The sequence below is a fragment of the Pinus tabuliformis genome, chromosome 8 (genome assembly GCF_031772625.1).
Source record: "Pinus tabuliformis cultivar Carrire ecotype Pingquan chromosome 8, CPIR1, whole genome shotgun sequence".
Lineage (NCBI taxonomy): Eukaryota > Viridiplantae > Streptophyta > Pinopsida > Pinales > Pinaceae > Pinus > Pinus tabuliformis.
Genome location: NC_142294.1, coordinates 137781956 through 137852354, shown reverse-complemented (window position 1 = coordinate 137852354; position 70399 = coordinate 137781956). Strand labels below are relative to the sequence as shown.

The 70399-nt window shown below is 39.0% G+C and overlaps 1 protein-coding gene and 1 pseudogene across 2 annotated transcripts; both read left to right on the top strand.

The window, feature by feature from the left end:
- The first annotated feature begins 22064 nt into the window (after positions 1–22064).
- On the top strand, positions 22065–23881 carry LOC149234496 (uncharacterized). Of its 2 annotated transcripts, XM_089461188.1 has the most exons (2): positions 22072–22140; positions 22171–23881. In XM_089461188.1, the coding sequence occupies exons 1-2, from the start codon at positions 22110–22112 to the stop codon at positions 23523–23525; spliced, it is 1386 nt and encodes a 461-aa protein (XP_089317314.1). In that variant the 5' UTR covers positions 22072–22109; the 3' UTR covers positions 23526–23881. The 2 variants fall into 2 exon arrangements, with proteins under 2 accessions (XP_089317313.1, XP_089317314.1); XM_089461187.1 differs by having other exon boundaries at positions 22065–23881.
- A 21318-nt stretch (positions 23882–45199) lies between these two features.
- LOC149234495 (uncharacterized) lies at positions 45200–67427 on the top strand (annotated as a pseudogene).
- The last annotated feature ends 2972 nt before the right edge of the window (positions 67428–70399 follow it).

The window sequence follows — 70399 nt, the reverse complement described above, 5'->3', positions numbered from 1 at the left end:
TTATTAAATATTACTGTATATTTTGTTGGACTAAATTACTAAAACTATTAACCGTCATTAATAAAAGAATAATCTTAAAATTAAATGAAAAGAAAGAGTGTTTATACACATTAAATATTTTATTCCCCAGTTAGATTTTCAAAGACAAAAATGACAATTTAAATAATATAATATACCCATTTCTGTTTTTTCTTACAAAAATGACAATTTAAAAAATATAATATACTCATTTCCTGTTTTTTTTTCTGTCCTTTTCGTTCGGACAAAAGAGATGAACGGAGAGATATACTAGGGTGTCTTCTACTCATTCGCCCTCACGCCCTTGACATTGTTTTGCGTTCAAGTTAGCCATTGATTAGATCCACCACCTTTCTCGGAATTCCCAGTCCTACCACGTCAGACCACACGTCCATGGGTTAGAGAATCAATGACGTCAGGCTGCTATAATTTACTCATCACTCAAAATATTGTAGAATATTTTCGTTATATCTATTTTTCAATTTTTTTGGATATATATATATTCTTCTTTGTTTTTCTTCTTTGTTTTCTTCCAATTAAATTAATCACTCTATTTTAAAATATTTATTTTATTAAATAAATAACAATATTTTTATTTTTTGAAATATATAAACTATATATATTTAATGAAAATGACATTAATTTTATTTTAAAGAATTGTGATAGGTATAGAATGTAATACTTATCACTAAAAATCTTCACAAGCAAATGCATGAGTTTACGTGTCGTTTAAAGTCTACATAAACGTTTAAAGAAATCTTTTTATCCAAGTATGTGTAAAACACTTATTAGAAGTATTATGATGAATTATCATACACTTAAAGTAGTTGTTGATATTATTGCTATCAAGAATAAATTTCCACGAATGGCTATGGTTCTTAATGGAATATTGCAGTTGTCACATATTTAATAAAACAATTAGAGTTTTAATGGGAGTTTCACATATTTAATTAAACAATTAGAGTTTTAATAGGAGTTTCACATATTTAATTAAACAATTAGAGATTTAATAGGAGTTTCACATATTTAATAAAACAATTAGAGTTTTAATGGGAGTTGTTATGTGTCACATTTTTTTGAACTAAACAATTCAACTTAATTTTTATAATTTAACAATGGTTAATTTAAATATAAATTATCTATTTGGTTTGCAATTAAACCAATTATGGGAATGAGGAATGGCCTTACAAAACCTGCATCCTTGAAAGATGTAGTAAAATATGGAAAACTTTTTAGTTCAACTACTTTGATTTCTTTGTGTGGTGGCTATATTGTAGATAAAGTGCTAGAGAACACTAATTTTCACACAACTATGAATCTACAACTATTATTTATAGATTTAATGGTAATTAACCTCCTTCATTGGATTCACTCATCTTGAAGAAAGAATTGTGAGATATCTCTGATTTGTTCCAAGGATTTTTATTTTAATAGTTTAGTGTTTTGATCATACTAATTATAACAATGTTTTAGAGGAGGATCCTTGGTTTTTCGAAAGCATGAGAATATTTATTTAACTCAATTGCTTTCAAAATTTAATCCAAGATCCATTGTTTCAAAAATTTGATCCAAACTCTATGTCTATTACTTGGATGTCACTTCGGTTTTTTCTTCCTAATTTTCCCTTATATTTTTGTCATATGTTTGTGATGGGGGATCTTATCAATACTATGGACAGTTACATAAAATATATTTTGAGATAGTTATAGTTGGACTATGCACATATGCTTGACTTTGTGTTGAGATTGACCTCAATAAGGGTCTTCTAAAAAAAGAATTCTCAAATAGAAAAAACAAATTAAATTGGGTCCGGTCTTGGATTATGAGAATACAATATTTTGGCGTCATATTTGTTATCTTCCAAGACATTTACAAGGTTCTTGTCTTCATGCATGACTGCATTCTTCATGGAAAAAAAGGTCCAAATCTAAAACAAAATGTGGACATTTCTACTAGCTAAAAAAAAGAAAAAAGGATGAAGAGAATCAACAAACACAAGATTTTGTGAAGATCCTTACTAAGGTCAATCTCAACACAAAGTCAAGTATATGTGCATTATCCAACTATAACTATCTCAAAATATATTTTATGTAACTATCCATAGTATTCATAAGATTGTTCGTCAGAAACATATAACAAAATTAAAGGGAAAATTAGGAAGATAGAACCAACCTGAAATCCAATTAATAGACATAGAGCTTGGATCAGAATTGTGAAAAAATGGAGTTAAATAAATAGTCTTATGTTTCCCCAAAACCAAGGACCCTCGTCTAAAACTTTCTTATAATTAATATTATCAAAACACTAAACTATTAAAAAAAAACCTTGGAACAAATCTAGGATATCTCACAATTCTTTCTGCAATATCAGTGAATCCATTGAAGGAAGCTAATAACCATTAAATCTATAGATAATAACAATAAATTCATAGTTGTGATGAAGATTAGTGATCTCTAGCATTGTGGTCTCCACCAATGACTCATTTTCCACTTTATCTACAATATTGATACCACAAAAATAAGTCAAATCTGTTTAATTAGAAGTTTTTGCATATTTTACTACATCTTTCAAGAATGTGGGCTTTGAAGTTGAAGAGATTGCAGGGCTCACTACTTGTTCTCGTAATGGCAAGACCAAATGGATAGTTTCAAATATTTGCATAAGCTATAACTATATAATGAAGATTGAATTGTGAGTAGTTTATCTTAAAAAATGATCAATTTATGGTCCATAAATACTCCCATTAAAACTAATATTATTTTATTAAATATGTGACAGATTCAATGTTCCATTAAGGGCCCTAACCATTAGTGAAAATTTGTTTTTGATGACAATGATGTCAACAACTATTTGAGATATAGACTTTTTATCAAACACTCCTATCAATTGTTTTGTCCAATGCTTAGGATGAAGAGATTTTGCCTATCACATAATATAAAGACTCTTAATGTCACTCCAACCCATACATTTACAAGTGAAGATTTTTAGTAATAGCTATGACATATTTGTTGGGTTGTGTTATATTCTTTCCACGACTAGCCCATGTAGTTAACCAGGGGTTAGAAGGGGGGCGGATCCCACCCTTTGTTGCATCGATTGTGTAACGAGGGGAGTCACAAGGGGTTTGAGGGGTGCAAGAACCCCACTCTATGGGGTCTGGGGCAGCGCCCCGAAAAATTTTGTTGTTGGACACTATATATTAGGTTTGGCGGACCTACCTATGGTTTTGTGCATGAATTTTTGCACATGGTTTTGGACACGATGGTTTTCGGTCCATGGTATTGGATGCTTCGGCATGTATAAATATGTATTATAACATTGAAAGGAACATAATGAAAAATCAAGCTGTTAGTCCCGGTTTTGGGATCCAGGGGAAATCTCTGTGTATATGTGTTTTATGTGTTATGATCTCGCATTGTCTATTTTCTGTGTTTTAGAATTTGTATGCAGGTAATTTATGTACGGAGTTAAAACCTACGTTTGGTATCGGAGTTGTTTTGGCTTCAAGGGGATTCCTTTGTTGCTGAGGGGTTTTGCTCAGGCTTGTGGTAGACCCTGTTCAGTGGGAGATCTGCGAGATCAATTATGGTGGTGAAAGAAGATAGCGAACAATGGAAAGATAGAGATCGAGAAATTTAATGGTCAGAGTTTTGAGTTGTGGAAACTCAAGATGGAGGATCTATTGGTGGATAAAGATCAGTGAATCGCGGTAGATCCGAGTACTAAACCAACGGGAGTGTTTGATGAAGAATGGAAGAAGTTAGATCGGAAAGCAAAGATCACAATACGATTGTGTGTCTCAGATTCAGTGTTGTTGAATGTAATAGGGGAAGCTACGGCTAAGGCTTTGTGGGACAAGTTAGGGACTTTGTACCAATCTAAGTCTCTGGTGAATAAACTGTTCCTGCAGAAAAAGTTATATAAACCGAGGATGAAAGATGGAGACTCAATGACAAAGCATCTGAACGCATTTAATACTGTGGTAAGTCAGTTATTATCTGTTGATATTAAAATTTCAGATGAAGATAAGTGCATCAGTTTGTTGTGTTCTCTATCAGATTCATGGGATAGTCTGGTTATTGCAATAGGTAGCAATACAACTTCCTTGCTGTTTGATGAAATAGTCTCATCCTTGCTGACGGAGGAGATGAGATGGAAACATATGGAGAGCCGAAATGGTGATGCCTTGTTTGTACAAGGACGGTCCCAGAACAGAAACAAAAATAAGTCATCAAGTGGGAGATCTAAATCTAGAGGGAGATCTAAATCTTCAGGAAAACCTGTAAAGGTGGTGTGCTGGAAATGCAGAAAGGAAGGGCACTACAAAAGGAACTGTAAATGTAAAGCTCCTGATAAAGGAAAGGGCTCTGATGATGCTCCTTCTGCAAAGGCGAAAACCACCTCAGATGAAGGTGGGGATGTGTACTTGGCTTCTTCAAGTACACATGTAGATCATGAGGCATGGTTGATTGACTCAGGTGCATCCTTTCACTTCACTCCCCATAGAGAGTGGTTTTGCGAGTATGAGAAATATGAAGGTGGTGATGTCTTCTTGGGGGATGACAGGAAGGCTAGAATTGTTGGTCATGGAAAAGTAAAGTTGAAGTTGCAAGGTGGAAGGGTCAGAACACTTTCGAGTGTTCTGCATATTCCTGCTTTAGTCAGAAATATGATTTCTGTAAGCAAGCTAGATGATGCAGGTGTAAAAACAGTGTTCGAGAAGGATACCTGCAAGATGGTTCGAGGGGCACTGGTATTGATGCAGGGAGTTCGAATTGGAACTCTGTGCAAGCTACAAGGTAGCACTGTTGTTAATGGGTGCAACAGTTCTGTGGTTCCTGAAAGTGGAGCAGAAAATCTAGTGGTCTCTGGAGAGAAGACCATGTTGTGGCATCAAAGGCTTGGACATATTGGAGAGAAGGGCCTTTAAATACTTCATGGTAAAGGTATGGTAGAAGGTATGAGTACTAGCTCTCTGGATTTTTATTTTTGTGAAAATTGTGTATATGGGAAGCAGAATCGGGTGAGTTTCCCCTTTGGTGGTAAGAGGGCGAAATAGATATTAGAGCACAGTGATGTGTTTGGACATGTGAAGGTTCCAGCACTAGGTAAGTCTGTGTACTATATATCATTTATAGATGACTTCTCAAGGACTACATCGATATATTTCCTTAAGAAGAAATCTGAAGTCTTTGACGGGTTTAAATAATTTAAGGCTCTGGTGGAAAACCATACAGAGAAGAAGATAAAGGTGCTGAGGACAAATAACGGTGGAGAGTTTTGCAGTAAAGAATTTGAAAAATTCTGTAAGAAGTGTGGTATAGCACAGCAGAAGACTACTCCATATACACCACAGCAAAATGGAGTTGCAGAAAGAATGAACAAGACGTTGATGGAAAGGGCAAGAAGCATGCTCAGTGGTGCCGAGTTAGGACAGGAATTCTAGGCAGAGGCGGTGGAGACAGCATGTTACCTGGTCAACAGATCACCTTCATCAGCGTTGGAGGATAAGACTCCACAAGAGGTATGGACTGGTAAGAAACCCTCTCTTTCACATTTGAGGGTATTTGGATGTGATGCATATGTACATGTTCCAAAGGAGAAATGAACCAAGTTGGATATTAAATCTGAAAAGTGCATCTTTATTGGGTATAAGGATGGTTTAAAGGGTTATAAGCTTTGGAACCCAGTAACAAGGAAGGTTGTGTACAACCGAGATGTGGTGTTCAGAGAGGTGAAAGATGTTATTAAACATGAAGTCCAATCAAAGGAACCTGAGAAGATAGAGTTTGAGCTAAAGGAGGAAGGATCAGACTCTACAACAGAGGAGGAATCAGAAGATGGAGAGCCATAAACTCCGGGTGTGAGAAGATCAGTTCGAGAAAGAAGGCAGCCAGAAAGGTATAGTCCATCTGCTTTCGGTTCAAATTTTGCTTTATCTATTACTGATGATGATCCCAGAACTGTGAAGGAAGCAATATATTCAAAGGATGGAAAACTCTGGAAAGAGGCCATGGTTGACGAAATGGCATCTTTGCACAAAAATGAGGCTTGGGATCTGGTGGATTCGCCGGCTGGAAGGAAACCCATTGGCAAAAAATGGGTGTTCAAGAAGAAGACAAATGCAGAAGGAAAGGTGGAGAAATACAATTCTCGATTGGTAGCAAAAGGTTATTCCCGAGTGCTGGGAATTGATTTTGGTGATATTTTTTCTCCTATTGCCAAGGTAACTTCTATTAGATTACTTTTATTTGTTGTTGTTTCTTTTGATTTTGAGGTAGAACAGATGGATATGAAGACAACATTCCTTCACGGGGATCTTGAAGAGGAGATCTACATGAAGCAACCTGAAGGCTTTGTGGTGAAGGGTAAGAAAGAACTGGTATGCAAGTTAAAGAAATTTCTGTATGGGTTAAAATAGTCACCAAGGATGTGGTATTAGAAATTCAATTCATTTATACAAGGACTTGGCTTCACCATAAGAAAAGCAGATCATTGTGTGTATTTTAAATTAATTGGTGATCGTGTTATTTATCTGGTCTTGTATGTGGTTGATATGTTGCTGGTTGGAAATGACAAAGAAATTATCAAGGATTTGAAGACCCATTTGTCCTCCAAATTCAACATGAAAGATCTTGGTGCTGCAAACTATATTTTGGGCATGGAAATTAAAAGAGATAAGACAAAGAGGAAGCTCTGGTTAAACCAGAGGAAGTGTGTCGAGACAATATTATAGAGGTTTAATATGCAGGATAGTAAACCGGTGAAGGTTCCTATTCCAGAAGGTGTAAAGTTATCTGCTGAACAGTGTCCCAAGACACAAGAAGAGGAAAAGGACATGTCCTGTGTTCCATATGCAAGTGCAGTCGATAGCCTGATGTATGCGATGCTCTGTACTAGACCGGACATTACACATGCAGTGGAGTATTAAGCAGGTTTAGGTCAAAACCAGGGAAGGAGCACTGGACAGCAGTGAAGCAGGTTTTCAGGTATTTGCGTGGCACTAGTGATTATGGTTTATGCTACCAAGGAAGACCAGGATTGGACAAAGTGTTGGATATTCATGGCTTTGTTAATGCAGACTGAGCTGGAGATCTGGATCAGAGAAGATCTACAAGTGGGTATGTGTTTAACCTATTTGGAGCTGCAGTTAGTTAGATGAGTAAGAAACAATCTGTAGTGGCACTATCAACTACAGAGGTAGAATACATGGTAGCCACTCATGCAAGCAAGGAAGCAGTTTGGTTGCAGAGATTATGTTCAAGTATGGGGTTAATACAGGGAGCTATAAGGATAGACTGTGATAGCAAAAGTACAATTTTCTTGGCAAAGAACCCTACATATCACTCAAAGACAAAGCACATTGATGTTCAGTATCACTTTGTGAGGGATATGATAGAAGACAAAAAGGTGTTTCTAGTAAAGGTGGACATTTTGAATAATACTGCAGATGCATTGACAAAAGCTATGAGCTCTGAGAAGCTCTCTTGGTGTAGAGAAACAATGGGCATTGCAGGGCTGGATAAATGACTACGCTCTCTTGTGGCCCCCTGTGGAAAGAAAACAACAAATGGGAGAATGTTAGGTTGTGTTATATTCTTTCCACGACTAGCCCACATAGTTAACCAAGGGTTAGAAGGGGGGGGGGGGCGGAGCCCCCCCTTCGTTGCGCCGATTGCATAGCAAGGGGAGTCACAAGGGGTTTGAGGGGTGCAGGTAACCCCACTCTATGGGGTCTGGGGTAGCGCCCCGGAAATTTTTGTTTTTGGACACTATATATTAGGTTGGGTGGACCTACCTATGGTTTTGTGTATGATTTTTCGCACATGGTTTTGGACACGATGGTTTTCGATCCATGGTATTGGATGTTTCGGCATGTATAAATATGTATTGTAACATTGAAAGGAACATAATGAAAAATCAAGCTGGTAGTCCTGGTTTTCGGATCTAGGGGAAAATCTCTCTGTATATGTGTTTTATGTGTTATGATCTCACATTGTTTATTTTCTGTGTTTTAGAATTTGTATGCAGGTAATTTCTGTACGGGGTTAAACCTAGTGTTAGCTCTGCTATACAATTCAGCGTTTATAGGCTCAAAGGTACCATGGACAATGTTGGTTTTGGTTGCTAAGGTGCTCGCAGCTGTTGGTTTCCTTTTCTCCCTCGTTCTCATTGTAACTCCATAGCCCTGCCTTCGTTTCTCTTTCCCCGAAACCTTTTTGTTCCCCGTTTAAGTATTCCCGTTCTCCTTTGTTTCGCTGTGTAAACCCGTGTTTTTTAAAGCCCCGAGCGCTTAGCTCTGAGTCACCATATGACCCGAGCATATAACTCTGCGCTCTCTTTTAAACCCCGATCCCCGTTCTAACCTCCTTTAAACGCATTCTTCGTTTAATCCCAGGCATTAACCTCTTAATCCATTATAACCCGTTTGCTTTAACCCCGGGCGCATAACACACGAACCCGCACTATTTTAACCGCCTGCCAATAAAACCACCATTCTCCTGCTGATTAACTATCGTGCATCTTCCCTGTCATCTGACCGTCCATCGTTCATCGGACGGTGGACGCTCCCCCCGATCGCGCGACTTGCGCGCGCATTAACCTGCAGGGGGGTGGTTTCCGGCTGCCACGCGGCGCTGTTTCATTGGATCACGCCTTTGTATATGGAAACCGCCAATGGCCGATAGGCGGTGCGGGGAATACCGCCCGCCCCCAAAAAACCGCTCTCCCGTTGTTTAAGTATCGCGCATCTTCTGCATGCGATCACCATTCGATCATCCCCGTCTATGATCCGACGGCCTATACTCATTCACCCGCGATTGCTCCCGATAGCTCCCCTGATCAAATCCCCGCCGTTGATCTCTGAGATCCAACGACTAATATTTACTCCGCCTGCTTCTTATCGATTCCACCCGCTAGCAATCTCCGTCGTTGATCTCTGCGATCCAACAGCTGAGATTTATTCCCGGCTGGCTCTTACTCCCGCCATGAAATCTCATTTCCTTTTGACTGTCTCGAGCTCGCGATGGAGGAAGGAAGCCATCATCCCGTACCCTGCAGTTAATATCTCAGCAACCACATTAAACAACAGAATGGCCGAAGGACAAACAGGACGACCTCGAGCAGTGAAGAGCATTTATCAGGTATGGAGTTTGATCCATAATTCATTCCAGCTGCCAGAGAAGGACTTCAGAATATCAGAAAAGGCCGATTTTGTCCATTAAAATCAACAGACTATATCAGAGCCCATTTCTAATTGTAAATGTGGTTGGTGGTCCATTAAGACACCTCCACACTTAGCATAGCAGAGATATTTTGTAATCAACCTCTATATATATCAAAAGACTGAATGTAATAGGTTGATGAGTGTTGGATGAGTGTTATTTTGCTGTAAGGTTCAACTTCTGGAGATTGTAACTACTGTGATACCTACAGCATCTGGTCTTCATTTTTAGCTAATGCAAGCTTCCTTTGTTGTTAATTGCTCACTATCCACTTCTTCTTTTTGTTCCAGGTTGTGCCTGTCTTACATTTATTCATGTGCTGTTAATGTTAGCATTAGAGGGGCTATCATCCCACCTCTGTGTTAGGATTTAGCATGTATCATTGAATTTGTATGCAGGTTTCTGTTCTTTTAGTGCTAGAGAGCTGTCATCATGTCTGTGTATTAGAAAACAGATTTACAGACCTTTTTACTGGTTGCAGTCGGCCATCACAAGATCCTGTGCATCTATTGATGTGGTCAGTCTTCTCCATTATCACCTTATCCTCAAACTGTGAGTAATTGGTGGTCTAAAGCCTTGTAGTCTGGGGGTGTTCACCCATGTCTGGGGTCAAGCACAGTAGAAGTGGTTATCTGGCTTGAATATGCAGCATTTCTTTCATTCATCCACCATTCTCCAACATTTTTGTTGACTTTGTAATGTTCCCGAGCATCTCTGATATACAAGCTAGGAGAGTTTCTTAGGGTGATAACACCTACAATCTTACACAACATTATCCTTTAACAACAAAATTAGTGTAATGCTACCATAAAACTAATATTTAAGTTTCTAAATTTTTTATACATTTCTAGAAAAAATTAATATATTTAAAATAAAATAATTTTATCATTTAAAAATTAAGTAAATAATTTTAAAATAAAGATTTTTTTGGGAAGAAATTAAATTTAATTAATTTTTTTAAATATAAATTTAACCTAAACAAAATTTAGCTCACAAAACTTCAAAAAATAGATATAGTGAAAAATAGATATAATGCAAATATTGTCCAGTGGAGTTATCTTTAGTGCGACTTTTTGGACTTTCGGGTGCTGGAATCAAGTCGAAAATTTTGAGGTCATGTAATATCCCTCGTTAATGTAAATATTCATTTTACTGCAACCAAACAAACTGTTACTATTTTTAAACTATAAACTATTCTTGAATTTAGTTATGGAAATATGAATTTTGCAGTTATTAGTAAATATTGTTTCTTTTTGGTTAATTAGTTATGAGAGACAATTATCTGTCCCAAAACTAAATTCTGGAGTATTTTTACTGAAGAGATCAAGAGGATAAGGGTATCTGAGATCAACAAGAGTAAAAAGGAGAAAGCACTGTGCTGAGAGGTTAGACAGTCTGTGATAGCTACGTCTAGTTAAGACTAGATAGCTGGAAAAATAAGGTCTCTGAGGAGAGAAGAATTTTTCCTAGAATCAAGGATAGCACAGGGGGAGATTTACTGAAACAGTAATCTCACAGTAGGGAGGAAAAACAAAGTGCAGGTCTAATTGTAGACCAAATTCTGGAGCAACATATTCAGATAAGAGAAAATCTTCTTGTGTTAAGCGTAGAAGTTATTTAGATAAATAAGTCTATATTCTGAGTTTACTGAATGAATTAATCACCATAGACTGGTTAATTTAAGAGAAGTATCAATAGATTATTTTTATATTTAAGAGATAGATTTATTTCCTCAAGTATTCCATGAATAATGAGTTACAAGTAGAATGAAGAGAAGTATCAATACGCTATTTTTATATTTAAGAGATAGATTTATTTCCTCAAGTATTCCATGAATAATGAGTTATGAGTAGAATGATTAATAGAAAGCTAAAAGGAACCATCTCTATATTCAAAAATGAAATTGCTGTGCAAATATTAAGAAAAGATAGCGAGTACTTAAATACAGTACTAGGGAAGAAAAATTGACAACAAATATAAGATCAATAGCAAGTATAGCTAAATCTCAGACAGAGCTTTAAAACATAGATTTAATAAATTAGCTGGAAAGAACCACAATAATCATCATTCTACAGGAAACTTAATCCAAAAATTTTAGGTAAAACAATTATCATAAAGAAGAAGAGCTTCAATAAAAGGGAGTAAAAACCAACATTGGTTATAGCTACTTGTCCGCATAACTGAACCCATTAGAAATCAGAATCCTATAATATTTCTTTCCCCATATATGAATTTTTAGACGTAAAACCCTAGTTGACTATTACATACCATTACGCTCGGGAATTTATGAAATAATCACAAATAGTACTAAGTCCCATGTAAAGATTTACAAGGGAAAACATAGAGCATAAATGCTATGAAATAACCGCAACATCTAGAGGTTATAGGTGAACTGCAACATTCAGAAAAACAAAATCAAGAACTAGACTCTGTGCAGAATGATAATATTCATATTTTCCAAATATCAAAACTGGCAGAAAATTCTGAATTGCGAGGGCTCGAAGATTTTAGATTTACAATACAAACAAGTATTAAGAACCTTTACTGAGATTCAATGATATTAAACAATCGAACCCTTCATATGTTCACAATGTCTTGACATATAAAGAAGTAAATTGGTACTATTTAGAAATAGAGATAGACTGTAGCAGTTAGCCAGAACTATATATATATATATATATATATATATATATATATATAAAGTTCAGAAACTATGCCTTTTACAGAGTAGCGGCATGGAAAACGTCCAAATTTACTATGTATGGGCCGAAGTTGTATAAGACATTTATAGCTAACAGACATAAAACCTAAATAGTCTAATCATAGCTCCAGATAGTTAAGAACCCTCAAGGAAATTAATAACTAAAATTTAGAAACCTCGTCTCCCTTGCCGCGAGACCTTTCAATAGAAAGAAAATCGAAAAGGAGTTAAATACTCGGTGTAAGGTAGGTTCGCCCTCTTGATAAGTCAAAGTTGGTAAGAGGGTTTCTCCACAACAATGCTTAAAACCTCTGAACCTGTAAAAACCTTCCACCAAGTGATTGGGAAGACAACATTAGAGCTTAGCCTTAAACAAAAACTGTAATAATCCTCAAGAAAGAAAAATGTGGAAGAATATTATAAACTTACCATTGAAAAGCATTGTGAAGACCCTGTCGCAGAAGATTGGATCCCAAAGCACTGAAGAAATCGATTGCAGTATGATAGACAAGCCAAAACAAATCCATAATGCTGGAGGTCGGAGATGGTATGCAAGTGAACCATGAATATGATTGAGGTAACCAGGAGAAACGGAGCCAAAACCATAAGACCCTGGATAGAGCCGGAGTTCGTCTTGCTCTGGATTGACACAATGACCGGACAGAGGCAATACACCCGGGAAATGAAGGACTGACTTCTCCAACACCGTTCGATCTAGCGAATAACCAAGAGTCGTCGATGGGGAAGACGGATCCCTAGGGCCACATGGGAAGTGGACATCATGGAGTTCACCAAATAGCCACCTAGGTCGAAAAAGCCAGAGCCATTAAATACACAAGAGCCAAATGGTGGGTTATGAGGCTAGAGCCGAGTTTTCATTTAAGTACCAATCCGGCATAGTACTGTGAATATAAATATAATTCATTTAAATCCATAAGTAAAATCTAAATGCGCGTATAAACGATTTCACCAACATTCATAAATCTGATATGTAGATATACATTAAAGTATTGACTGTCGTTTTCATTTAATGTTTTTATTTTCATAACAATAATCATAGATATAATATTGCCAAGAAATACAAAGAGACAACACTTTGGTGACATAGTAAAATTTTTATTTTTATATATGCTATGATTAATATATGGATGTGTGACAAATGGTATCAGAGCACTCAGGTTTCCAAAACTGAGGCCTTTGGAATAAGGAATAACAAACTCAGTGATGTGCACGTAGGAGGCAGAGAACAATTAGCATGAGGTGAACTAGGAACCTACCACATAATTCCGTAATGGGAACAAGACCAACATCATTTCAGGAAGGCAATCCTGAGGTTTGGGCACAGCTAGTCGATGAGTCGTAAAATCCCAATACAGATATCCGGGCGACTGTACAAGAATTAAAAGGTGAAATTGGCCTGACTCCAGGCAGACAACGAAATATTGATGTAGGAACAAGAAAATATCCTGAAAAGTCTATCAGATAGACAGAATCATCGGCCACTAGTTCCCAGCCCTGAGCATGGCAATATGACAGGGGGGACAAGAGTTTCGAACTGAGAATGTGGAGACAGAAGGTGGTGAAGAAAACCAAGAAGAAGAATCAGGTAATGTGTCCGATCACAAGACTCAGAAGAAGCAGAAAATTGAACTCTAAGGGGAGTTTCAGAAAATCAAGCCTCCTCTCTTCGATGGTGAACAAGAAGAGGCGGCGGAAGCATGGTTAATTAATATGAACAAGTATTTTCAGATGTACGAGTATGACTATAATTTGAAGGCCCGTCTGGCCATTTTACAGCTTCAAGGGAAAGCCACATTATGGTGGGAGAAAGTAAAAACAGTCCACGGAGTCAATGAGCAAAACATAACTTGGGAGAAATTTCAGAAATATTTTAAAGAAAAACATCTAATGGAAAGATTTTATGGTGAGAAAGCAAAAGAATTTTAGATCTCTGCCTGAGCCAAATGACCATGGATGAGTTTATAATAAAGTTTACATCATTATTGCGATACTTCCCTTATATTCGTGAATAAAAAGCAAAAGTACAACAGTTTATCGGCGGTCTTCCGTTGTTCATGAAAGAATGGCTGGAATTCGACAACCCAAAAACCATGGACAAAGTTATTCGTAAAGCACGAATCTACTATCAGCAAAATAAACCGAAGGGAGATATGAGCAAGAGGTGGGCTGACAAAAAGGGAAGTAAATTTATTCCTAGCCACAAGGGGAATAAGGGCACGAGCAACAAGGGATTTTATAAAGGTCAAACCAACCGAAATGTGAATAGGAATCAACCCAGATTTAAAGTACCAGGTGAAACCAAGACAAATGAGCAAGCTGGTAGAAATGAAGCAGAATTAACTAACAGACCACCTATATAGTGTTGGGGATGTGGAGGCCCGCATTATGTCAAAAACTTTCCTCACCGCAAGGGAGCAGATCAAATCTCACAAATACAAGAGGCATCTACTATGGGAGAAGTGGCAAGGAGCATTCCTAAAATTAATGCGGCCCTTGAAGATCATCAGGTAGAATTTCAGCCAACCAGGGTTGAATTTGAAGGTACTATTTTTGACCAAACCTGTTCTATTTTAATAGATCTTGGGGCCACTTTAAGTTACATTAGTCCCAAGATAGTGGAACGATGTAAATTGCAAGCTGTTAAATTTAAAAATCCGTGGTTAGTACAGCTAGCCACGGGAGCAAAAATGAGAGTTTTGTCTAAAGTAAGTAATTGTCCTTTAAAATTAGCTAGTCAACCTATCATAGCTGATTTGAATGTGTTACCTCTGGGGTCATACGACATTCTTATAGGCATGGACTGGTTGGAGAAACACTGGTCCCTCATAAATTGTAAAACCAAAACTATTAGTTACCGAGATGAGGTAGGGGAGAGACAGGAAATTCAAGGTGTTCAAAAACCTCTGCATTTAAGACCTATAACAGCGTCCCAATTAGAAAAGTGCATCAGAAAAGGCTGCCAAGTTTATGCAATACAAGTAGGGTATGTTGACTCTAAAGATAAAACTGTGTCACTAGAAAATATACTTGTGATACAAAATTTTCCAGATGTATTTCCTGAGGAAATACTGGGCCTACCCCCAAAGAGAGGCATAAATTTTAATATTGAGTTCATTCTAAGAGCCACCCCAGTTTCCCGGGCACCTTACCAAATGAGCATACCAGAGCTAACAGAATTAAAAATGCAACTTCAAGAGTTGCTTGATAAAAAGTATATCCGTCCCAATATGTCCCCTGGGGGAGCTCCGGTATTATTTGTTAAAAGGAAGGTTGGAACCCTGCAAATGTGCATGGATTACTGCTAGCTAAACAAGCTAACCATTAAAAAAAAATACCCCTTCCCCCGTATAGATGAGTTATTTGACCAGGTGAAAGGTGCAACCGTATTCTCAAAGATCGATCTTCGCTCTGGTTATCATCAGATCAAAATAAAGGAGGAATATATTGCAAAAATTGTATTCAGGACTTGTTATGGACAATATGAATTCGTGGTTTTTCTATTTGGGCTAACTAACGCCCCAAAAATCTTCATGTGCCTCATGAACAACATATTCCATCAGTTCTTAGACAAATTGGTATTAATATTTATTGATGACATACTGATCTACTCTCAAAACATAGAAGAACATAAGGAGCATCTCTGTATTGTTCTGCAAGTCCTAAGAGAACACCAACTGTACGCCAAGTATAATAAATTTGATTTCTTTAAGGAGAAAATCCAGTACTTGGGACACGTCATCACCAAGGATGGAATTGCAGTAGATCTAGAAAAGATAAGAACTATTATGGAATGACGGTACCAAAGGATGTAATTGACATAAGATCATTCATGGGTCTAGTGGGACACTATCGGAGATTTGTGGAAGGTTTTTCTAGAGTGGCATATCCTATTACCTCTCTACAAAAGAAATGAAAAACCTTCAAATGGACCCCCGACTATCAAAGGAGCTTCGATCAGCTCAAACATCTACTTACCACAGCACCCATTTTGAGCATTGTTGATCCCAACAAAGAATATGTGGTTTGTACGGATGCTAGCAAGGAAGGTGTAGGTGGCATATTAATGCAAGAAGGCAGAGTGGTTGCCTACGAGTCAAGAAAGCTTAAAGAGTATGAGCAAAAGTATTCAACATATGACTTGGATTTGAGAGTAGTGATTCATGCCTTAAAAATGTGGCGGAATTACCTATTGGGTAAGAAATTTTTGTTGATCACTGATCACCATAGTCTGATTAATTACTTCAAACAACCCACTTTAAATGCTAGGCAAGCTCGTTGGGCATATTTCCTAAGTGAATTCGATTTCGAAATCAAACATTTGAAAGGAAAAGAAAATTAGGTGGTAGATGCTTTAAGTCGGAAGGTAAATTGTTTATATGAAACTTCTTTTAGTGAATCACGAACTACCTTTTTTGAGCAGATTCATGAATCAGCCATGCAAGATCCAACACATAAACATTTATGGCATCAAGCAAAAATTCCAAACATCCATGAAAAACAACTAGGTTATGAAATAAATGCAGAAATTTTGCTGATTGATAGGAAGAGGATATACGTGCCCAACCAAAAACATCTTAAAAATTTAATTTTAGATGAATATCATAAGATTCCTTATGCAGGCCACCTCGGATACCAGAAAATGATTTCTACCCTGCGGAAGGAATTTTTCTGGCCTGGTATGAAGAAGGAGGTGGCAGAATATTTAGCCAAGTGTCTGGAGTGCCAGCAAGTGAAAGCTGAGCACCAACACCTAGCGGGATTACTTCACCCTCTGCCTATCCCAGAATGGAAATGGGAAACTATATCCATCGATTTCATTACCGGACTACCTAAATCAAGAAAGCAAAATGACTCCATCATGGTGGTAGTGGACAAATTGAGAAAGTCTGCTCATTTTATACCGGTCCAGTCAACTTATAAAGCGGTCCAAATTGCTAATATTTTTATGCAAAACATTTTTAAATTACACGGAATCCCCAAGATGATCATTTCCGACCGAGATGTAAAATTTACATCAGCCTTCTGGAAGGCCCTTTTTGAGGGATTGGGCACACAACTGCACTTCAGTACTGCATATCATCCTCAAACGGATGGACAGACTGAGCGAGTAAATCAAGTTGTTGAAGACATACTACGAATTTATGTAATGCAGCAACCTGCTAAGTGGGAGGACTATCTACACTTGGTAGAGTTTGCCTATAACAATGGGTACCATGCATCCTTACCGATGAGTCCCTTTGAGTTGTTGTACAGGCGCAAGCGCAGGACACCTTTGAGTTGGAGTGGACCAGAGGATAAGCTGATGCTAGGGCCAGACATGTTAGAAGAAATGGAAGAAATGGTGAAAAAGGTACGAGTCAATTTAAAAGCTGCTCAGGACCGGTTGATCGGAAGAGGAGCTTCCGGGAATTCCAAGTAGGGGATCATGTCTACATTAGAGTACGAGCCACGAAAAACACCTTGCAATGGTCTGGATGTGCTAAATTAACACCCCGATTTTGCAGGCCTTTCCAAATCTTGGCTCGAATCGGACCGGTGGCTTACCAACTTGCCTTACCCAGTCACATTCGTGTACACAATGTCTTTCATGTTTCTCTACTTAAGAAATATGTTTATGATGCTAATCACGTAATCAAATGGCAAGACATTCAGGTTATATATATATATATATATATATATATATATATATAGTTTCTCTTTAAAGATGTATTAAACAAACTGGTTAATGACTTAACTCATTTTGTTGCTATGTTCAGGTCGAACCGGAAGGCGAGTTCTTGGTCGAACCTCTGGTTATACTAGATTGGAGAGAAGTAACGCTGCGAAAATGAGTTATCACCTAAGTTAAAGTGCAGTGGTACCACTATGGGCCGGAAGAGGCCACTTGGGAAGATGAGCAGGTTATGAAAGAAAAATTTTCGAGTCTATTTACAGAAGAAGAACATCGGGACGATGTTCCATTTTAGGGGGGGAAGATGTAATATCCCCCGTTAATGTAAATATTCATTTTATTGCAACCAAACAAGCTATTACTATTTTTAAATTATAAACTATTCTTGAATTTAGTTATGGAAATATGTATTTTGCAATTATTAGTAAATACTATTTCTTATTGGTTAATTAGTTATGAGAGACAATTATCTGTCCCAAAACTAAATTCTGGAGTATTTTTACTCAAGAGATCAAGAGGATAAAGGTATTTGAGATCAGCAAGAGTAAAAAGGAGAAAGAATTGTGTTGAGAGGTCAAACAGTTTGTGATAGCTACGTCTGGTTAAGACCAAATAGCTGGAAAAATAAGGTCTCTGAGGAGAGAAGAATTTTTCCTAGAATTAGAGATAGCACGGGGGAGATTTACTGGAACAGTGATCTCACGGTAGGGAGGAAAAACAAAGTGCAGGTCTAATTGTAGACCAAGTTCTGGAGCAACATATTCAGATAAGTGAAAATCTTCTTGTGTTAAGTGTAGAAGTTATTTAGATCAATAAGCCTATATTATGAGTTTACTAAATGAATTAATCACCATAGACTGGTTAACTGAAGAGAAGTATCAATAGGTTATTTTTATATTGAAGAGATAGATTTATTTCCTCAAGTATTCCATGAATAATGAGTTACGAGTAGAATGATTAATAGAAAGCTAAAAGGAACCATCTCTATATTCAAAAATGAAATTGCAGTGCAAATATTAAGAAAAGACAATGAGTACTTAAATACAGTACTAGCGAAGAAAAACTGATAACGGATATAAGATCAATAGCAAGTGCAACTAAATCTCAGACGGAGCTTTAAAACATATATTTAATAAATTAGCTAGAAAGAACCACAATAATCATAGGAAACTTAATCCAAAATTTTTAGGTAAAACAATTACTGTAAAGAAGAAAAGCTTCCATAAAAGGGAGTAAAAACGGACACTGATTATAGCTAGTTGTCTGCATAACTAAACCCATTAGAAATTAGAATCCTATAATATTTATTTCCCCATATATGAATTTTTAGTCGTAAAACACTAGTTGACTATTACATACCATTACGCTCGGGAATTTATGGAATAATCACAAATAGTACTAAGTCCCATATAAAGATTTAGAAGGGAAAGCATATAGCAGAAATGCTATGAAATAACCACAACATCTAGAGGTAACATGTGAACTGCAACATTCAGAAGAACAAAATCAAGAACTAGACTCTGTGCAAAACGATAATATTCATATTTGCTAAATATCAAAACTAGGAGAAAATTTCGAATTGCAAGGGCTCGAAGATTTCAGATTTACAATAGAAATAAGTATTAAGAACCTTTACTGAGATTCAATGATATTAAACAATCGAACCCTTCATATGTTCAGAATGTCTTTACGTATATAGACAAGTAAATTGGCACTATTTAGAAATAGAGATAGGCTATAGTAGTTAGCCAAAACTATATATATATATATATATATATATATATATATATATATAAAGTTCAGAAACTATGCCTTTTACAGAGTAGCGGCATGGAAAACGCCCAAATTTACAGTGTATGGGCCGAAGCTGTATAAGACATTTACAGCTAACAGGCATAAAACCTAAACAGTCTGATCATAGCTCAGATAGCTAAGAACCCAACAAGAAATTGATCACTGAAATTTAGAAACCCTGGATCCCTGGCCGCGAGACCTTTCAATAGAAAGAAAAATGAAAAGGAGTTAAATACTCGGTGCAAGGTAGGTTCGGCCTCTTGATAAGTCGAAGCTGGTAAGAGGGTTTCTCCACAGCACCACTTAAAACCTCTAAACCTGTAAAAACCTTCCACCAAGCCGATTGGGGAGACAACATTAGAGCTTAACCTTAAACAAAAACTGTAATAATCCTCAAGAAAGAAAAACGCAGAAGAATACTATAAACTTACCATTGAAAAACATTGTGAAGACCCTGTCACGGAAGATTGGATCCCGAAGCAACGAAGAAATCGTTTGGAGTATGTTAGACAAGCTAGAACAAAGCCATAATGCCGGAGGTCGGAGATGGTATGCAAGCGAACCATGACTATGAGCAAGGTGACCAGGAGAAATGGAGCCAAAACCATAAGACCTTGGACAGAGCCGGAGTTCGTCTTGCTTTGGATTGACACAATGACCAGACAGAGGCAATACACCCGGGAAATGAAGGACTAACTTCTCCAACACCATTTGATCTGGCGAATAACCCAATCGTCGATGGGGAAGACGGATCCCGAGGGCCGCACGGGAAGTGGACAATATGGAGTATGCCGGACAGTCACCTAGACCGAAAAATCCAGAGCCATTAAATATACAAGAGCCAAATGGCAGGTTACGAGGCTAGAGCTAAGTTTTCATTGAAGTACCAGTCAAGCATAGTACTAGAAATATAAATATAATTCATTTTGAAATCCACAAGTAAAATCTAAATGTGCGTATAAACGATTTCGCCAACATTCATAAATCCCCTATATAGATATACATTAAAGTATTGACCGTGGTTTTCATTTAATGTTTTTATTTTCATAATGATAATCATAAATTTTATTTTTATATATACTATGATTAATATATGGATGTGTGACACAAGAAATCATGATTTATGTTATTTAAACTGATTTTTTAACTAGATATATATATATATATATATATATTCAACACCTTATACCCATAAAACACTTACCCTGCTAAATTTTAAAGAAATTAAACCAAAAAAATCCACTGGAAAAAATTCCAAAAAATCTCACAAAAGACGACCCATAGACTCATATTCTCAGTGACGGTGTAATTATAACAGTCTGACGTCTTTGACCTCTCTAATTCGTGGACGTTGATCTGAGACGGGGTAGCACGTGGAATTCCGATATGGTTGGTGGAACTACTCATGTAGCAGGTATGGAACGGCGAAACTTGCACGCAAATGAATGTTAAGACCAATGGAAGGATGTAAGGTCGAATGCCTACAAGATCACGCCACTTACCTCACCGCTCATCTCTCTCCCTTGCGCTTTTCAATTATATTTAAATAAGGGTAAATTATATTTTAAAATCTTCTTTTTGTTTTTTAAAATTTACTTATTGGATAAATTATTTAGCGCATATATACATTTTCAATGATTTTTCTTTATTTTTTATTTTTTTTATTTTAAAATAAGTCTCTAGAATAAATAATAAATAGATGATGTTGAGTTAAAATTTTAGCAAATTAATCCCGTAAGAATATCTAGTAAGATCTAATAATTCACATAAAGTAATATATTTAATATTTAATGAATACGAATAATAAATAATTAAGTTGATAAATAAACAGAATTATAAGTTAACTTTGATGAGAAAGCAGTTAATTTTTTTATAAAATATTCAATGTGCGGTAATAATAAAACTTAAATGAATAGATGAATGTATTTATACTTTTTTCTAACGGTAAAGTTTATTGAAATTTGATAGTTTATTGTGACGAAATTTATCATTATATGTGAATATTGATTTAATTATAAATTAATTTTTTAAATTTAAGAAAAATAATTAAAAAAAATACTCAAACTAACCTAAATGGTAAATAAATAAAAATCAATAGCAATTATTATAGTAATTAAAACTATTTTAATATAATCATATATATTAATAATATAGCCCCTTAAATTTATTTATAAAATTAAAGTAAATTTAAACATTTAACTTTAATCACATAAAAAAATCGAAAACTTGCGCCGGATTATAATATAACTTTACACTGAAAAACTTACACATTCAACTTCTAGTAGGAAAAATCATTTTCAAATTTTAATAAATTTTATCATTCTAGATAATTAATGAGGAATTTAACCCTACACTTCATCTTAAAACGATTCATACATCTAAAATTTAAAAAATATAAACAAAGCAACAAAAACTTTACCACTTAAATTTATATCGTTATTTGGTCTACACACGTGCAATAATAAATATGCTCTACCCCACGGATGCAGAAGACCAGCTCTTTTGATCTTTTCAAAATTTTCAAGTCAATGCCAGCAATTAGTGCCACCGTAACTTGGAATCAAAGTCTAAATACTTGTGCTTTTTTATTTTATATAAAGCAAAATGCTACTGGCCGTTTCTCTGCACGAGATCGTTCTAATTTCAATTTTATCAGTCGTGTGAATTGATCAGGCTAAGAATGAAGAGCAGACGATTAGCTCTGCTGAACCGTTCGAAGAACCCACCTGCCAATGGCGGAGGTTCTAATTTGGTCGTCGTAGGAAACTCTGAGAATATTAGTCTTGCTGCCCCATTTTCTGCCCTGAGATTGGCCGATAACAGCAATAGCCCTCCCGATAGCAACAATGATAACTATGGCGGCTTCAATGGTAGTTTTAGCCCATCCACGGCCATTATCGTGGTTGTGCTAGTGGGCTTGGCTTTCTTCGTGGGCTGTTTCTCTATCTGCTTCAACAAATACGCCAGCGGAGAGGAAAGCCTGAGAAGGGGGGAGAGGGGGGCCAATGCACAGGCCCGAAGGCAGAACGAGGGCAACCGTGGTCTCGACAAGGCGGTCATCGAAAGCTTTCCGGTGTTCAGCTACGATCTCGTGAAGGGCCTCAAGATGCAGACCAAAGAAACGCTCGAGTGCGCGGTGTGTCTCAGCGAATTCGAAGACGACGAGCAGCTCCGCTTGCTGCCCAAGTGCAACCACGCTTTCCATCCGGACTGCATTGATATGTGGCTCTTCTCCCACACAACGTGCCCGGTCTGCCGAACCGATCTGGTGCCCACGGACCACGCTAACCCCACGGGCACCGCCTACGGAATCATCGAGCCGCCCGAGATCACGGCACCGGAGGAGGTAACGGTTGTGGTGGATGGAGCGAGTGATGGGAGCGTTCGTATGGGCAACGATGTCGAGACCCCCGTGGCAGCAGATAGCGCCGATTCTCAAGAATCGCTCTCCGTGCTTGGCCTGGGTCAGGGCAACAAATTCCGTCGCTCGTACTCCACGGGGCATTCTCTGGTGAGGCTGCGCAAGGAGTCGGATCAATTGGCCACGGAATGGTATATTTGCACGGCACAAGGGCTAAAACCGGGTCTGCAAAGGAATTGTAGCGTCACTGCGCTCGCTCACTCGCACTCTCAGGGCCCGTCCACCTCTAAAAACCGTCCTCATCTGTCCAAGCACGTTTCAATGAGCGGCGCCGCCTTGTGCAACCGAGACACGAGTGGATCAGGGCGTCGTTGGTATGAGCGTGGTTTGAGATCAGAGCGATTTACCATGCCATCCATGTATCCCTCTTCGTTTCTAAGTTCATATTCGGAGCAAAGGATGTCGGGTTATTCCAGGGATCAAGAATCGTCTGCCGGTTCTCAGCAAGAGCGCAAGGTATATTTGCAATCTCTGAAGCAAACACTGAAGAGGCTGACTGGCAGAAACAGAGCATGGGCAGATAATTCGCAAAGCGGGCGGGGTTCTTCCAGGAGGGCTGCAGATAACTCACAGAGCGGACGGGGGTCTTCCCTGAGAGTTGTGGAGGAGAGTTGGGGTCCTATTATTGCACAAGGAGCTACAGGGCAACAGGTTCAATACGGCCAGAGTGCTTAATTGGGTGCTCAATACAGCCAGGTTCAATACCACATCTTAGCATTCGTTGAGCTAATTGAGTGAAAAATCTGCAAGCAAGAATTGTTGAGATAATTGAGTGAAAAATCTGCAAGCAAGAATTATGGAGTGGTGTATCCTAATTCTGATGTTGCAAGCCTTGGGTTATGAGGAATGATGAATTGTCAAGAGAAATGGGTGAAGGAGGAGGATTGGACGATTCCCAATTCAGGGCGCCGAGAAAGAAGGAAAAAGTTGCTACGGAAAGGAAACGCCGTTCATCGGTCCCTTGATGTGATCTTCAAGAAGCTGAAATTGTCTACCAAAGCCTTTACTTCACAAATTTTATTGCATAGAATTTATTATAAAATTTTTTTATCAAATTTATTAATAATAATATTTTTTTTCGATTATTATTTTAACTTTAATTATATTTCTTTTTATTCTGTCCATCACATAAAAAAACAGACCACCATCACATTTCTAAAATATTAAAATCTATATAAAACAGTCTCTCATCATATCACATTATATTTATCAAAATTTTAAAAGATTCTAGAATCCTTATAAAACAAGGGAGCCACTGCGGTGGCGGTAGTTCCCGTCGGGGTCTGCGACAACAACAATACAAATGCTCGAGAATAAGCAAGTATACGCTGATGGAGCTAGATTGCTAAAGGCCTCTTGAACATGAAAATCATTTCGCAGAGTTTATAAAAACACAACTCTATGTAGTTGTTTGCAAGGGATGACGAACACTCGGATATTTATATCTCGGATGGATATAAAAAGGGGTTTAAGCTAAGAGCTGCCAAATTACAATGTGACTCGGTATTTTGAAGCAAAACCTTCCACTCGCACCAAAGGCTTTATTCCATAAGAAGCTCCACAAGTAGTATTCATCACCAAAACTTATGCGTTGCCTCATTGCGTTGCCTCATCATGTCTATGACATATTGGTTGGCTTTCTTCGTCACGGGTTGTTGACCAGCAGATAGCTACTTGGCAATAATTCTAGAGAGTGAGGGCAGGTAAGCTACTTTGCCTCCACTCCCGCTTAGGCGGGTCACCTAGCTACAACGCATGTAACATATAAGAAGGCTAAGACTTTTCACTTGCACTGTTAGGTGGCTTTGGTTACCAGGACCAAACAGTTCTGTTGTGAATGATTTATATGCATTGTTGGGCCTGGCTTTCCAGTGATCATTAAGGTAGTGGAATAATTTGTACAGTACATTCAGGCACGCAACAATTGCTTCACAGATTTTGCAATTTATATTCATTTACTATATCTGAGCATGCTATGTAAATGAGTCTATTAAGCTTTATTATTAGCAGGACCGGCTGAGCCGCAAGTCCATGGGTTTTCTATAATGAAATATATACACAAAGTATATATATTCCCATTATCGCGATGGGCCAATATGAATAGACAACTTACTCCTGCATTTGTCTGAACACATGTCGAGCACTTTGTCTTCCAACGACAAAACAAAGGATTTGTTTATCTCTGAAAAAAGGAGCTCTAAATGCATGAGTGATCAACTATTCCACTTTCATGTGGCAACTAAATGTCTATATTCTTCTCAAATGCAATAACATGAATAACATGCCTGATACATTATTCCTGAACTGGGCTTTTTCTTTGTAGAACAAAAATATTGTTTGCAGGCTCTCATCCCTGAAAATCATTCGAAAGGATAAACGATGAAATTCTCGCTTAATTTACTTTTCTTCATTTGTGATAACAGTGAAATAGAGTTACCAATGTATTTGGTGGTGAAATCCATCTCTCTGTCGATACTCACCTCTCGACGCTCTTCAGTTTTCACTGCCAGTGACCAAATTCAATTTCTCCATTAGTAAAGTATTTTTCTTATACTCCCTATAGAATTACTTTGCCTATGTCTGTTTATTCTCAATATGATTATTTAGTGAGATTAATCGGGCATATTAAAAATGTAGTTCTTTCTACTTATACAGAAATGGTTTTGCAAGGAGCATTGCCATCGCGAGGGAGTCGGTGCCATTCATTCTGTGAAAAATGGTATTTCACTCATTTTGTTTTATCAGTTTATCCAAAATGACTACATAACCGTGGCTTTGGAAAGAAAACCAATAGATGGTATGGCTAATTAAAAGCTTTAAACCCAGCGATTATATACTCTGGGTCTACTCAATTGGCAGGAAATCAACTTAGGAAAAAAAAAATACAGAGCATGAGTGTTAATTTACTAGACCTTCATTGAATAATTGAAAACTTTTGCCTTTAGGCCCATAAAGTATAAAAATATAACATGCAAAAATACAGAACCCACCTTGTTTCTGAAAACTAAAAAACATAAAAATAAATAAAGAAATATCGTTGAGGCTAGAGAACATGCCTCTCAATTACCCCTCAGTAAATAGAATGTGACAATGGCCATCAACTGTTTGGCTTCTTTGTGGTCTGCTATTTATTCTTTACAAATAATAAATTAGTAAACACAGAGAACAAACCCTCTAATATTATGAGCAGACAATTATGATGCTAAGTAGGAATTGTCATTATGCATGCGTCAATTTAATCATAAAACAAATAGTTTGGTTTTAAAACTAAGCGGGAAAATCCTCTCATGCGATAAGGCCAAATTCCATAAGAACATCGACAAACTTATTGCAGAGCCAAGAAAAGAACTATTGAGTACATACAGAAAATGATATAGAGAAGGCAATGTTGTCAAAAACTCCTTTTAAAAACATGTCGAAACAATAGTGAACGTTGTATTAAAAAAAATCAAAGGAGCTACCATATACATATAAACTTTACAGTCAATATAGAAGTAAAATGGTCGAAAAACCTCTTGGATAATAAGTATACATGTCAACTGTCTAGATATTCAATTATACACTGAGAATAACAGAGGTTTTGCATAACTCAGTGTAAAGAAACCCCTTCGAGACGCAAGCCAATACTATCAATCGACTTGAAGCGTCATAGGTCCTGACATAAAACAACAATAAGATATCATGGAAATTTGCAAGTCTGAACAACCCTCGAATAAGTTATTAAACTCTAAATTGCTGGGACTACTGAAAACAGGTCGAAAGTAGCACCTGGAGGAAACAAGCACTTTGTATAAGCATGAGAGGCCCTCGAGAAGATTAGAAAACTCGCCCAAGAACCAATCAGGGAATTTACCTGCAGAAAAATATTCACCACATTGGTGGAATCAATTAGTTTGTTCTAGGCATGCAACTAAAAAAAACATTTGCTAGAGTTAATTTTGTAAAAAAAAAGCCCCGCTTACTTATGTCGGACCTCCCGTCGCCGTGTTGGTCTGCATGTAGCAAAGGGTGTCAATGTACTGCAGTCACCCTCAACACAACCACCGAAGACTTTAACTGAAAATAAGGTAGTGTGTCCGCTCATGGAGAGGCAAAGACCATACCTAGAATTAACAACAGAACTTGAGGGAGTTTGACTGTAAGATTCCCCAGAAAGCCTGTGCGGTTGATGGACCTGCAGTCACTGCCTTCAATTCCGTTAAATGTCCAAGCAATAAACATGGAAGAACTGAAGGGTTGAACAAATTTCGGAATAGGAAAACTCTCTGCGGAGAATTGATAGCCCGAGCGAGGAGAAAAGCCCATGTTGAACTACTCTCCCAAGCTGCTGGTAGCTGCCTTCTGCGGAGAATTGATAGCCCGAGCGAGAGACATCTGGCACTGGCTGCATGCAAGGCGCTCATGCAGGGCACGGAGAAGAACATGCAGGAAAGGAAAATAGGCACCCTGAACATAAAACTTACGGTAAAATAATTTGTCCCCGCTGAAATAACATCGGGGCACGTGAAGCGTGCAATAAGACCTCCAATTCACAACTTTGGTTATAAATTTCTTACACCGATATTTGCAGAGATAAACTTTGGTTAAACTTTGATAGTGCACAAATTTTTTTGGTCAAAGGACCGGTTAATGTATGGTCAACAATCGATCGATCGCTATTAGTCCCAGGCAGGGACTAATAACTAAAGTGTCTCAGGAGGTGAGGAATCGTCTGGATAGCCAAAAATGGTTGAGGAGAGGAATTGTCCAGATGGTCAAAAGTTACTTTTGAGACAATCAAAACCATGAAGTTTGACCACTGTGACATGGATTTAAAAAAATCCCATTTTATCAAAATCTTAACAAAATTTCAATAATTTAAAAAAAAAAAAAAAAAAATAACTAATACTTATTACAACCGAACCGACAAGATAGTCAACACACAAGATATTCTGCCCTAACATTTTTTTTTTTTTAAATGGGTGGGGCTAGTTCCCTTTAGAAGCATTTATGGGCCCTCTTTTCTGTACATATGTGTGTCAGGACAAGCTGACAACTATCACATCGGGACATTCACATTACAACAGTGGTACCGGAATATACGCCATAGGACCAAATACGCTGCAGCATCTGCGCAGTGCCACAGGACTCGAATGCTTCCGGGGTGCGTGCAAACCGACATCCCCGACTGCTACATCATGCACTCATGTGCATATTCTGCCCTAACATATCACATCATATTTAGCAAATTTCTAAAAGATTATGGAATTTATGTAAAATGAACAAAATACCTTTACAACAACCCATGTGAACCGCACCTTGTCCTCCCTATTTTTTGGTCAAATTTATCAAATCCACGCCTCCAGCACTCACCTACTACCATAATACCCTTTAGCTACGAGCATTCCTCGGTCAGGCCAACCCTGTTTTCTTATGGACAATATCGCAGCTTGCCTCTTCCCATTCTTAAACCCGTTAGAATGTGAAGTTCCATTCAAGTTTACCTCAGCTCCCGTATCATTGGCTAGATACAGGGTAGAGAGGTACCAAGCTTCCTATGATTCAACACACAATACGATCTATAAAGCAATGAACAGTGCCAGTTTGGGGGCACTTCCAGCCACCTCATTTTGTGGTAATTAAATCATGTCTCACACCTAAAGGAACCCTTCTATCCAAGCATCAAATCACTCACAGATGCTTACAGACAAACTGGGAGAACAAGAACCTCACATTCCTCAGCCTGAGAATATCCAGCACGGTTTGATTGACAAGAACACATAGATGATGAAGTTGGAAGCATAGCATGTTGCAAACTTAGAAGAGAAAAAGAGGATTTATGCAAACATTGTGGCATTAAAGACAAGTTAATAGGTTATATGCCAATAAATATGTCTTATCTTTTCCGCTGCAGGGGTTATTAATTACTAAATCAAATGGATTTGAATTTTTAGCACTACAAGCTGCCCATTGGATCATCAGAATGCACACTAGAGTTAATCATTACGAATTAGCAACCCTTTTTTGGTTTTCTTTACAGTGGGACAGTGGAAACCCACAGCAGGATTATTTTTTTTAATAATAAGACTGTGGAATCCTAGGCTTTGGGAAAAAATATTATAAATTACACATCTCTACAAGTATATCACACAGTTTATTTGTTTAGAAACCAATATAGATTCATTTTAAATACAGATTTAATATGAGCCGAGAGGGATCTAATTTCTAATTCTTAAAATTTTTATTTGGGCAGAAATGAACAAAATTTCAACTTTGATGATGGATGGACAAGGTTGAAAATCATACTGGACTTTCAACTTTGATGATGGACAGACAATGTTGCAAATCATACTAGACTGTAGAATGAGCCTCTCTGCTCAATAATGCATTTGTCAATTTAACTTATTAATAAACTATTCCTGAAAAGCACTCACAACTTTTTTATTTTAATTTTTAAACTAAACTATGGTAGTTCAAAAGTTAAGCAGAGTTTCATAGCTATCAATGAAGCCAAAAATTCCTCACAGGTCTACTTGTAGCTGTTGGCCTAACAGCTAAAGGCTTTGCTAGACAATATCAGCTTTTTGAAGAGCACATCAAGAGACCAATGAATGGCAGTTCCTTTCGGTGACAATTTTTTCCTTCTTTCCCGGCACCCTAAATTGGGAATCGTCCAATACTGCTCCTTCACCTCATCATTGCTCTTCATCCAAGTCTTGTAACATTACATTTAGTATAATCCAGTCAATAATTCTTGCTTGCAGATTGTTCACTGAAATATTTCAACAAACGCTAAGCTTTAGTGGTAGCTTTAGCTTTACTGTCCAGCTTGATTTCATCAAAAGGGTTGCAATGCAAAGAAATTGTTAGCACCCAATTAAGCACGCTGGCTGTATTGAGTTGGTTGCATAGTAGCTTGTTATGCAGTAATAGGACCCCAACTCTCCTCCGCAACCCTCATGGAAGACCCCTGCCCGCTCTGTGAGTTATCTACAGCCATCATGGAAGGCGCCCTTCCGCTATGTGAGTTATCTACAGCCCTCATGGATGACCCCCTTCCGCTATATCAGTTATCTACAACCCTCCTGGAAGAAGCCCGCCCGCTCTGCGAATTATCTGCCCATTCTCTGTTTCTGCCAGTGAGCCTTTTCAATGTTTGCCGCAGAGATTGCAAATATATCTTGCGCTCCTACTGAGAACCAGCAGTTGATTCTTGATTCCTCGGATAATCAGGCATCCTTCTCTCCGAATAAGACCTTAAAAACGAAGAGGGATACATGGATGGCATGGTAAAATCGCTCTTATCTCAAACCACGCGCACACTAATGACACGCTGATCCACTCGTGTCTCGGCTGCACAAGGGGGCGCTACTCATTGAAACCTGCTCTGAGAGGCGAGGGTGGATTTCAGAGGTGGATGGGCCCTGAGAGCGTGACTGAGAGAGGGCAGTGAAGCTACAATTCTTTGCAGACCTGGTTTTAGTCCTTCTGCTGTGCACATATACCATTCCGTGGCGAACTGATCGGACTCCTTGCACAGCCTCCCCAGAGTATTTATATTAGTTTAGGTTAATAATAATAATATTAGTTTATGTTAATAATAATAATAGTTATTAATAATATTGTTTATAGTAATTTACTAATAATAATTAATAATTAACCGTTAATTATGGTTGAGTATGATTGAATATGGTTGACCATGTTTGAATTTATCAAACATGGTTGACTATGATTATCATATTGAGACAAGCTTTGTCATAATGTGACGTTGGACCATGGTTGGGACAATGATCGATTTTATCTTTCTCGCAAGTTGGACCACGATTAACCATGGTTGACCACAAATTATTTTATAAAACATGGTTGACCATGGTTGAATAATATTAAACCTAAGGGACTAATATTATAAATCCAAGGTATATAAATCCTAAGATAAATATTATAAACACTAAAATAAACATCGTTGAACATGGTTGAGCATGGTTGATTTTTGTTTTGAAACAATCCTTGTCACAATGTGACGGTAGACCATGGTTGACCATAGTTGACCATGAATGATTTTCAAATTGAGAGAACATTTGTCACAATGCGACATTGGACCATGGTTGGCCATGGTTGATTCTCATATTGAGACCTTATTTGTCACAATGCGACATTGGACCATGGTTGATCGTCATTGAATTTATAAAACATGGTATACCATGGTTGACCATGATTGATATTATAAACCCAAAGGAATAACGAACCTTTGGTGTTGCCTACGTGGGGCTCGACCCAGGTTCAGAAGTGATTTAGCCAAGCAAATCCCGGTACTACTGGCCCTTTCGGCAACAGTCCGCGGAGCGTGGACTGAGGTCTCACCCGAAGTAGTATGGGAGGGTGCTGGAACCAGGTTTCCGCACCCTGGGGATGTCTGATATGGGGCAATAGGTACGCGATTCAACCTTCGCGCTTACTAGGTTACGCGCACCAGCGAGCTCCTTGCGTCCTGTGGTACTGCCTTCGCGCAGCTCTAACGTAATGCGACCAGTGTTAATTACCCAAGTCTCCCTTAATTAGGTTTTGTTCGTTAATTACTTAGAAGGTTTTCATACATAAGCATTCATACAAGTGCGCACATATAAATAAATAGATACCATTAACGCATAACATCAAAATATAGATCTACGAAATAGATGCACAATATGCCGAATCAACTTAGCTTTATTAATGATCCTTTTCAAGTTCAGTTCAATATAGACCCGACTCTGCCCTACGCACTCAGCTGCAGGGGTCTGCACACTCAGCTGCGGACTCTACTAGGCCTCTGTGCACTCAGTTGCAGAGCCTCTACCTACTACTACGACCCAATACACTTCAGATCCACTTCTATCTTCTAACCATGCCTTCGCATCTATCTATTACTTGCTTTTTTCCTAAAAACTATCTTTACACTTAGAGCCTCGCTCTATTTATATAATCCCTAACACAACTTTACATTAAATTACATTATTTTAGGGCGAACAACCCTATGACTCATCTTGGACTCTCGCGCTCTGCGCCCGCATTTCGTGGGGTCTTTACATTACATTGACCAAAACTCGGGCTTTAAGCCCCAAAAACATGCTATGGGGGGATCCACTGCCCAACAGGCCCCCAGCACAATCATCGTAACTCGTCCCCAGTCACTCTGCTGGTGCGGCGATCTTTGCTTGAAGCCCCTTCAACTGTGCCTGTGCTACGCGAAGGTTCGCAGCACTCGGTTCTGCCGTCTGCTGAATCTGCTCTAGTCCTGCTTCTGAATCATCCACGTCTGACTCGTGTCTTTTGTTTGGTACCGGCTTCTAGTGCTTGTGTTTATAGTCTTGCGCCCCTGTCAGACTCCTTGGGTCGCGAAGACTGTGCTTCAGTCGGTTAGTCAAATAGCTGGCCCACCCGTGTAGGGCTTCAAGCGACTACCATTTAATTTTCCTGGGAAGGGTTCTCCATTAAGTTTAACTAGTTGGATCGCGCCTCCGTCTGTAACCTCTTTTACCACATATGGTCCCAACCAGTGCATTCTGAATTTTCCGGGAAATTTTTCGAACTTGTTGTCATACAGCAGCACTAAGTCATTTACTTTGAAGGTGCGCAACTTGATATGGTGGTCGTGCCAGGCTTTCTCATGTTGCTTTTGTACCTGTTGGTGAAATCCAGCCAGAAATCGTTCTTCCTCGAGTTCTTCTAATTGCACAAGCCTTTCTTCTAGAGCTTCGCGGTCTGACATGCTTGTGAGTGCTACTATTCACAGACTATGTATGATATATTCCATTAGCATGACTGCTTTTGTACCATAGACCAACCGGAATGGTGTCTGTCCCGTCAATTTCTTACATGTTGTCCTGTACGCCCATAACACAGCGGGTATGCGCAGGTCCCAGTCGTTCCGCTGCGCGTTACATATTTTGGTCAATGCAATCTCCAATATTTTATTGAATGCTTCTACTGTTCCATTAGCCTGTGGGTGGTATGGTGTACTTTTCTGGTGATAAACTTGGAACTCTTCCGTGAGTGCACTGATGGTTTCATTCAAGAAATGTGTTACACGATCGCTCATTAAGATTTTCGGGCAGCCAAATCGTGTCAACACGTTTTCAAACAAAAACTTTGCAGTCATGGAAGTCGTGCAATTCTTGACCTGTTGTGTTTCCACCCATCGTGTCATGTACTCCGTCGCAATGATGATGTAGCGTGCACCTGTCTTTCCCTTAGGTTTGATTGGGCCTACAAAGTCGATTGCCCATTTATCAAATGGTTGCAGTGTCATTTGGGGATTTAATGGCATCTCGTCCCTTCGTGATGGCTTTCTCATCCTTTGACATATATCACAAGCCTTACAATGCGCTTTCGAATCCTGGTGCAGGGTCGACCACCATAACCCTGCACGAAGAATCTTTTGTGTGGTCGCATGTCCTGCATAGTGTCCTCCTGTAGCACCCCCATGTGCTTTCGCGAGGATCTGACCCCTTTCAAATTTAGGTATGTATCTTCACAATATCTCATTGTTGCCCATCTTGTAAAGGTGCCCTGCGATGACAGAAAATTCCACCGCGCGTACCACCAATTCCTTCCTCTGTTGGATTCAGTACTCCTTCGGTGCAGTCCCTGTTGTTAGAAAATGGATTATATCCTCGAAGTGTCTGTCCGTGACGCATACTGCGAAGATCTATGCATCAGGTAGTCCCTCCTCCAAATATGTTGGTTCCTCGCCCGTCTCAATTCGTGACAAGTGGTTTAGTCTTGTGTTTAAGCATCCCGGCTTGACTATGACCTCAAAATCATATTCTTGAAACAGTAAGGGACATCTACATATGTGCCCCCCCAACACAGGTTTGTTCACCAAGTATTTCAACACGGAACGATCGGTATACATCTTGAAATGTCCTCCAAGTAAATAGTGTCGGTATTTCTGTAGCGTGTACACCATTGCCAACCCCTCGCGTTCGGTGGTAGAGTAATTCTTTTCTGCTTTGGACAATCTTCAACTTGCAAATGCGATCGGGTGATCCACACCCTCCGCACCCTCCTGCGTGAGTACGGCTCCCAGCGCGATACACAACGCATCAACATGTACATGAAATTCTACGTCCCATTCCGGGAAGACCAAAATTGGTGCGGAAGCTAGCTTCCCCTTTAGGACATCCAAACTCTTCATGCAATCATCATTCCAACAATATGTCACATATTTTTTCAATAGCTTTTCCATCAGCGTGGTTATTTGGGCATAACTCTTGATAAACTTCTTATAGTAGCAAGTGTGCCCCAAAGTAGCGCGTAACTGTTTGACACTGCGTGGTGCTTCCATATTTAGAATAACAGAAATCTTCGCAGGGTCTACCATCAGGCCTTGTTTGCAGACCACATGGCCTAGCAAGTTGCCAAAGGGAATGAGGAAGGTGCACTTTTTAAGGTTCAGCGCAATATGGTGTCGGCGGCAAGTATCAAGCATCAACCGTAAGCTTGCTACATGGTGCTTAACTAATCCAAAGACAGTCCAATCGTCCAGATAGACCTCCAAGAATTTGTGGATGTATTCTTTGCACGCCGCCACCACTATGCACAAGAATATCGTTGGCACGTTCTTCAGTCCAAAGGGCATAACGGTGTATTGAAAGCAGCCCCATTTGTTGCGAAGGTTGTTTTTCTCCTATCTTCCGGCGCGATCTTGATTTGATGGTACCCTAAGAAGCCATCCGTGAATGAATAAGCTTCTTGACCGCCAACATTTTCCAATACTTCATCTGTGAACGGTGTCAAGAATGGATCATGAACACAGGCGTCGTTAAGCTTCCTAAGGTCCACACATATTCTTATTTCGCCCTTCTGTTTTTTCTCTTGCACTACCATAGGACTCACCCAGTTGGATTCTTCCACTGGTTCAATAATTCCGGCTGCGAGCATTTTGTCTAATTCGTCGCCGACCTTTTCTTTATACTTGGGATTGAAGCGGTAAGGTTGTTGCTTAACTGGGTTCACGTCCGGTTTCAGAGTGATCTTCATCATCCCTAAGTCGCCAATGATCCCTTTTAAGTCCGTGATTTTGGTCGAGAACAAGTCTTGATATTCACGGAGTAACTCGGTGACCTTATCTACCGTAGCATCATCCCAATAGTCCCTGAGCGTCACGTACTTCGGCTCCACTTCTGTGCCAATGTTTACCTGCTTTGTTTTGAGTGGTGCAGTGATGTCAGGATTCTCAATTGATGGTCCTCGAACCTCGTGTCAGCCTTTGGTTTATGGAATATCAATATTTTGGGGGTCATCATCATCCTCCTCCACCTGCACGTTATAACACTCCAGCACGCTACTTAACTGTACCGCCCATTCTGGCTGCAACATTTCTAATGGCTCTTGTGGTATTTTGAAGATGGCGACTTTTACTGCTTGTAGCGCATCGTCAACAGTATCCGACCATCGGTCTTCAAATGTGAATGTTAACAAAAATCATTCATGCAAGACATTCCACTTACCCGTACCATGTCGGAGTTCTGTCTCAGTATACCAGTTCATGGGTATTACATCCAGGGTATGGTAGAATAACTGTACCCATTCAGGCTGTGGTTATTTTCCATAGGCCTTGGCCCAGTTCGCAAGGTGCATGCGTGGGTCATCTCGTCCATCGTATTTGTCTTGTAATCATAGCTGCAGTTTCCCAAATCGTAGGTGCATCATCCTTCTACATCCGCGCCAGTCCTCAAAACTTCCTTGATATGTTTCCCACCAACGCATAGGTGTTGCGCGCATCGCCCACTTCAACGCATCGAATCACTGTTGTTCCAGTACTACGCTTTCAAACTTGCTCAATAATTCATCCACCGTTGTCAATCCATCATATGTTGACAGATCTCGGGCCTCTGTTATTACGCAAGGCAGTGATCTAATCATCATGTTGCAATTCAGCGTTGTTACTTCACTCAACCGATTCTGCCAACGCTCTACTTCTTCGTCTAAATCCGAAGTGTAGGAGCTTTTGCGCTCCCACAAGATCCTCCCATCTGCAGTCGGATTCACCCAATCTTGGTCTCGCGCCGTTATTTGGTAAATACAATCCATCTCATCGTTGCTTTCATCGTCGTGCACTAGTTCAGTGTAGCGCGCTCCTTCGGCTAGGTCCAGCGGGACTACCACGCGTAGTGATTTTTTTCGAATATCATCTTTTGCTTCTTCAGGTTGATGACTCTGTTCACATCAATGGCCCAGTCTATTACTAACAATGCGGGATAGGGATTGATGTCATCAACAATCTCTATTACTTCAAAATCCATCTGTGTGCTCGCGCCTTCAATATCAATTGTCACCCCTTGCGACCTCCCCATGGGCAGAATCTTCTGTTGGTTCGCCATTCGTAATTAAATAGGGGACCACTATAATGCGGGCCTACCCATGCATTCCCATGTTTGCTTCAGTAACACATTTGCGTCCGAACCCAAATCTAGGATTACTTGATCCATTTCATACTCACCAATCTATGCAGTCAATATCATTTCCCTCCCAGTGCGCAATGCACGCTTTCCTAGTTTCCAGACTACGTGCGGTTCTCCTGACCCTGCGCACCTAGTGATTAGCTCCTATAGTCCCTTAACTGCGTTGTTGTCGCGCAACAGTTTCATGCATGTCTCCAGAAAGGTAGTAAACATAGAAGGATCCATCCCTGGCTCTGGTTGATCCTTATCCCTAAAGTGGAGGCCTCCACGAAGCTCTTCTTAGCTTCCATGAACATCTCCCTTGCGCATTCTAAGTCAAACTCAGGTTCCTTTGCAGGATCCTTGCGAACCCATGTATCTTCCTCGTGTTGCTTCCCTTTATCCTCCCTTGTGGTCACACCGCTTCTGAGCATCATGTTTACATTTAGGTCTTCTTTCGCGCAGTTCAGACCTCATCTTGGATATTCTGAGTCGGAGGACGCTGGAGTACCCATTTTTCACGCATCTGTGTGATCAATGTAGGACAATCTATCATTTCAATATCAAACTGAGCACAGTACGAACAGGATATCCTTGTCGGGTTGGTGCATTCGCAGGCATAGTGCCCTGGTCCTCCACAATTGTAACAAATCAACTGTCCGCGACCCCTTCCTGGTCCCATTCCTCCTCATCCTTGACCTCACCTCGAAAATCCAGCGCACGCCATCCCCGCCGCTGGGCGAGGGCTCGCATTTATGTCTGCATCCTATAGGCTGGGGTCTGATCCATCATTAGTTCGTAGCTACGACAAGTGCGCTCATCGTGGCCTACCGACCTGCAGAAATACAAAACAACTGTCGGGGAGTTTGTGTATACTTCTGCAATAAATGACAATTGTCTATTGTGTGTTTTCCTCCTATCTGACAGATCGCGCACCATAACGCGGGTGTCGCACTCAGCCTTGCCTGTGCCTCTGGTCTCAACAACATTGGTCCCCCTCCTGCCAAGTAGTTCACGAATATTGGACAGTGGTCCTTGTCATGGCCCTAGCCTTTGCATTTTATGCACCATACTTCCTCGCGCGCTTCTGGCCACAGTGCCCTATCTTGCTTCAAACTTTGCATTTCCAAGCATAGATTCTGTAGTTGTGTGTGGATTTGTTGAACTCCCAACCTAGGGTCTTGTAATGGGGTCTCATGCAACCTCATCGCCATTTCCAACGCTTCAGCCTGGTTGGAAAGTTTCGGTTGTGACAACGCCATCCTCAAGTGCGGTGTTAGGGATGCCACAAACCATGCGCGATGCTGGGCATCTGTTAGCATCATATTGGCCTCGCGGATCATACTCTTCAGCCATTGATCCAGATCCCAGGGGGTCTCGCTTGGAAGCATCGCGATCTCTTTAAACCCGATGATTGACTATGTCTCTGATTTCAGCAGGCTAAATTCTCTGTTCAACGCATTCTGGATCTCTATTATCCTTGCATTTGGGTGGTTGTTAGAGTGCTTGATATACCATGTCAATGTGCGATCCTGCATCGTGCTTACCAATGTAGCCTTCTTAATGTTGTCGTCCGTGACTCCTTGCACTTCCCACACTGCTCTTACCACGAACCAGAACTGGTCCGGATCTTCATTCCCTACACCTCTGAATATGGGTAGTTTAATCACGCTCGCCATGCTAAACTATGGGGGTGGTGGAGGTGGAGTGGGTGAAGATGGAGGTGAGGGAGGTGAAGCGAGTGGTGGCATGGGTGGAGGGGGTAACTGCGGAATGCAGTGCCTTATCAAACTGACCGCACTTCTTGGAAAGACCTTAGCGAGCTCTTCCTCATTCTCTCTTGAAGGTGAAATTAAGGGATTGTTTTCTAATTCCCCGCTACCTTTGTAGATCTTTCCGCTCCGCGTCGTCCCAAACATTAATGTATTCACATAACCTGCTTTTCACATAACAACATCTTAATCCAGGTATTCAAAGATTTAATATACTTACCTCACGGTCCCTTGAGAAAACGTCGTTCTGCTTCGTTGTAGCTCACGGTCGTGTCTACCGCGAACTCAGTGATGAATCCCCCTATTATCCGGTCGAGCCAATGGTCCACAGCTCGTGCGATATTATCTTCTGATGCCTCTAGTCTGCGCACTAATTCCGGAGTCCACACTATCGGTTGGTCGAGCCTACACCTTCCCTAGCTGTTGACTAACCTTGCGATCCACTCATACAGTTCAGAAGGAAAGGATGCAAAGAAAATCTCATGGATTTCTATATACACGTAGCGATCCAACCACCTTTTCTCAAATACTTGTGGAGTTATGTTTTCCTGTGTTGCGAACTCGTGAATCTTCTTGTCCAACCACTCTTCAATTTCCTTCTTTGTTGGGTTCCAGTGGCACGACATTAGACATCCCTTAGGCAGATCCCGGTCCCGGAAACGGAACCATTTGTTGGCTACATGGGACCTGACCCAGGTTCAGAAGTGATTTAGCCAAGAAAATCCCAGTACTACTGGCCCTTTCGGCAACAGTCGGTGGAGCGTGGAATGAGGTCTCACCTGAAGTAGTATGGGAGGGTGCTGGAACCAGGTTTCCGCACCTTGGGGATGTCTGATATGGGGCGATAGGTACGCGATTCAAACTTCGCACTTACTAGGTTACGCGCACCAACGAGCTCCCTGCATCCTGTGGTATTGACTTCGCGTGGCTCTAGCCGCAGTGCGACCAGTGTTAATTACCCACGTCTCCCTTAATTAGGTTACGTTCGCTAATTACTTAGAAGTTTTCCATACATAAGCATTCATACAAGTGCGCGCATATAAATAAACAGATACCATTAACGCATAACATCCAAATATAGATCTACGAAATAGATGCACAATATGCCGAATCAACTTAGTTTTAGTAATGATACTTTTCAAGTTCAGTTCAATACAGACCCGACTCCGCCCTGCACACTCCACTGCAGGGGTCCGGGCACTTAGCTACGGAGTCTACTAGGCCTCTGCGCTCTCAGCTGCAGAGCCTCTACCTACTACTACGACCCAATACACTTCAAATCTACTTCTATCTTCTAACCATGCCTTCGCATCTATCTATTATTTGCTTTTTTCCCAAAAACTATCTTTACACTTAGAGCCTCGCTCTATTTATACAATCCCATGGTCCACGAACCATGGGTAGGCAGACACAACTTTACATTAAATTACATTATTTTAGGGCGAACAACCCTATGACTCATCCTAGACTCTCGCGCTCCACGCCTCCATTTCACGGGGTCTTTACATTACATTGACCAAAACTCGGGCTTTAAGCCCCAAAAACATGCTATGGGGGGATCTGCTGCCCAACACTTGGGATTAATACTAGAAATCGAAGGACTATAAACCTAAGAGAATAATATTAAACCCTAGGAATGTGAACCCTTAGATCAATAAGCCAAAGGTACTGATATTATAAACCAAAGGCAATAATAAACCCAAGGGGTAAAAATTATAAACACAACGTATATAAACCCTAAAATAAGCACGTTTGATCGTGGTTGATTGACATATAGAGAAAATCCTTATCACAATGCAACGTTGGACCATGGTTAAACTTAGTTGAATAGGATTGGTTTTCATATCGAGACAATCTTTGTCAAAACGTGACGTTGAACCATGTTTGACCATGGTTGATTTCCATGTTGAGACAATCTTTGTGGCAATGCGACATTCGACCATGGTAAACCCAGGGGTCTATAAAGCTAAGGGAATAATATTAAACCCTAGGAATATGGACCCTTATATCAACAAACCCAAGTGGCAACAAAAGTGGCAACAAAACGCAATATTCTCACAGTCCAAAGCCCGTGTCTAGTGAAAACCTCCAATTTTATATTGATTTGGTTTAGCAGACCTTTACTCGTACCGGTTTCAACACAAATTATTCCATAGGTGTATACACCAAGCTGCCCACGAAAGGCATCAATAGTAAGGTAGCAACCCAAAGAGTCTCCAATGCCCTGAAAGATTGCGTAGTGCCACAAGGGAGTTTTCAGATTAGGAAGCTTGACCCATATTGCCATCTTGGTAATGATAATTGTGAAAGGGTCAAAACATGGGAACCAAGGGGTTAAAAGAAGTCCAACATTGCCCGAAAACCAAGACCCTTTAGATAAAATTTTACGATAATCTTATGATTCCCCAAATAACACAATGAAGAAGCCTTTTGAGCATAAAATAAACTTGCAATTCTTAGTCCATACGAAATGGATACATTGGTAGAGATCAGTTGTGTGGTGCTAGAAGCCATTAAAACGACAAATTAGAACCACCTCTAAATATAGTGGATGAAGATCCTTCAAATATGAGTGAGATATTTCTAAGGAGGGAACTTCCTTAGATTTTTCCACCAAAAATGGCCCAAGAGCCATCTGGGCTTGCTCTGCCTTGGGGAGTGGGGGAGAACGACAACTTTATAAGAAAAAGTCTAAGAGGAGGAAGGCTTACCTCTAGTCCCCCTTCGTAGACAAAGAACCATAAAAACAATATCATCTTTACTATTGTTGTGAATTGAGAGAGGAGGAGCATTGTCCAACTACTTACTTTGAAAAACAAGTGTTGCATGCATAAGAGAATACTCACTCGAAGTTGTAAATAAAATTTGAGGTCTCTAACCAGATCTGAGGAGCAAACCTTAATGAGCAGTGACTGCCTAGAGGGGAGCTTGAGAAAGATTTGATAACAAGTTGGTGAATCTGGCACACAATCTCCTGACAACTTATAAGCAAGGAGCAACGCAGGGTTTCTTGACCCTCAGCTGTATGGGGGCCTCTTGTTTCCTTTGAATGACACTAAATATCACCATAAATTTTAGCCATAGGATTAGGGTCCTCTAACCTTGCGGCATCGACAACTATTATAGTCCTATTTAGATCTCGTTCTTTTGGGTTTTTTTAATTAGATCGTTGTCTTCTTGCAAGAGATTATCGATGCCCTCATCCTGTGAACTCCCCTTGGGCACGACGACATCCTTCTTGGCCTCTACGATAACAGTCAATGCCCGAGTTGCAAACGCAAAGAAAAATGCCATCTATGAGATTTGAACCATAAACCTTTAAATTTGGACGTAATAATACTCTGAATTGCCATAAGGGTTTTTGATCTCTAATACAAAACTCTTTTTACACATTATTAAAATGTATATAATTATATTAAAATAATTTTATAATCATCTAAGTATATTAAAATAATTTTAATAATTATAAAGTTTTATTATTATTATTATTAAAAATAGATTAAGATTATTTTTAATTTTGAAATATTTTTTTGGAAATAATTTAATAATTTAAATTCATATTCATAAATAATAATAATTTTCATTACACTTTACCATCACATTTCAATACGCTTTAGCAATTAAAAAAAATTATAAATATATTCATGTAAGTTTTATTATTACCATTCAGTAAATATTTTTTCAAAAATTAAAGTTTAAAAAAAAAAAAAAACAAATTACTACTTTCTAATACAAATTAACTTATATTATTGCTTACTTATTAATTATTCATATTCATTATATACGTAGATTATTAAATATTGCTGTATATTTTGTTGGATTAAATTACTGAAACTATTAACCATCGTTAATAAAAGAATAATCTTTAAAAAAAAATTAATTGTTTATACACATTAATATTTTATTCCCTAGTTAAATTTTCAAAAACAAAAATGACCATTTAAAAAATATAATATACCCATTTCCTTTTTGCCTTTTGTCCTTTTCGTTCGCAACCAATTGAAAAGCGCAACGAAGAGATGAGCGGTGAGATATAGCTACGTTGTCTTCTATTCATTGGACCTCACACCCTCGACATTGTTTTGCGTTCAAGTTTCGCCATTGATTGGATCCACCACCGTCCTACCACGTCAGACCACACGTCCATGGGTTACAGAAGTCAATGACGTCAGGTTGCTATAATTTACTCATCCCTCAAGATATACTAGAATATTTTCGTTATATCTATTTTTCAATTTGTTTCGGTGGATATATATATATATATATATATTCCTCTTTGTTTTCTTCCAATTAAATTAATCACTCTATTTTAAAGTATTTATTTTATTAAATGGATAACAATATTTTATTAAAACTGCTCTGCTTCTAAGATCCTAAATTAATAACTCTATGCTTTACAGACCACCAGTTATTTCAGTTTTCCTTGATAACAGTGATGTGTCAACTGGATAGCAGCCAAAGATGGCTGTCCTCATGTTGGTTTGACAAACTGAGTTTGATATTTTTTTTTGAATATATATATATATTTTTATGAAATTATATATATATGAAAATTACATTAATTTTATCGTTAAAGAATTATGATGTGTACAGAATTTCATAGTTATCACTAAAAATCTTTACAAGCAAATGAATGGGTTTGAGTGCCGTCTAAAGTCTACATAAGTGTTTAAAGAAATTTTTTCATCCTAAGCATGTGTAAAACACTTATTAGAAGTGTTATGATGAATGACCATACACTTAAAGTAGTTGTTGACATTTTTGCTATCAAGAATAAATATGATGAATGACCACATATTTAAAGTAGTTGTTGACATTATTGTTATCAAGAATAAATTTCCATTGATGGCTATGGTTCTTAATGGAATATTGTTGTTGCCACTTATTTAATAAATAATTAGAGTTTTAATGGGAATTTCACATATTTAATATAACAATTAAAGTTTTAATGGGAGTTTTACATATTTAATAAAACAATTAGAGTTTTAATGGGAGTTGTTAGGACAATCAATGTCACATTTTTTTAAAAGTAAACGATTTAACTTAATTTTTATCGTTTAATTATAGCTTATGAATCTATAAACTATCCATTTGGTTTGCAATTATGGGAATGAGAAGTGGACCCTGTAATATCTTTTGTTTCAAAGCTTGCATCTTTGAAAGATGTAGTAAAATATGGAAAATCTTTTAGTTCAATTATTTTGACTTTTTTATGTGGTGCCTATATTGTAGATAAAGTGGAAGATGGGTAATTGATGGAGATCACAATGTTAGAGAACACTAATTTTCATCACAACTATGAATCTACTACTATTGTCTATAGATTTAATGGTTATTAACCTCCTTCATTAGATTCACTCATCTTGAAGAAAGAATTTTGAGATATCTTTGATTTGTTCCAAGGATTTTTTTTAATAGTTTAGTGTTTTGATCATACTAATTATAAGAAAGTTTTAGAGGAGGGTCCTTGGTTTTTCAAAAGCATGCGAATATTTATTTAACTCAATTGCTTTGAAAATTTAATCCAAGATCCATTATTTCAAAAATTTGATCGAAGCTCTATCTATTACTTGGATGTCAATTTGGTTTTGTCTTCCTAATTTGCCCTTATATTTTTATCATATGTTTATGATGGAGGATCTTATCAATACTATGGATAGTTACATAAAATATATCTTGAATAGTTATATTTGGACTATGTACATATGCTTGACTTTGTGTTGAGACAGGTCTCAATAAGAGTCTTCTAGAAAAAAGGATTCTCAAATAGAAAAAAAATAGATGGACTCTGGTCTTGGATTATGAGAATACAATATATTGGCATCATATTTGTTATCTTCCAAGACATTTACAAGGTTCTTGTCTTCATGCATGGGCCCATTCTTCATGGAAAAAAGGGTCCAAATCTAAAACAAAATGTGGACATTTCTACTAGTTAAAAAATAGAAAAAAGGATAAAGAGAATCAACAAACACAAGATTTTGAGAAGATCCTTACTAAGGTCAATCTCAACACAAAGTCAAGTATATGTGCATAGTCCAACTATAACTTTCTCAGAATATATTTTATGTAACTATCCATAGTATTCATAAGATCGTCCATCATAAACATATAGCAAAATTAAAGGGGAAATTAGGAAGATAGAACCAAACTGAAATCCAATTAATAGACATAGAGCTTGGATCAAATTTTTGAAATAATGGAGTTAAATAAATAGTCTTATGTTTCGCAAAACCAAGGACTCTTGTCTAAAACTTCCTTATAATTAATAGTATCAAAACACTAAAAAAAAAAAAAAAACCTTGGAACAAATCGAGGATATCTCACAATTCTTTCTGCAATATGAGTGAATCCATTGAAGGACGCTAATAACCATTAAATCTATAGATAATAGCAATAAATTCTTAGTTGTGATGAAGATTAGTGATCTCTAGGATTGTGATCTCCACCAATGACTCATTTTCCACTTTATCTACAATATGGATACCACACAAAGAAGTCAAATTTGTTTAATTAGAAGTTTTTGCATATTTTGCTACATTTTTCGAGGATGTGGGCTTTGGAGTTGAAGATATCACAGGGCTCACTACTTGTTCTCATAATGGAAATACCAAATGGATAGGTTTAAATATTTGCATAAGCTATAACTAGATAATGAAGATTGAATTGTGAGTAGTTTACCTTAAAAAATGAGACATTAATGGTCCATAAATATCGTTGACACCTAATCATTGGGATTGGGTGAAGACTTGTAAATAATGTAAATAGTAAATAATCGAAAATAAAGAGTCATCGGGAGGTGAAGCCCAAGAGTCACTCCCTCATGTATATAACCATGAGTAATTTTAATGAATAAACACAATTCATCTAAGGAGTTACCCCCTGGCTTGACATGGTATCAGAGCCAACTCCTTTTTTGGCATTCCAGTCTACCCCTATAACTCCTTTCTGCCATTTTTTTCTTTGCAGCCTATCCTATGCCCCTCTCTTTTGACAGAAATTTTTTCATGCCATGCATAATCCCTGCCATCCTCTGTCCATGTGCACTTGGTGCCTTGAGTACTAAATAAAGAAGGCGCAGTGATTGAATGTTGAACGGTTTATTTTCTACTTGTTGTGCATTGAATGGGATATCATCAAGACTGCTATAGGATAACCGATCACAGTGGGAGTCGAGATGCTAACGTTTATTGAAATTGTGACTGTTTTGGCGTGTATGTTCAGAAATGGCAATAAAAAATTCCAGTTTAATTTTTCCTTGAATTAAACTGTGAATTAAAATAGAATTCTTTTCTTATAACAATTTGAAAATAATTAGTTAAGTTTAATTAACTTAGTTAATTAAGGAATTTCGAATTAGAAGTCTTTTAGAAGACATGTATATGTTCTCCCTAACTTATAGGATTTAAGGATGAGTTATGAATGAGTTGTAATTAGTTAACTCAGTTTATTGAGTTAAGTCAAGTTAAATTAGTTCCAATTAGTTTCAGGAACTAATAGTGAGTAAACAGCCAGTTGGGACACTAGTGACCTAATTAGTGCTACTCTAGTTAACTGAAGATTCCACCATCAGAAACTCAAGCATGTTGATTCTGAGAAAGACCCAGTTGAGACTAGAGTGCAGGGACAATGTACTATTTGTTTTAGATTTTTCTGAGTTGCACTAATAGTGCATGCAATCAGGAAATTATCTTGAGAGATTATGCTATTTTTAGAGGCTTTATTTCCCTTTAAATACAAACTATTCTCCATAGGAATTGCACATTGGAATAGAGACTTGGAGAGCTTGTGAATTGGATAAGCTTTGGCCTTGATCTTGCTTATGAGTTGGAGATTGAATTTGTTGAGTGCTAGGATTATTCTAGAGAGAACAAGCATTGTAATTTCATCTTGATTTTCCGGATTAATACAAAACAGATAGTGGGGTTTTGAGTTGTGGCTTTCCCCGGATATTTATTGTGTTATGTGCCTTTATTCTGTTCCTCTATTGATTATTGTTTGCTCGATGTTTATGGGCTTCTTCTGTAAAGAGTAGAAGTAGATTCTTGTCTCTTGTTTTAGTAGATTACATGAGCTTGTGAATCTACATGTTTTTCTACATGGTATCGGAGAAACATTGTTTTTTGGGCCGAGAGTTTGTAGAGAAGTTCTGAGAATTTATGTGCAAAAATTTTCAGAAACAACTTGCAGATTTGGATTCCTTGGGAAAATATACCCAAATTAAAAAATAATCGACTGAATTGGAGTTCGGATGAGGGAGATATCGCTAATTTAAAATCAACTCTCTAGAGGAGATTTCGAAGTTTTGAGTTTCTGGGTTATAGGTGAAAGTCAAATTTGCATACATACTTCAGGATTGGCAGATGGAATTCCATGGGTTGAGGCTTGAGTATGCCTTGGAAGGAAACTTGAATTTTATAGCCTAGAGGGACAGGATGGAGGTTGTGCTAGAAGATAATGGCTTGAAGGAATTCATTGATCAAGAAGTCCCCAAGCCAGCAGCTACGGATGCATAGAACTTGGCCGAATGGAAGAAGTGTGTGGCGAAGGCAAGGCAGATAATCCTTGAGGGAGTTCGAGACCACATTGTCTTGAGTCTCCATGGCAAGGAAACTTCGCATGCTATGTGGAAAACATTGACAGACTTGTATCATAATAGCAGTGATCAAAGGAAGTTGGCACTAAAGGATAAACTTTGTAAAATCAATATGGAGAAAGGCGAGACGATTCCAAAGTACTTGACCAAGTTCACTCAATGTCGGGATGAACTTGGAAGTGTTGGAATCATAGTTGCCGAGGAGGATATGGTGAGCCTTTCTCTTCTTGGACTCCCAAAGAGTTGGCATAGTTATCAGGACTCTGTCAATGGTCGGGAGAAGCTACCAGATTAGGAATGACTATGGTCGGATTTGATGCAGGATGAGATCAAGAGGAACACCAGGGATGGCTCTTCATCAAACACTGATGATGAAGAGAACTGTGCCTTAGCGATTAAGGCAAGGAAGGGGAAAGGTAAAATTTCTTGTTCCAAATCAGATTCTTATCATGGAGGTAAGAAGAAGGACATGACGAAAGTTAAATTCTTTCATTGTCACAAGATGGGTCACTTTGCTACAAATTATCCATTGAAGAAGTCCAAGGAGAAGTCCTCAATGGGAGCGGCGGGTGGGGCTTTGGCCTCCCAATTCGAATTGGATTTTTCCCTCATTGCATGCATGGTGTATTCAATGATGGGAAGAGTATGGTACTCAGACAGTGGAGATTCTTTCCACATGACTGGTGACAAAGAGTTATTCAGTGAACTAGAGGAGAAAGATCTCAAGATGCATCTCGAGATGGGTGATGACGGTAAGTATAGTGTTACTGGTGTGTGCACTATTACTTTTCATAGGGAGCATGTGGCTCCACTCACCTTGAAGAATGTTATGCATGTACCCAGACTGAAGAAGAACTTGGTATCTATTGCCATGCTTGAGGATAAAGGCTATGATGTGATCTTTTCGAAAGGAAAGGCGTTCCTTCGACACATAGCCACGGGTCAAGTAAAGAAGATAGGGATTTGAGTTCAGAATCTCTATAAGATAGAGGTAGAGGATTGTGTTGTTTTGAGTTCAAAAGTAGAAAAGATGTTGAGATGAGACATCGATGAGTTGTGGCACAGGTGATTGGGCCACTTGCATCATGGGGCTTTGAACATATTGCAGAAAATGTCTACCGTTCTTCCCAAAGGTACACTTGAGCAAGTTGATACATGCAAGGGTTGTACTTTGGGAAAATACACCAAGTCTTCCTTTGGAGATAGAGATAGTCGAGTAGAGTCTATTCTGGAGAGAGTCCATTCAGATGTGTGTGGACCATTCTCGACAGTATCCACCACCAAACACAGGTATTATGTTATATTTGTAGATGACTATTCTCATAAATGCTGGATATTTTCCATGCAGAGAAAGGATCAGACATTCACAAATTTTTGTGAATTCAAAGCATTGGTCGAGAAAGAGTCAGGTAAAAAGGTTAGAGCTCTACGGAGTGATAACAGTGGAGAATATGTCTCCAATGAGTTTAATAATTTTGTGCAGTGGAAGGGATTAAATGAGAGTTGATGGCACCTCATAACCCTCAATAGAATGAGGTTGCCGAGAGGAAGAACAAGAGCATAGTAGGGGCAACAAGAGCGATGTTGCATGATCAGGGCCTACCACTACACTTGTGGGTTGAGGCATGCAACATAGCGGTTTATGTTCAGAACCGTAGTCCACATCAGATACTTGAGAGTAAAACACCAGAGGAAGCTTATTTCGGTAAGAGGCCAGATGTTGGTCACTTCAGGATTTTTGGGTCATCAATTTATTTCCATGTGACCAAATATGCACGGAAGAAGCTTGAGCCAACAACAGAGTTAAGGATCTTTATGGGGTATGCTGATACTCCCCACAACTATCGAGTGTACATGCAAACCAGTCAGATGGGAGTGGTTCGCAGGGATGTCAAGTTTGATGAGGAGAAGGCCATGCGATTATCCCTTGAGAGGGAGATTAAGCTACATGCAGAGGAGGAACTTGTAGTTCCTAAGGTTGAGGAGCCTCATATTGATGTGGAGCAGCCACATGCAGAGGTTCCGGGAGTGGAGACATCCACTCAGGCAGAGTCTTCCAAAGAGGGAAGAAAGTGCACTAGAGAGGTTGAAAGATTGTTGGATGATGCACGAGAGAATGTGGGAGCACCGTATTCTAAACACAGACAGAGGAGGTCACCAAAGAGGTACATTGGATACAGGGCACTTATGGGTGCATGTGTTGTGACAGATCCATCTTCCTTTCAAGAAGCAGTGCAGCAACCAGTTTGGGTTGATGTGATGGTGGAGGAGTATGACTCCATAGTTCGAAATAGTGTTTGGGATGTGGTTCCGAGACTGGAGGACAAGTCAGTTGTGAGATACCGTTGGCTTTACAAGGTAAAGCAAGTTGCAGATGGTAGTGTTGAGAATCATAAGGCCAAATTTGTGTCCTGTTTCTTTTCACAGGTAGAGGGGATTGACTATGATGAGAGCTTTTCTCTTGTTGCAAGGTACTCATCTATCAAATCTATTTTGGCACTATCTGCACAGATGGGTTGGAAGATCCATCAGATGGATGTGAAGACTACCTTCCTCAATGGCATGATTGAGGAAGAGGTGTACATATAACAGCCCGAAGGTTTTGAAACCTTGGACCATGAGTCGCATGTGTGCCGACTCAAGAGAGAATTGTATGGGCTGAAGTGAGGACCCCGTGCTTGGTACACCAGGATATATAGCTACTTCACTGGGTTGGGATTCACGAAGAGTGAAGCAAATGAAAACCTGTAACACGTAGTGGTGGAAGGTAAGCTTTTGATCATTGTACTTTATGTAGATGATCTCACACTGATAGGTGATGAGAAGCTCATCAAATCTTGCAAGGACGACCTTGCAAGAGAGTTTGAGATGAAGGACATGGGGCTCATGTATTACTTTCTTGGCATGGAGGTATGGCAGAGAGATGGGGAGTTGTTTGTTTCTCAAGGCAAGTATGCTAATGAGATACTCAGGAGATTCTGAATGGAGAGCAGTAAACCCATGGAGACTCCTCTAGATGGTAACTGGAGGAAAGAGGATGATACTTCAGGATAAGTAGTGGAAGCTATTGTTTACAGGCAACTTGTGGGTTCACTCATGTATTTGGTGAACACACGACCAGATATGTGTTATGAAGTTAGCCAACTTAGTCAAGCGATGGTTAGGCCTACCAAGTTGTATCGCAAGGCAGCAAATCATGTATTGAGATACCTCAGAGGCACTACTTAGTTTGGGTTGTGGTACAGACGAACAAAGGGAGTGAAGCTTCAAGGCTTCACCAATGCAGATTGGGCAGGGAGTCCATCTGACAGGAAGAGCACATCAGGAGGGATCTTTAGTATTGGGTTAGCTGCAGTTTCTTGGTACAACAAGAAACAGAGATCAGTTGCACTCAGTTCAGTAGAGGCAGAGTACATGGATGCAAGTCAAGCAGCATGTGAGGCTTTCTAGATGAGGAAGATCTTGGTTGGTTTGTTTGGTAAACCGATGGATCCGACATTGATTTTATTGTGATAATCAGAGTTGTATCAAACTCTCTAAAAATCCAGTTTTTCATGATCGGTCCAAGCATATAGATATCCGGTATCATCATCTTAGAGATTGTGTATTGAGGCAGATCATGTTGTTAGATTACATTCCCACGAAGGAGCAAGATGCTGACATCTTGACAAAGGCATTGCCAAGATGTAAATTCGAGTTTCACAGAGACATGATCAGGGTAGTGGATAATCCCTTTCTTGTTGAGAGGGAGTGTTGAGAAATGGCAACAAGAAATTCCAGTTTAATTTGTCCTTGAATTAAACTGTGAATTAAAATAGAATTATTTTCTCATAGCAATTTGAAAATAATTAATTAAGTTTAATTAACTTAATTAATTTAGGAAATTCGAATTGGAAGTCTTTTAGAAGACATGTATATGTTCTCCCTAACTTATAGGAGTTAAGGATGAGTTATGAATGAGTTGTAATTAGTTAACTCAGTTTATTGAGTTAAGTCCAATTAAATTAGTTCCAATCAGTTTCAGGAACTAATAGTGAGTAAACAGTCAGTTGGGACACTAGTGACCTAATTAGTGCTACTCTAGTTAACTGAAGATTCCACCATTAGAAACTCATGCATGTTGATTCTGAGAAAGACCTAGTTGAGACTAGAGTGCAGGGATAGTGTATTATTTGTTTTAGATTTTTCTGAGTTGCAATGATAGTGCATGCAATCAGGAACTGATCCTTGAGAGATTATGTTATTTTTAGAGGCTTTATTTCCCTTTAAATACAAGCTATTCTCCATAGCAATTGCACATTGGAATAGAGACTTGGAGAGCTTGTGAATTGGCTAAGCTTTGGCCTTGAGCTTGCTTATGAGTTGGAGATTGAATTTGTTGAGTGCTGGGATTGTTCTAGAGAGAACAAGCATTGTAATTTCATCTTGATTTTCTGGATTAATACAAAACAGATAGTGGGGTTTTGAGCTGTGGCTTTCCCTGGATATTTATTGTGTTATGTGCCTTTGATTCTCTTCCTCTATTGATTATTGTTTGCTCGATGTTTATGGGTTTCCGCTGTAAAGAGTAGAAGTAGATTCTTTTCTCTTGTTTTAGTAGATTACATGAGCTTGTGAATCTACAAGTTTTTCTACAGTGTAGGCCTCTCCTTTGGTTACTGTGTCCTATAATTTATTTATTTTTATTGTTTTTGCTCCATACTCCTCACATTCTCCAGTCCCTCGACTATGCTCCCTCAGCACCCTCGAAGCCTTGCACACTGTGCTCTTCATACGTTGCTACCCAGTTTTTAATAATATGCTCCCAATGCATTGTGTGAGTCGAAAGGCCCCTGATTATCATTGTCTATGTTTTCGCGGTTGGAAAATCCACAAGGAGGATTGATAGATTGATTCATTGTAGGTGTGGGTGCGTGGTGTTCTTGCAGGGTATTTTTGTTTTTGGTCTCTGTCAAGGATTTATTTGCACACAAGCTCTAAAATCTCTGAAAACATTCCTGTGGACAAATTCATTAAGTGATTGGGCATCTGTATTATTCCTGCTTGAGGTTTGGATCATAGTTTCTCTGAAAAGAATATACTAACACAATTTTTTGATTGTTCACATCTCCCTCACCCAGTGGTCCCCTCCCCACTACGTTGTCGTTGCCATACGCGGCCCTCCCACTCGGATTCCTCATTACACAATCGACCCTCCATACATAAGTTAATACACACTCCATTCCTGCCACTTTTTTAATACCTCTCCCAACTGCGCACTTCCTGCCTGCCTCTCGGCCCTCTCCACTCCATTTTTAATAAATCCGCTACCACAATACCATTACAACTCCAGTTTTTTAATTGTTGTGTTGTTCTGCATATTACATATATTACATACATATTCTCCAAATACTCCCTCCCCCACATAACCCCTCCCTCATATATACCTCTGTTATATACATTAGAATTGCAATTTCTTACAACATATTGGCAATACAAGTACATTTTTTTTACAGTACACAGATTTTAAAATGCATTCATTGATATATATTGTGGGAGTGGTTCTCACCAGCAAAGAGAACTATCCAAAATGGTTACGGAAGATAAAACACACTCTCATTTTCAATGAGCTATGGAAAGGAGTTTGTGTAGGAGAAGGAGATAATGAACCTGCAAAGCCTACCTAAGACAAGGAATTCGCCATTTGGGAAAACAAGAAAATCAAGGCCTATGCCTTGATTGCAGCATCTGTAAATGAAGAGGTGAGTCACCATATTTCACCATTTTCAAATGTTTTTGAATCCCTATAGAAGTTGAAGGAACTCTATGACTCACACTCTGTGCTTGAAGTTTTCCAGTTGATGATTAAATTGTTCAGTCTTGAATTACAAAATGATGATCATCTTGCTCTAGCATCAGAAGTAAAATCTATTATGTATGATATCAAAGTCACTAATTCTGAGCTAGACATTCCTCTCATAGATTTTGTCAAGGTACTTTACCCCACTTATTCAAATTATCTTGAGTCATTGTAAGCAAATGGAAACCTCAAAGAGATTACCTTTGACTCCCTTGAGAATAAATTTGTGGAGAGAGAGAAAGATTTTGGGAAGAAGAAAACTCCCTAGTCTTCTGAAGAAGTTGTGTCTCTTGCACATAGAGAGAAGAATCATGCTCAAGATTCTTCCAAAGGAAGAGGTGGTCGAAGGGGAAGAGGAAGAAGAAATTTTAGAGGCAGGGGGTTAGACACTCTCAAGGAGAAAAGTTTGATCTTCATTGCATACATTGCAATAGAGATGGATCACATGATGCATCCAAATGCAAGTTGCCTTGGAACAGAATTGAGCAGGAAAGAAATCAACCCAAAGGTAAAATCAATGACAAAGAGAAACGTAAAGCACCTGAATCCACTCACTATGTTGTGGCACATTGTAATATTGGAGTAAATGAAGACTTGTTTAATGCTTCACTTGCTTCTTGGAAAAATGATTGGTTGCTTGATTCAGAAGCAACTTGCCACATGACTTTTAGAAAAGATTTTTTTGAAGAATTTATTGACAGTGTTGATGGAGCAATATACTTTGCAAACAAATCAAAACTTAGGCCATCATGTCTTGGCACAATCGGGCTCAAATTGCCTCATCCACCAGCAAGGACACTCCATTCATATGTTTGATGACAAGGTTGAGGTGAGAAAGCTTCAGATCACTCACTTGTCATGAAGAGGATAGAAGAAGAAAGACTTCCCAAGCTGCAAGGTACCTCTGCTCATGCACAAAATTTCCCATACAATTCTCATTATGATGAAGGTACATTTCCATCAAGTATTTTATGGCATGCTAGATTTGGACACTTGAACTATGACAACCTTTGCTTGTTGAAGAAAAATAGTGTTACTGGTTTGCCTACAATTCCTAGGAAACTTAAGCAATGTGATGCTTATATTCTAGGAAATCATAACAAACAATCTTTTCATGATTCACATTCCAGAGCACATAGAAAAATTGAACTCATTCATTTAGATTTATGCGGTCCAATGCTTGTTCCTTCTGCAAATGGAAATAAATATATGATGACATTTATTAATGACTAAACCAAAATGTGTTGGGTTTATTTATTGAAGAGAAAATCTGATGCTTTTCAAACTTTCAAGAACTTTCATACATGGATTGAAAATTATGCACAATCTCATATTGGCTCTATTTGAACTGATAATGGAAAATAATACACTTCAAATGAATTTGAAAACTATCTTTGCTAGCATGGGATCAAACATCAAACAATTGTGCCTTATAATCCCCAACAAAACAGAGTAGCTGAAAGAATGAATAGGACAATCTTAAATATGGTACGTTCCATGATGTTTTTCAATAATGTAAAATTGATGTTTTGGGTTGATGCAGTTCTATGTGCTGTATATGTAAAGAATGAATGTCCATATAATGCTATTAGAAACAAGACTCCTTATGAAATGTGGTATGGCCACATTCCTTCAGTAAAGCATCTCAGGGTCTTTGGTTCCACCTATTATGCCTTGATTCTAAAGGTACATAGAAACAAAATTGGTGCAAGGAGTCATAAGTGTATCTTCTTGGGGTATTCAAATACCTCCAAAGCATACCGTCTCTATGATGAAGTTAATAAAAAGTTTGTTGTATCTAGAGATGTAATCTTTCTTGAATCTTCCAAAGTTGACAATGTTGTTGAGCGACAACTTGATCGCTTGGATAGATTCGGTCATGCAAAATCATTTCAAGAATTTGATAATCAGATTCCACATCTTGAAGGGGTGATTCCTATACTAGATCAATCTGTGGAACCTTCTTCTGAAACACTCTCTACCCCACATGAAACTCCAACCACTGATGATACTTTGAGTGATGTGATTGACAGAATTGGGAGACTCAATATTGATTCAGTCCCAACTCAATCAACTGAGCAACCTGGACCATCTTAGAAAGGTCCCCCAAAGTGGTTGACAAAGACATTTGAAAGTGTTCATCCTAATGAGGTTGGAAAGACAGGAACACGAAATTCAACGAGGCAAAATGGAGGTGATGTAGATGATTCTGATTCACCTGTTGATATGGATGTTTCTTATGATTGTGAACTAAATTTGTCTACAGATTTTGAACCAACTTCCTTCAAAGAATCTACTTCTCATGATGAATGGAAAGAAGCGATGCAAAAGGAATATGATGCCTTGATAAAGAATGGCACTTGGAAGCTAGTTGACCCTCCATTGGGAACAAACCAATTGGCTATAAGTGGGTCTACAAGAACAAGTATAAAGATGATGGCTCACTTGACAAGCACAAAGCTAGGCTTGTGGCAAAAGGTTTTGCACAGAAGGAAGGCGTCGATTATGAGGAAACTTTTTCTCCCACAACAAAATGGGCTATCATCTGGACACTCTTTGCCTTAGCAGCTCATAACAGTTGGAAAGTCCATCAAATGGATGTAAAAATCGCTTTCTTGAATGGAGATATGAAAGATAATGTTTTTATGTCCCATCCTAAAGGATTTTTTGTAAAGGGACATGAACATAAAGTATGCAAACTTGTGAAATCCTTGTATGGCCTCAAGCAAGCACTGTGACGTTGGTATGAAAAGTGTTCATCCTAATGAGGTTGGAAAGACAGGAACACGAAATTCAACGAGGCAAAATGGAGGTGATGTAGATGATTCTGATTCACCTGTTGATATGGATGTTTCTTATGATTGTGAACTAAATTTGTCTACAGATTTTGAACCAACTTCCTTCAAAGAATCTGCTTCTCATGATGAATGGAAAGAAGCGATGCAAAAGGAATATGATGCCTTGATAAAGAATGTCACTTGGAAGCTAGTTGACCCTCCATTGGGAACAAACCAATTGGCTATAAGTGGGTCTACAAGAACAAGTATAAAGATGATGGCTCACTTGACAAGCACAAAGCTAGGCTTGTGGCAAAAGGTTTTGCACAGAAGGAAGGGGTCGATTATGAGGAAACTTTTGCTCCCACAACAAAATGGGCTATCATCTGGACACTCTTTGCCTTAGCAGCTCATAACAGTTGGAAAGTCCATCAAATGGATGTAAAAATCGCTTTCTTGAATGGAGATATGAAAGATAATGTTTTTATGTCCCATCCTAAAGGATTTTTTGTAAAGGGACATGAACATAAAGTATGCAAACTTGTGAAATCCTTGTATGGCCTCAAGCAAGCACTGTGACGTTGGTATGAAAAGTTAACTAAGCATCTTCTGAAACTCAACTTCAAATATTATGATCTTGATGATGCAACTTTGTTTGTCAAGAAAGTTGGAAAAGCAGTTGTATATCTTGTGGTATATGTAGATGATTTTTTGATGGAAGGGAACATTGAGAGCTACATTACATCCATAAAGAAGGAATTGAGGAAAGGTTTTGAAATGACTAACTTGGGCTATGTTCACTACTATCTTGGTATTGAAGTAACTCAACATTCGAAGTCTATATTCCTCTCTCAAAATAAGTACATTGGAGATCTGTTGAACATGTTTGGAATGGTTGAGTGCGTTGAAAATAGCAACAAAAAATGCTAAAAATAACATAGCTATAGATAGCATTTCAGGATATATTCCAATTTTAATTTTTCCTTGAATTAAAATTGAGAATTAAAATTCGAATTTAGTCTCACCAGCTATTTGAAAAATAATTAATTAATTCATCTTGAGTTAATTAGTTGGTGAAATTCAAACATGAAGTCTTTGTGAAGTCATGCAACAATTATCCCTTTGATTGAGGAAGTTATCCCTTAATTAAGGAGATAAGGATGAGTTGTATTTGAGTTGTAATTAGTTAGCTCAGTTAACTGAGTTAAGTCTAGTTAAATTAGTTCCAAACAATTTGTGGAACTATTTGTGAGTTCAGTGAGTTAATGCATGCATGCATGCAACTAGTGTTCTCCAGATAACTGAAAATTCTCTCATAAATAACTCATGCATGTCAGTTCAGACAAAGACCCAGTTGAGACTAAAGGAAGGGACAATGTACTATCAGTTGCTAGAATATTCCCATGTGAATATCTCTTGCATGCAGAAGGAATTCATTCCTTGAGGATTGCGCAGTTACTACAGAGGTTAGAGCAGTGTGAGGTTAAAATCACACATGTTACAACTGGATCACCCAGGAGAAACAACGCAAGGAAATAGGAGGCTTGGAGGATAAAGGAGAAGGCACATGTGTTGTCTATTTTGTCTATGAGCAGCAGTGAGGATTGTACAGAGAGTTGGATAGCTTGAGAGCTAAAGCTTTGTGTAATCCTGAGATATTTCCACTTGTATGATAATACAGATAGTGGGGTTTTTAGCTGAGGCTTTCCCCAGAGTATTCTTTTGTGTTTCATGTGTGATTGAATCTTATTCTCTGTTTTATGTGTTCTGTTTGATCTTGCTTAAAATCGATTTAGCTTCCGCAAGTTTGATTGTAGAAGTAGATTAAGTATTTTGCTTTAGTACATTGCATAATCAGTTTAATCTATAGTGAGAATTTCTACATGGTATCAAAGCAAAGGTGATCAAAGCGGAGAACAATATACAAAGAAGGGAGAAGTTTAAATTTCTTGATTGTAGGTACAAAATCAATTTCTTATCACATCTCAAAGTTCACCAATGGCATTCAATGGTTTGAGACTCGAGTATGCCCTGGATGGCAGCGCGAATTACATAGCCTGGAAGGATTGCATGGAAGCAGTATTAGAAGACAATGGTTTGAAGGACTTCATTGATCAAGAAGTCCCCGAGCTAGCAGTAGCTAATGCCCACAAATTGGCGGAATGGAAGAAATGTGTGGCGAGAGCGAGGAGGATTCTTCTGAAGGGAGTTCGAGACCATATTGTCTTGAATCTCTATGGGAAGGAGACTCCGTTTTCAATGTGGAAGACATTGAAGGACCTATATCAAAACAACAACGACCAGAGGAAGTTGGCGCTGAAGGACAAGCTTCGGAAAATCAAGTGTGAAAAGGGCGACACGATCTCTACATATATGAACAAGCTCACCACTTGTAGAGATGAGCTTGGAAGTGTAGGAATCACGATAGCTAATGATGATATGGTGAGTCTTGCTCTCCTCAGTCTTCCTAAGAGCTGGCATAGCTACCAAGACTCAATGAATTGAAGAGAGAAACTACCAGATTGGGAACGACTATGGTCGGATCTGATGCAAGAGGAGATCAGGAGAAGCACCAGAGACGACTTTTCATCTAAGCATGATGAAGAAGGAAATATAGCCTTAGCAAGTAAGGTGAGGAAAGGGAAAGGGAAGGCTTCCCATTCCAAAAAGAGTTCTTCCCACGGTGGGAAGAAGATTGACAAATCTAAGGTGAGATGCTTTAATTGTCATGAGGTGGGCCATTATGAAACTAATTATCCATTGAAGAAATCCAAGAAGGGATCCTCAAAAGGATCAGATGGTGAGGCACTGGCCTCACAGTTCGAATTGGATTTTACCCTCATCGCATGCATGGTTTCTTCGATGGTGGGTTGTGTTTGGTACCTGGACAATGGAGCCTCATTCCACATGATCGACGATAAGAGTTTATTCAGTACCTTGGAGGACAAAGACCTCCAGATGCGCATAGAGATGGGTGATGATGGAAAGTACCATGTTTCAGGTGAAGGTATGGTTGTGTTTCAGAGGGAGCATGGAGCTCCTCTCACCTTGACTGATGTAAAGTATGTGCCTAGACTGAAGAAAAACTTGGTATCGGTCGCGATGTTGGAAGACAAAGGCTATGATGTAGATTTCAATAAAGGAAAGGTGTTCCTAAGACACATAGCCATAGGTCAGACCAAGAGGATTGGGATTCGAGTGAATAATCTCTAGAAGCTGGAGGTAGATGACTGTGCTGCATTGAGTTCCAAAGTAGAATTGGTGCAAAGCGAAGATATTGGCGAGTTATGGCATAGAAGGTTGGGCCACTTGTATCATGGGGCCATGAAGATAATGCAACAGATTTCTACCGGACTTCCCAAAGGTAAAGTTGAGCTAGTGGACACATGCAAAGGTTGTACCTTGGGTAAGTATGCAAAATCTTCCTTTCAGGATCGAGACAGTCGAGCCGAAGCAATCTTGGAGCGAGTACATACAGATGTGTGTGGACCATTCTCAAATGCCTCCACCGCTAAACAAATGTATTATGTGATTTCCATTGATGATTTTTCTCGTAGATGCTGGATCTATTTCATGCAGAAGAAGGATCAAGCCTTCTCAAGGTTTTGTGAGTTTAAAGCCTTGGTATTGTGGGGGCAGCTCGGGTGATGCTGCATGACCAAGGCCTACCACTTCATTTGTGGGCTGAAGCATGCAACACAACAGTCTATTTGCATAATAGAATCCCACATCGCATACTTGGGATGAAGACACTAGAGGAAGCTTTCTCTGGGAAGAGACCAGATGTGGGTCACTTCAGGATCTTTGGCTCATCGGTTTATTTCCATGTGACCAAGGATGCCCGAAAGAATCTAGAGCTGACAACAGAGTTGGGGATATTTGTGGGGTACACTGATACTCCCCACAACTATCGGGTGTATTTGCCTACCAGTCAAAGGATAGTGGTTCGCAGAGATCTTAAGTTCGATGAGCTAAAGGCCATGAAAGTTTCCCTTGAGAGGGAGCTCAAGTTGCAGGCAGAGGAGGAACTTTTGGTTCCTAAGGAGGAGGAGCCTCAAACTGATGTGGAGGAACCACATGCAGAGGTTCCAGGAGTGGAGACATCCACTCATGCAGAGTCTTCCAGAGATGGGCAAAAGCCTACGAGAGAAGTTGCCAGATTGTTGTTGGATGCGAGAGAGAACGTGGGAGAACCATCTTCTCAGCGCAGACAAAGGAGGTCACCTGATAGGTACATTGGATACATGGCCCTTGTTGGGGAATGTGTTGAGACCGAGCCATCTTCCTTTGAGGAAGCAGTGCAACAACCGATTTGGGTTGATGCTATGTTGGAGGAGTATGACTCCATAGTTCAGAACAGTGTTTGGGATATTGTTCCAAGACCGGAGAAAAAGTCAGTTGTGAGTTCCTCTTGGCTTTACAAGGTAAAGCATGCTGCTGATCGTAGTGTGGAGAAACATAAGGCAAGGTTTGTTGCCCGTGGTTTCTCACAGGTCGAGGGGATCAACTATGATGAGACTTTTTCCCCTGTAGCAAGGTACTCATCTATTGGATCGATGTTGGCACTATCAGAACAGATGGGTTGGAAGATCCATCAAATGGATGTGAAGACTGCATTCCTCAATGGCAAGATTGAGGAAGAGGTGTACATAGAGTAGCTAGAAGGATTTGAGACCTTCAATTGTGAGTCGCATGTGTGTCGACTTAAGAGAGATTTGTATGGGCTGAAGCAAGCACCTCGTGCTTGGTACAGCAGGATCAAAAACTACTTCACTGGGTTGGGCTTCACAAAGAGTGAAGCGGATGGGAACTTATTCCACATCATGGTGGAAGGTAAGCAGTTGATCATTGTTCTTTATGTTGATGATCTGATATTGACAGGTGATGATCAGTTGATCATGTCTTGCAAGGAGGACCTTGCAAGAGAGTTCGAGATGAAAGACATGGGTCTCATGCGCTACTTTCTAGGCATGGAAGTGTGGCAGAAGGATGGGGAAGTGTTTGTGTCTCAAGGAAAGTATGCCAATGAGATACTCAGGAGATTCCACATGGAGAAGTGAAAGCCCATGCAGACTCTTCTAGCAGGTAACTGGAGGAAGGAGGATGCTACTTTAGGAGAAGTAGTAGAAGCTACTATGTACAAGCAGCTTGTGGGTTCACTGATGTACTTAGTGAACACACGACCAGATTTGTGTTATGCAGTGAACCAGCTGAGTCAAGCTATGGGTCAGCCTACCAAGATATTTTGGAAGGTAGCGAAGCATGTTTTGAGATACCTTAGAGGCACATCTCAATATGGATTATGGTACATACAGTCAGAGGGAGTCAAGCTATAGGGCTTCATAGATGCAGATTGGGCAGGGAGTCCATCAGATTGAAAGATAACATTAGGAGGAATTTTCAACCTTGGTTTATCTGCAGTTTCTTGGTACAGAAGGAAACAGAGGTCAGTTGCACTCAGCTCAGAAGAGGCTGAATATATGGCTGCAAGTCAGGCAGAATGTGAGGCCATTTGGATGCGGAAAATTCTAGTTGGTTTGTTTGATCAGAGGATAGATCCAACCGTGATCTATTGTGATAATCAAAGTTGTATCAAACTCTCTGAGAATCCAGTATTTCATGATAGGTCCAAGCATATCGACATTCGGTATCATCATCTCAGAGATTGTGTGGCGAGGAGGAGCATGTTGTTGTAGTCTATTTCGACCGAGGAGCAAGATGCTGACATTTTGATTAAGGCATTGTCAAAGTGTAAATTCGAGTTCCACAGAGACAGGATCAGGGTGGCAGATAATCCCTTTCTTGTTGAGAGGGAGTGTTAAAAATAGCAATAAGAAATGCTAAAATTAGAAATGCTAAAAATAGCATTGCTATAGATACATTTCAGGATATATTCCAATTTTAATTTGTCCTTGAATTAAAATTGAGGATTAAAATTCGAATTTAGTCTCACCAGTTGTTTGAAAAATAATTAATTAATTCATCTTGAGTTAATTAGTTGGTGAAATTCAAACATGAAGTCTTTGTGAAGTCATGCAACAGTTATCCCTTTGATTGAGGAAGTTATCCCTTAATTAAGGAGATAAGGATGAGTTGTAATTAGTTAGTTCAGTTCAAGAGTTAAGTCCAGTTAAATTAGTTCCAAACAGTTTATGGAACTAATTGTGAGTTCAGTCAGTTAATGCATGCATGCATGCAACTAGTGTTCTCCAGATAACTGAATATTCTCTCATAATTAACTCATGCATGTCAGTTCAGACAAATAACCAGTTGAGATTAAAGGCAGGGACAGTGTACCATCAGTTGCTAGAATAGTCCCATGTGAATATCTCTTGCATGTAGAAGGAATTCATTCCTTGAAGATTGCACAGTTACTACAGAGGTCAGAGCAGCGTGTGAGGTGAAAATCACACATGTTACAATTGGATCACCCAGAAGAAATAGCGCAAGGAAATAGGAGGCTTGGAGGACAGAGGAGAAGGCATATGTGTTGTCTATTTTGTCTATGAGTAGCAATGAGGGATTGTACTGAGAGCTGGATAGCTTGAGAGCTAAAGCTTTGTGTAATCCTGAGATATTTCCACTTGTATGATAATACAGATAGCGGGGTTTTTAGCTGAGGCTTTCCCCAGAGTATTCTTCTATGTTTCATGTGTGATTGAATCTTCTTCTCTGTTATATGTGTTCTATTTGATCTTGCTCAAAATCGATTAAGCTTCCGCAAGTTTGATTGTAGAAGTAGATTAAGTATTTTGCTTTAGTACATTGCATAATCAATTTAATCTACAGTGAGAATTTCTACAGAGTGAAATCCTCTGACTACTCCAACGGAACAAAACTTAAAGCTCACATCCATTGAAGGAAAAGAATTTGAGGATGCAACAAAGTATAGACAACTTGTAGGAAGTCTCAACTACTTGACTACTACTAGACCGGACATTTTGTTTGCTATTGGAATCCTCTCCAAGTTTATGAAAAAGCCTTGTGAGGGACATTGGTCTGCTGCAAAAAGAGTTCTAAAGTACTTGAAGGCAACCCAAGAATTTGGACTCAAGTATACACAGGTGGGTGACTTCAGCTTGATTGGATACTTTGATTCAGACTTCGATGGAGACAAAGAAATTGGGGTATCTACTCTAGGTTATGCTATGAGTCTTGGATCAGGAGTTGTCTTCTGGAGATCATGCAAATAATCAGTTCCAGCAGAATACACAACAGAGGCAGAATATGTGGTAGCAGCTGAGGCAAAAAAAGAAATTGTGTGGCTCAGTAAATTTTTGGAAGATTTGTAGGTAAAACAAGTACATTCAACTCCACTCATGATTGACAACACCTCTGCAATAAAGTTGGCGAAGAAACCAAAGTTCCATGATCGAACGAAGTGCATCAATACAAAATACCATTTGATTCAACATCATGTTGAGGCCAAGACTATCCATCTATGTCATTGTTCCACTTATGAGCAGATTGCAGACATCTTCACCAAAGCGCTTAGAAAAGAAAAGTTTGAAAGATTCACTGATGTACTTAGTGAACACACAACCAGATTTGTGTTATGCAGTGAACTAGCTGAGTCAAGCTATGGTTCAGCCTACCAAGTTGTTTTGGAAGGCAACAAAGCATGTTTTGAGATACCTCAGAGGCACATCTCAATATGGATTATGGTACAGACGGTCAGAGGGAGTCAAGCTACAGGGCTTCATAGATGCAGAATGGGCATGGAGTCCATCAGATCGGAAGAGCACATCAGGAGGAATTTTCAACCTTGGTTCAGCTACAGTTTCTTGGTACAGTAGAAAACAGAGGTCAGTTGCACTCAGTTCAGCAGAGGCTGAATACATGCCTGCAAGTGAGGCAGCATGTGAGGCCATTTGGATGCAAAAATTCTAGTTGGTTTGTTTGATCAGAGGATGGATCCAACCGTGATCTATTGTGATAATCAGAGTTGTATCAAACTCTTTGAGAATCTAGTATTTTATGACAGGTCCAAGCCTATCGACATTCGGTATCATCATCTCAAAGACTGTGTGGCGAGGAGGATCATGTTGTTGTAGTATATTTCGACCGAGGTGCAAGATGCTGACATTTTGACTAAGGCATTTTCAAAGTGTAAATTTGAGTTCCACAGAGACAGGATCGGGGTGGCGGATAATCCCTTTCTTGTTGAGAGGGAGTGTTGAAAATAGAAACAAGAAATGCTAAAAATAGCATTGCTATAGATAGCATTTTAGGATATATTCCAATTTTAATTTGTCCTTGAATTAAAATTGAGGATTAAAATTTGAATTTAGTCTCACCAGTTGTTTGAAAAATAATTAATTAATTCATGTTGAGTTAATTAGTTGGTGAAATTCAAACATGAAGTCTTTGTGAAGTCATGCAACAGTTATCCCTTTGATTGAGGAAGTTATCCCTTAATTAAGGAGATAAGGATGAGTTGTATAAGAGTTTTAACTAGTTAGCTCAGTTAACTGAGTTAAGTCCAGTTAAAATAGTTCCAAACAGTTTATGGAACTAATTGTGAGTTCAGCCAGTTAATGCATGCATGCATGCAACTAGTGTTCTCCAGATAACTGAATATTCTCTCATAAATAACTCATGCATGTCAGTTCAGACAAATACCCAGTTGAGATTAAAGGTAGGGATAGTGTACTATCAGTTGCTAGAATATTCCCATGTGAATATCTCTTGCATGTAAAAGGAATTCATTCCTTGAGGATTGCATAGTTACTACGAAGGTCAGAGCAGCGTGTGAGGTGAAAATCACACATGTTACAACTGGATCACCCAGGAGAAATAGCGTAAGGAAATAGGAGGCTTGGAGGACAATGGAGAAGGCATATGTGTTGTCTATTCTGTCTATGAGTAGCAGTGAGGGATTGTACTGAGAGCTGGATAGCTTGAGAGTTAAAGCTTTGTGTAATCCTGAGATATTTCCACTTGTATGATAATACAGATAGCGGGTTTTTAACTGAGGCTTTCCCCAGAGTATTCTTCCGTGTTTCATGTGTGATTGAATCTTCTTCTCTGTTATATGTGTTATGTTTGATCTTGCTAAAAATCGATTTAGCTTTCGCAAGTTTGATTGTAGAAGTAGATTAAGTATTTTGCTTTAGTACATTGCATAATCAATTTAATATACAGTGAGAATTTCTATAGAGTGAAATCCTCTGACTACTCCAACGGAACAAAACTTAAAGCTCACATCCATTGAAGGAAAAGAATTTGAGGATGCAACAAAGTATAGACAACTTGTAGGAAGTCTCAACTACTTGACTACTACCAGACTAGACATTTCTTTGGCTATTGGAATCCTCTCCAAGTTTATGAAAGAGCCTTGTGAGGGACATTGGTCTGCTGCAAAAAGAGTTCTAAAGTACTTGAAGGGAACCCAAGAATTTGGACTCAAGTGTACACAGGTGGGTGACTTCAGCTTGATTGGATACTCTGATTCAGATTTCGATGGAGACAAAGAAACTGGGGTATCTACTTCAGGTTATGCTATGCGTCTTGGATCAGGAGCTGTCTCCTGGAGATCATGCAAATAATCAGTTCCAGTAGATTCCACAACAGAGGTAGAATATGTGGTAGCTGCTGAGGCAACAAAAGAAATTGTGTGGCTTAGGAAATTTTTGGAAGATTTGTAGGTAAAACAAGTACATTCAACTCCACTCATGATTGACAACACCTCTGCAATAAAGTTGGCCAAGAAACCAAAGTTCCATGATCAAACGAAGCACATCAATACAAAATACCATTTGATTCAACATCATGTTGAAGCCAAGACAATCCATCTATGTCATTGTTCCACTTATGAGCAGATTGCAGACATCTTCACCAAAGCGCTTGGAAAAGAAAAGTTTGAAAGATTCAGAACAATGCTTGGACTCACCAACATCCCTTCAGATTAAAGGGGGGAATGTTGACACCTAACCATTGGGATTGGGTGAAGACTTGTAAATAATGGAAAATAAAGAGCCATCGGGAGGTGAAGCCCAAGAGTCACTCCCTCATGTATATAACCATGAGTAATCTTAATGAATAAACACAATTCATTTGAGGAGTTACCTCCAGGCCTGACAAATACTCCCATTAAAACTAATATTATTTTATTAAATATGTGACAGATTCAATGTTCCATTAAGAGCCATAACCATTAGTGAAAATTTGTTTTTGATGACAATAATGTCGACAACTACTTGACATATAGACTTTTTATCAAACACTTCTATCAATTATTTTGTCCAATAATTAGGATGAAGAGATTTCACCAAATACTTAATATAAAACTCTTGATGTCACTCAAACCCATACATTTACAAGTGAAGCTTTTCCGTAATGGCTATGACATCCTACACAACATTTTCCTTTAACAACAAAATTAGTTTAATGTTAGCATAAAACTAATATACAAGTGTAAATATATTTAAGTTTCTAATTTTTTTTTATACAGTTCTGGAAAAAATTAATATGTTTAAAATTAATATTTTTATCATTTAAAAATTAAGTAAATAATTTTAAAATAATGATTTATTTGGGGAAAAAATTATATTTAATTAATTTTTTAAATATAAATTCAACCGAAATAAAATTTAGCTCACAAAAATTCAAAAAATAGACACACTGCGAATATTGTCCAATATTCTCAGTGAGGGTATAATTATAGCAGTCTGACGTCTTTGACCTCTCTAACTCATGGACGTTGATCCGAGCAGTGCTCTGACGTGGTTGCACGTGGAATTCCAATTTTATCATACTCTGGATTCGTCGGGTTAACAATGAAGAGCAGATGATTAGCTCTGCTGAACCGTTCGAAGAACCCACCTGCCAATGGCGGAGGTTCTAATTTGGTCATCCTAGGAAACTCTGAGAATTTTAGTCTTGCTGCCCCATTTGCTGCCCTTTAGATTGGTCGGTAACAGCAATAGCCCTCTCGATAGCAACAATGATTACTACGGCGGCTTCAATGGTAGTTTTAGCCCATCCACGGCCAATATCCTGGTTGTGTTAATGGGCTTGGCTTTCTTCGTGGGTTGTTTCTCTATCTGCTTCAGAAAATGCACCCGAGGAGACGAAAGCCTGGGACGAGGGGAGAGGGGGGCAATGCACAGGCCCGGAGGCAGAACGAGGGCAACCGTGGTCTTGACAAGGCCGTCATCGAAAGCTTTCCAGTGTTCAGCTACGATCTCGTGAAGGGCGTCAAGATGCAGACCAAAGAAACGCTCGAGTGCACGGTGTGTCTCAGCGAATTCGAAGACGATGAGCAGCTCCGCTTGCTGCCCAAGTGAAGCCACGCTTTCCATCCGGACTGCATTGATATGTGGCTCTTCTCACACACAACATGCCCGGTCTGTCGAACCGATCTGGTGCCCACGGACCACGCTAACCCCACAGGCATTGCCTACGGAATCATCGAGCCGCCCGAGATCACGGCACTAGAGGAGGTAACGGTTGTGGTGGATGGAGCGAGAAACGGGAGTGTTCGTATGGGCAACGATGTCGAGACCCCCGTGGCACCAGAGAGCGCCGATTCTCAAGAATCGCTCTCTGTGCTGGGCCTGGATCAGGGCAAGAAATCACGTCGCTCGTACTCCACGGGGCATTCTCTGGTGAGGTTGCGTAAGGAGTCGGATCAATTGGCCACGGAATCGTATATTTGCACGGCACAAGGGATAAAACTGGGTCTGCAAAGGAATTGTAGTGTCACTGCGCTCGCTCACTCGCGCTCTCAGGGCCCGTCCACCTCTGAAAGCCGCCCTCGTTGTCAAAGCAGGGTTCAATGAGCGGCGCCGCCTCGCGTAGCCGAGACACCAGTGGATCAGGGCATCATTGGTATCAGTGTGGTTTGAGATCAGAGCGATTTTCCATGCCATCCATGTATCCCTCTTCATTTCTAAGGTCGTATTCGGAGCAAAGGATGCCGGGTTTTTCCAGGGATCAAGAATCGTCTACCGGTTCTCAGCAGGAACGCAAGGTATATTTGCAATCTCTGAAGCAAACACTGAAGAGGCTCACTGGCAAAAACAGAGAATGGGCAGACAATTCGCTGAGCAGGCAGGGTTCTTCCAGGAGGGCTGCAGATAACTCACAGAACGGACGGGGGTTATCCATGAGGGCTGTAAATAACTCACAGAGCGGACAGGGGTCTTCCCTGAGGGTTGTGGAGGAGAGTTGGGGTCCTATTATTGCATAAGGAGCTACTGGGCAATAGGCTCAAGACAACCAGAGTGCTTAATTGGGTGCTAAGAATTGCTTTGCATTGCAACCCTACCACATTTTAGCATTTGTTGATATCTTTCAGTGAAAATTCGGCAAGCAAGAATTATTGACGGGAGTATAATAAATTTGATCTTGCAAGACTTGGGTTGTGACCAATGATGAATTGTTGGGAGAAATAGGCGAAGGAGAGCAGTATTGGTCGATTCCCAATTCAGGGCGCCGAGAAAGAAGGAAAAAGTTGCTCCTGAAAGGAACTGCTGTTCATCGGTCCCTTGATGTGCTCTTCAAGAAGCTGAGATTGTCTAGCAAAGCCTTTAGCTATTAGGCCAACTATAGTGAGTAGACCTGTAAGGAATTTTTGGGTTCATAAATAGCCATGAGACTCTGCCTAAATCTACCAACTTTTGAGCCACCATAGTTTGGCAAAACAGAAAAATGACAGTTGTGAGTGCTTTTCAGGAATAGGTTATTAATAAGCCAATTTGAGAACTGCTTATGACAACTGCATTATTTGTAGAACAAATTTTCTATGTAGTATACTTGCCCAGGTGTGTGCTTTATATAATTTTTTCCAGGGTGGGATTACACCGTCCTATTGTTAAAAAGAAAAAAAAAACTGATTTAAAAGAAAATCCTGCTGTGGATTTCCACTGTATTGTTTAAAAGAAAAATCCTACTGTGGGTTTCCACTGTCCTACTGTAAAAAATACCAAAAGGCTTGCCAATTCTTAATGATTAACTCTAGGGTGCGTTTTAATTGCTCAATGGGCAGCTTGTAGTGCTCACAATTCAAATCCATCTGATTGAGTAATTAATCACACTTACATCTGAATAGATAAGGTGTATTTATTGGCATCTAACTTATTAACTTCCATATTTAATGCCACCATGTGTGCATAAATCCTCTTTTGCTATTCTAAGTTTGCAACATGCTCTGCTTCATCTGTGTGCTCTTATCAATCAAATCTTGTTGGAAATTCTCAGCCTGAAGAATGTGAGATTCATGTTCCACCAGTTGTCTGTGAGCTTCTTTGAGTGTGGTTTGCTGCTCTGCTAGAAGGGTTTCTTTCGGTGTGCGACTTCATTTAATTGCAACATTATGAGCTCCCAATTCATCACATTTCTCCAATAGTATGATATAGTCAAATAAACAAATTATCTAAACCCACATCTTCAGTAGCTTTGGCATTAACAAAATTCCAACAGGCTGGAGGGAGTGAAGCATTAGGTGACTGGAAGTGCCCTAGATTAGCGTCGTTCATTGATTTATAGGTCGTACTGTGTACTGAACCATAGGAGGCATGATACCTCTCTGCCCTATACCTAGCCATTGTACAGAGGCTGGGGTAAAGCTTGAGTGGAACTTCCCATTGTGACAGGTTTAAGAATGGGAAGAGGAAAGCTGCGATATTGTCCAAAAGAGAATAGGTTGGCTTGGCCGATAGAATGTTCGTAGCCAAATAATTGTACAAGGAGAGTGTTGGAGACGCAAGGATTTGATTTGTTTGACAAAACAAAGAGGGAGGTAGGTTTGTGATACAAGTATGGTTGGTCGGGAAGGTTGTGATAGAAGTATAGGATTATTGATCATCATTTTTATGTAGATTGTAGAATATTTAGAAATTTGATTGATCTGATGTGATAGTTTCTCATCTTTATTCAGATTTTAGAATATTTTAGAAATTTATGGATATAATGTAATAGTCTATCATCTTTATCCAGTTTGTAGAATATTTTAGAAATCTGTTAGATAGAAATTTGATAGATATGATGTGATAGAAATCTGATGAATAAGATGTAATGACTTATTATCTTTATGCAAATTCTAAAATATTTTAAAATATAAATTTAATAAACATGATGTGAGATGTAGTTGTATAGAATTTCAACTACATCTTTTCCAAGCGCTTTGGTGAAGATGTCTGCAATCTACTCATAAGTGGAACAATGACGTAGATGGATTGTCTTGGCCTCAACATGATGTCGAATCAAATGGTATTTTGTATTGATGCGCTTCATTCAATCATGGAACTTTGGTTTCTTGGCTAACTTTATTACAAGGTGTTGTCAATCATGAGTGGAGTTGAATGCACTTGTTTTACCTGCAAATCTTCCAAAAATTTCCTGAGCCACAAAATTTCTTTTGTTGCCTCAGCTGCTGCCACATATTCTGCCTCTATTGTGGAATCTGGTGGAACTGATTATTTGTGTGATCTCCAGGAGACAACCCCTGATTCAAGACTCATAACATAACCTGAAGTAGATACCCCAGTTTCTTTGTCTCCATCGAAGTCTGAACCAGAGTATCCAATCAAGCTGAAGTCACCCACCTGTGTATACTTGAGTCCAAATTTTTGGGTTCCCTTCAAGTACTTTAGAACTCTTTTTGTAGCAGACCAATGTCCCTCACAAGGCTTTTTCATAAACTTGGAGAGGATTCCAATAGCAAACGAAATGTTTGGTCCGGTAGTAGTCAAGTGGTTGAGACTTCCTACAAGTTGTCTATACTTTGTTGCATCCTCAAATTCTTTTCCTTCAATGGAAGTGAACTTTAAGTTTTGTTTTGTTCGAGTAGGCAGAGGATTTCACTTTGTAGAAATTCTCATTGTAGATTAAATTGATTATGCAATGTACTAAAGCAAAATACTTAATCTACTTCTACAATCAAACTTGTGGAAGCTAAATAAATTTTTAGCAAGATCAAACAGAACACATATAACAGAGAAGAAGATTCAATCACACATGAAACACAGAAGAATACTCCGGGGAAAGCCTCAGCTAAAACTGAAAGAGATGTAGTTTGAAATAAAATTGATGTTTTGGGCTAATGCAGTTCTATGTGCTGTATATGTAAAGAATAAATATCCATATAATGCTATTAGAAACAAGATTCCTTATGAAATGTGGTATGGCCACATTCCTTTAGTAAAGCATCTCAGGGTCTTT

What these genes read in the sequence shown, in the direction of transcription:
- LOC149234496 (XM_089461187.1), top strand. Translation starts at nt 22,110, where the DNA reads ATGAAGAGCAGACGATTAGCTCTGCTGAACCGTTCGAAGAACCCACCT.